The 60,948-nt window shown below is 39.1% G+C and overlaps 2 long non-coding RNA genes across 2 annotated transcripts; both read right to left on the bottom strand.

Annotated features, from left to right (window-relative positions):
• Nucleotides 1-5,277: 5,277 nt before the first annotated feature.
• LOC142166235 (uncharacterized) lies at nt 5,278-7,345 on the bottom strand. Its single transcript, XR_012696463.1, has 2 exons — nt 6,066-7,345; nt 5,278-5,741 (listed from the first exon to the last, which is right to left on the bottom strand). It is a non-coding gene; the product is annotated as an uncharacterized LOC142166235 (long non-coding RNA).
• A 16,793-nt stretch (nt 7,346-24,138) lies between these two features.
• Nucleotides 24,139-27,108, bottom strand: LOC142166234 (uncharacterized). Its single transcript, XR_012696462.1, has 2 exons — nt 26,542-27,108; nt 24,139-24,646 (listed from the first exon to the last, which is right to left on the bottom strand). It is a non-coding gene; the product is annotated as an uncharacterized LOC142166234 (long non-coding RNA).
• Between the last annotated feature and the right edge of the window lie 33,840 nt (nt 27,109-60,948).

Raw genomic sequence — 60,948 nt, 5'->3', positions numbered from 1 at the left:
TTATTTCTTCCGCAAGTTTCGTTTATGTTCTGCATTTGTTAGGCTTACCTAGTTGTAGAGACTAGGCGCCGTCACGACAGTTCACGGAGGGCGAACTGGGGTCGTGACACATGAACAAGAGGAAGCTACAACAGGAACGCAGGTACCTCTTCAATCCGGCAACCATCCAACACAACAACAACATTAGCCAACATCTGCACGCAATGTGCAGAAGTGTAATATCAGTACAACCCACCCCATGTACTAAGTAAGTAACAAACCTAACCTTAGATGAAAAGCAGTGACGAGGTGGAACATTGGTTGGATCCAACACCAATAACCAATAGAAGTTCATAACAACGTAAAACATATAAGAAAGCAACTTAGAGATATAAATGCTCCGCTTTTTCATAGTTTTTCCGAAAATAGTTCCGCTTTTTAAGAATATCAGTTAAAACTCAACTCCTATATCGAAATCGTCGTAAAAGACAAGTAAGGCTTGCTCAGTTGGTAAAAACACCTCCACCTACGACCGTTAGGTCCTGGGTTCGAGTCACCATGGAGGGGAAGTGTGGAAATACTATAGATCCTCCTAATTTGGGAGGGGTTTAAAAATAAATCGTCATAAAATATGAGATAGTTGAAACCTGAAATTTATCTAAAAATCCTTTTCATATTAAATAAGATGTATTATTTTCTTTCCAGATAGCAAGAGTGCAATGCCTCTCTATGACCATATATCAATGTGTGTAAAAAGTCATAAATGACGTGATATCATACAACATGAGGAAAATGTGTCTCTATGCATGTATGTCATATAAGCATGCCAATTCCTTGTATCCTAGAGATGAATCATATACTCACTCTCAGATTACTCAATCTCACTGTCTCACACTTTCCACTCATCATGCTCAACCACTCGGTACTGTATATGGCCCATACGACCCAGGGAAATCCATCTTGGATATATACAACACTGACTATAAGTCATCCAGTGCCAAGGAAAAAGGACAATCCAACCCTGTGGAGAAATTCATCTCCAGGTATCAAGTATTTCGGACAAATCCATATCCACGAAAATTCATCCCTCAATAATATCATCTACGCTCACTGGAGTGTGCAGACTCTGGAGGGGCTCCTTCAGCCCAAGCGATATAATCTGCATGGATAACTCACATGATATAGTATTAATAATAGAATCTGCACGGACAACTCACGTTCTATAGTATCAATAACCTCACAATTAGGTCCTCGACCTCACTCAGTCATCAATCTCTCCAATCTCACTCACAGGGTCACAATGCCATGAAACTACCCCAACAACAATGATATAATGTATAAATAACAAAAACTGAGACTTAGATTTGATATGAATGCATGAATATGACTGAGTACGAAATATCAATAAAATCAGTAAGATGATAGCAAGAAAAGACCACTATGGGTCCTAACAATATCAGCATAAAGACTAAACACGATATCTAGCATGCTTGATAGATCAGTTACTTAATAACATGGTGACAACATAGATATCAATAAAATATGGTAACTAAAAAGTGCCAAGGAAACAACGGAGTCACAAATCATAGGGTGCACGCCCACATGCCCGTCACCTAGCATGTATGTCACCTCAACATCAATCACATAGCACGTAATTCAGGGTTTTATACCCTCGGCACTAAGGTTAGAAGAGTTACTTACTTCGAACGAGCCAATACCAATGCCGAGCAAGCCAAATAATGCTCCAAAGATGCCATCCCGCGCGTTCCGACCTCTGAACGGCTCGAAACTGACCAATAACAATTCAAATACATCAAACAACTCTAAAGAAACCAATCCCGCTCGTAAAAGATCAAATCTTGAATCAAAGCCTAAAATCGGCCCAAAAGCTCAACCCGAGACCGCGCCTCGGAACTAGACAGTACTCATAAAATCCTAAAACCCATTCAATTAGGAGTCCAACCATATTAGTTTCACTTAAATCCGAAACCAAATCACTTTTCAAAACTCAAAAATTCCTATTATAAAACTTTAGGCCAAAACCCCCAATTTCTCCTTAAAATTCATTAACCAGTTACCAAAATGAAGATAGATTCATGAAATGTAATACAAATGAGTAGAGAACACTTACCCTAACCCTTGTGAATATATTTGCTCCAAAAATTACCTCAATCCGAGTCCCATATCTCAAAATATAAATAAAGACCAAAACCCTCGAATTTTATAACTCTGCGCAGCTATACCGCATTTGCGGCCAGATTGTCGCATCTGTGACCACCGCTTTTACAGAAATTCCTCACTTCTGTGGAACAGCCTCACTTAACAAAACCTCGCACCTGCGGTCCTTAAGCTGCTCCTGCGATCGCCTTCTGCTCACTATAATCGCATCTGTAGTTGTGCAAGTGCGTCCAAGCAGCCGCACCTACGATCCTCACGCCCAGCTCCCTCTCTCTCTTCTGCGATGGCACTACCGCTTTTGCGGCTCTGCACCTGCGCTCAACACTCCGCGGGTGCGATCATACTAGAATCAGAAAATCTTCAGCAATGCAACATATAATGAAAATGATCTGAACCTCGTCCGAAACTAACCCGAGCCACTCGGGACCCCATCCAAATATACCAACGAATCCCATAACATAACATGGACCTACTCGAGGCCTCAAAACACATATAACAATATCGAAACAATGAATCACACCTCAATTCAAAATCATAGAACTTTGAAACTTCAACTTCCACAACCGATGTCGAAACCCATCAAATCACGTCTGATTGACCTCAAATTTTTCACACAAGTCACATTTGACATTATGGACCTGCTCCAACTTCCGGAATTGGAATCCGGCCCTAATATCAAAATGTCCACTCCCGGTCAAATTTTTCAAAATTCCAACTTTCGCCATTTCAAGCCAAATTCTACTACGGACTTCCAAACCATACTCCGAACGCGCTCCTATGTCCAAAATCACCCAAAGGAGCTAACGGAACCATGAGAAATCCGATCCGAGCTCAAATATTAAAAAGTCAAAACTTGGTTAAACCTTTCAAATTTAAAGCTTGTAGCTGAGAATCATTCTTCCAAATTAATTCCGAATAACCTGAAAACCTAAACCGACTGTAAGCACGTGATTTTTGCTTCACGGACAATCGCTCCAAAAGAAAATAAAAATAGTGGCAAAAGGCTTCGCTGTACAATTTTTCGATCTTTCCGTGACATGTGTTGTTAGTCGTTTGTGAGTCTGTCCATTTTGCATCTAGTCATTATCAAACAAAAATACAAAAAATATATGTGGCGTTAAAAGAAAATTCAAAAAAAAAAAAAAATATAAATATATGTGCATCGTCCGTTTTAGGTTGTGATTTAACTTACTTGGTATGATAATTATGTTGAAACGCCATATTGTTATTTGTTTTAATTTCATTTGTTTTATTAGTTATTTTTATTTTTTTTATTATTTTTATTATTTTTCTTTAAATTGGAAAACAAAAGAAAGTTGAAATCAATTTGGGCCCAAAAATAAAACAAAAAAAAGGCCCAAACCAACGATCTGACCCGGTCCAGACCAGGCCTGCCCAGGAACCTCCTGAAACGACGTCGTTTCAGGCAAATCAATCTGAGCCGTCCGTCCTAGCCGATCCAACGGCTCAGGACCTCTTTCAGCAACCCGTTTTTGAACCCGACCCAATAACCGGTCTGACCCAACCCCTCATTTAAACCAAACGACCCCGTTTAACTACTGAACGACCCCGTCTTGTTTCTCACCCTCAGATCCAAGCCGTTGAGATCGTATGATCCAACGGCTCAGATCCAATCAACCTCACCATATATAAACCTTCCCTTACACCCCACGCCCCCTATCCGAACCCCACCCCTCACTCGTCTCCTTCCCTGAACCCTGAAACCCCCAAACCCTAGCAGACGCCCTAGTCTCCTTCGCTATTAAAGCCGGCGGCACGAACGCCGGTGACCACCCCCTGAACACCCTAAGACCCCCTCACTCCCCTGAACACGAATCCACTAACCACGAACCTCGAATCACTTTCGTTCGTCTCGAATCTTCATTTGAAGATTTGAGTCGAACCCGGATCTATGCCAAACCATCCCATCTTCATACCAGACACTCCCCTGACCTTCCTCGTGACCAAACCAAACTTGGTTTGGTCCGAATCTACCCACAACTCCCAAAAATCCAGATCTGGAAATCCAGACTTTTGAAACACATGCACCTGGGGAACCCGGCCAGCTTTGACATGGGTTTGAGGTCTAATAGACCTTAATCAAGGTGCTCTCATGTGAGAACACCCTGATTAAAGTTTGTTCGGCCTCAAAAGTTCGAAGATGAATCAGATTTGGGTCTGTGTGATTTAAACATTTTCGGTACGTTTTCCTTTCTTCTGTTTAGTTTTTAATTAAGTGGTCAGCATGTTTCGTTGGTTTTGTTTGTTATTTTTGTTATTTTTCATCCAGATTTCTTTCATCTCTTTAGAGACCTTTTTCTTTGGTCGGTTAATTTTCTATGGGTGTATTCTGAATGTACTCTGTGATGAACATGTTCGATTAGATTGGTCGTCAAATGAATAAACTTATATAGGTTCCCAGTTTTGAACACAGAATTGTCCGATGCCCTTTAGGTCCCTAAACATATTGTTTATGTGAGCGATTGATTATTACCTGTTATAATTAGTATAGTCGACTCGATAAATATCGTCGATTAGCTTTCTATAACTAATAAATCGAATGAGCTAATAAGGTCGCATGATTAATTGAGCTTTGTCACTGACTGTATGCCCCAGCATTGTTTGAAATGGTTTGTTGGCACTATAAAACTGACTGAAAAGGTTCAGCCCAGGCAGTCTTGAGTTCGAACTTTCATCAGTTCAAAAAATGCCCCGATGTTGCAGTAGGCAGGGGCAGTAATAATCAAGGTTGACAGGGGTATTCTGGGGTGTTAAAAAAGAACAAAAGTAATTAGTTTAAGTGAACTGACAAATGGGGTACTAAATTAGGATTAAACTAATGCCAATGGGGGGACAAGACACAAGAGTATGGGTTTAAAAGGAATACTAAAATAAGCCCATAATCCTGGATTAAAGAATAAACCAGACGTGGGGAACAAAGGGGGCTGGCATCAAGAGATGCTCAAGCATGGGTTTAACAGGGTAAGGGCAGGCTGCAAGTTGCAGCATGGGGGCAGCTTAGCTGCACTTGGTCACTTTGGCTTATAAATAGGCCATTCGAGAACTGAAAAAGGGCTGGACTTTTAGTCTTCAGAAAAAAAAAGAGAGAAAAGGCTGGAATTTTTAGTTTGAAAGCTGAAACTTTTAGTCTAAAAAGTTTTACTGAGTTTTAAAAAAAAAAAGCTGAATAACATAAGTTAGTTTTCAAATAGATTGTAACCAAACACTGCCTGAAAGTTGTATAAGAGTTCATATTGGTCAAGCTGCCTTGGCCAAGTTCTGTTGTTCGCATTGATTGATCTGTTTGTGGTTGTTGAACTGTTGGTGTTGCTGCATTGAATACTCTGTTACTGCTGCTTGTTTCATCACTCTTTCCTGGGATTGCTCATTTGGTGCTCGACTATTTGCTGGTTTTCCTTATTCTGGGAAATATTGTTGGTTGTCGTGGGCTGTGGAAAACACTTGGATTGTTGATTTGTTGCTGTGTTGTTGCTGTGTATCTGCTGTTGCTGTGTTTACTACATACTGCCCAGCTGATCATTCCTTTCTTCTTTGTCCTCTATACCAGGTACACAACCAATGCACTGTCAAAAATGTAATTGGGAAATTTGAGCATGAATACAAATGAAAGTCCTGAAGAATGTCTTTTATACATAGATTGTTACATTAAATATTCATGTAATGTGTAGTAGTTTGCATTCTTGTTTAGATACTGAAGGTAGCCTGTGTGCCCAGTAGATGTCAATATGTGGTGATTGAATGCTAGTTTGTATATGAAAGTTGATAGATAAAAGGGTCTCCAATGCAGTAGGTTGTATCTTAGGTTTTATATGGTTAGCATGTCCTTAAATACATAGAACTATCCATGTTAGTTAATTTCATGTCCTTTTGATAAACTGTCTCCTTACAATTGGCAAACCATTGCCTTAAAATAAACGGCGCAAGTCTGCACTCCTCAACCTCACGAAGGTCGAGCCCGAATCAAACGAACCCAGCAGGCTTTCATCAGAAAGGCATTGGCCCAGGTCCAGCCGATACTGTGTGGGCTGGGTTCGGGCCCACGATGCTCGATTAGCTGCCCATGGGCATGGCCATGTTTTCTTATTCTGCAAAGGCACTCAGAATTCCGTTATAATAACCTGCAAGCATGTAATTGAATAGGGTCATTTTTATTCTCAACTAGTAGAGACAAATGCGACAAGAAACGTAGTTGCTATAGGATCTCCTTTTAAAATAAAGACGAGATGAGCTTCGACAAACAAAAACGCACAAGATGCGGGGCCCTCGTTAAACGTATATTATCGAAGCATTTAGTTTCTAGGACGGGTCGTTTAGCAAATCTCACAACCCTCCTAAATTAACAATACGTTAGACTCTTTTAGGACGCGCCTTAGTAAATCTTACCTTCTTAAACTCGGGTGCACATTTATGTGACCCAAATCCAATTCTCAATGGAGTCGAAATGTGTTTCTAATCACGGGTACATTGATTGTGACGTGGTTCGAGATGCGTGTCCATGGCGTTGCAAATTCATTTTAAAATAAGAATGAGATGAGCCTCACCAAATAAAAATACAAATTGCGGGGCCCTCAGTAAATATCTGCTTTAAAAATTGTTTAGACTTCAGGATGAACCGTTTAGTAAAATTCCACGGTCCTACCCAAAATAAATACGCTAGTCGCTTTAGGCACGCCTCTAATAATTTAATTTCCTTAAACTCGGGTGCACATTGATGTGACCCAAATCCAAATCTCAACGGAGTCAAAGTGTGTCGACGACCACGGGTACATTGATTGTAACGTGGTTCGAGATACATTTTATAACGTTGTAATTCTTGATAAAAATAATAGTAAATGATAAAAGCGGTTGAAGGATAAAATTTGCACATAAGTTCATACTTGTATAAAATCAGATAATCAAGCCGAATATAACAATCGAGCGACCGTGCTAGAACCACGGAACTCGGGAATGCCTAACACCTTCTCCCGGGTTAACAGAATTCCTTATCCGGATTTCTGGTACGCAGACCATAATATAGAGTCATTCTTTTCCTCGATTCGGGATTAAAATTGGTGACTTGGGACACCCTAAATCTCCCAAGTGGCGACTCTGAAATAATTAAACCAATCCCGTTTCGATTGTCCTTTAATTGGAAAAAACTCCTGCGCCCTCGCGGGTGCGTAAAAAGGAGGTGTGACAGCTCTGGCGACTCTGCTGGGGATTTAAAAACCCAGAACCACTGGTTCAGGGTTAAGAATTCGAGCTTAGAGTAATTATTATTATTTGGCTTTATTTATTATCTGATTATTACATGTTTTGAGCCTAATGTGCTAAATGCTGCCTTTACCGCTTTGATATTATTTGAACTGTATATAAACTGTGCCGAAACCTTTCTCTTCTTGCCTCCGGGGATGTGCTCACTGGTTGAGACTCCCTATTCTGTTAGTGTCATACCCTAAATAAAAGAGGCTCGGAAAGTTTCTAAGCCGGCTGGCCTTTTGGTTCCCGGAAAGGAGCTCCTTCCTCAACTCGAGTTGTCCGCTCGGGTACACTGTCTAGAACACCGACCCAGGTTTTGAACATAGAATAACGTGACTTCATGCCGGATCCCTAGTAGGAACGCTTATTTGCATCACGTTGCATTTGACTTAGGGGACTCAACACAGGGGTTGGGTCCGTCTAGGACTAGCAACCTGATATGAAAAGGCCATGCTGATGCATCCTATTGTTTTTCGTGCATTTATTTGTCTCATACCCGCACGCTGACCGGTGTTTGAATATTTGGAATATTGTGAAAAAAGGGAAATAACGGTTAGGAAAGTCGCTGTTCTGTCTTAGAAAAAAATAAATAATAATAATAATAAAAATATATCAATAGAAATATAGAGTTTGTCTTGTCATAAAAATCAAAAAAAAATCTTATTTTTAAAATTGTTTTTTTATAATAAAAAAAGAAAGTCTTGTGTTGTCTTTACTTTTATTATTTGTTACAAATATATGTATATATATATATATATATATATATATATATATATGAAAAATTCAAAAGTTTTGCTTTATTTCAAAATGTATATATCTTTATTTATGGCAAAAGTATTTATCTTGTTAAAGGTCTAGAAAAGTCCTTTCGGGCTCCCAGTCATTAAAAAAAAAAAAAAAAAAATCCAAAATATTTTCCGTTATTGACTTCTTTAGAAAGTTTTTATATATATATGAAAATTCAAAATTCACAAAAATCGCATATATTTTTTAGCAGGATAAGTGTCGTTTGTTAAAATCTTATTAATAAATGTGCAGAATGAGCACGATTCCGAATGAACCCTTTTCAATCATGAATAAAATTCCCCTCCAATTGCGGCTCTGGTGGAATGATTTGGGCAAAGAGGGGCATGACGAAATCAAGAAGTATATGAAAGGCCTCACGAGTTTGTTGGATATCAGGCCACGAGGAGATATCATAAGGGCACTAGTCCCCCACTGGGATCCTGCGCACAATGTCTTCCGCTTCTCAGATTTCGAACTTACCCCAACTTTAGAAGAAATAGCAGGGTATATCGGCAGCACTGAGACTCCTTTGAGGCACAAATATCTGATTGCTCCAAGAGCTGTAGCAGTACACCGGTTCCTGGACTCCTTAAAGATAGTCAGAACAGTTCATAACCCTGACTTGGCAAAAGGTTTTTGCAGCATGAGTTTCATATATCAAAGATATGGTCACATAGGAGGATTCGACAAGCCAGAAAACCAGTTGTGCAGCAAAGGTAATCGCCAGAAGTGGGAAGAACATAGACGAATTGCTTTCATGATAACTTTCTTAGGACTACTAGTATTCCCAAGAAAAGATGGGAATATTGACATAAAGATAGCAGGGGTCGTCAGTACGTTGCTCACACAGAGTGATAGTACGTTGGCGCCCATGATAGTATCTGATATATTCCGAGCACTCACTTCTTGCAAAGCCGGAGGAAGCTTTTTCGAGGGTTGCAATTTGTTGTTGCAAATGTGGATGATCGAACACCTATGTCACCGAGCCCAGTTTCTGAGCCATGGATCCGCTGGAAAGACCTGCATAGAGGAATTCTATACCAGAGTTGATGAAACCGACCTACCAGAAGGAGTTGTAGCATGGACCTCATATTTCCAAACCCTCAACGCCAGTCAAATACAGTGGGCGCTAGGATGGTTACCGATCGACGAAGTCATATACATGCCAGCAGCCAGGCCCCATTTTCTTTTAATGGGACTTAAGAGCATTCAACCATACGCGCCGCATCGGGTTTTAAGGCAACTTGGGAGGTATCAGATAGTGCCGAAAGACGAGGATCTGAGCATCCAGGTAATCGAGATCAGTCCCGACGGCCAGTTTCCTGAAGCAAGGGTTCGTCAAATTTGGAGCCAATGTCAATACTTAGAAGCAAATACTTGTGTATTGAATCGAGCAAAAGGGGAAGTTTCGCCCGGGTATCAGGCCTGGTACAAAGGGGAGACATCATCTGGAAGACCGACCAAAAGACCTCACCTGCAAGAATTTGCCAAATCTTCACAAGAACAGTGGGGCTGGTTGGCCAAAGAGCAGGAATATCTTGTCAAAGCAGGCAAACTGAAGCAACAAGTTCAGGATATGAAGTTTGAGTGCCAATTACAGTCTGCTGCCCACAAGGGAGAAAAGAACAAGTTAATCAGAGAAGGCGAGATCCTCAAAACTCAGATCCGGAGAATGAAAAAAGAGGCTAATAGCCAGCTAGGAAGCCGGGCAGATAAAAGATTGATAGCAGGGTTAAAAGATCAGGTTGCGGAATGCCAGGAAGATTTGGAAAAAGCCAGGGCCAGCACAGCAAAATTGCGAACCAAGTGGGCAAAGGGTGCGATGGCTCGGAGGCAGCACCTGCAACAAGTCATAAGGGAGTATGAACTGAGCATCGGGACATTAAGGGAAACGAATGCCTCTCTTCGAGAAAGGATCCTCAAGCAAACACGAAATGCCCAAGACGACAGAAGGCATTATTACGATGCAATGACCAGAATGGAAAGGCAAATGGAGATGTTCCAGGATCAGCTTGCCAACAATGCGCAAACACTGGGATTGAAGAACCAACAGATAAGGCATTTGTTCGCAGAAAGGGACAACATCCGGGGAAGGATTGATGAAATAGGGCATTACATCTACATGAAATGCTTGGCATATGAGCGAACACCTCGGAAGACCCTCCTTGTTTCCATCATGGGTTGCGTCCGCCGGATTATGAACGAATTGAAGAGCTTGCAAAGAGACCTTACACCTAGAGCCGCAAAAAGGCCGGATGATGCCTCACGGCCCCTTAAATTGGAGAATTAGTTTTGGTCAAGTCCTGTTTATTTGGCTTGGGTTGTTTTTCCATATGTTGTTTTCTTTTTCGTTAAACCGAGTTTGAAACCGTCGAGTTTGTACTATTGCTATTCCTTGCTTGATGTAATTTGTAATAGCAAAATTTTGAGAATGAATTCAATGATTTCACAAAAATTGTGTGTTTTTACTTTAAGGCAGAACTACGCCTGGTCTGATTCACGCGGGGACGTGATACGTAGGCAATCCCCATAAGATTCGACCGCTTTTAATAAATAAAGAAAAGAAAATGTAAATAAAATAAGACGCGGGGTTTCGCAGAATACTCTAAAAAGAGACGAATGAACAAACCGGGATGACGCATGTGGTTTGAAGCAAAGCATGTAGAAACGGTTAACTGCCTAGGTGCATTGCATCCTCTATGTGTTATGATCAAATCTGTTAAGCTCTAACACTAACAAAGTTTGTTGTTGTCTGATAACCAGACAGTTAGTTGTTAAAGAATTCTGGCAACACATTCATACCAAACCAGATCCAAAGGACCGGTAGCAACAAGCATGACTACTTCAGAGAATAGTAATGAGGAAGAAAGGCCGATGAGCCAGTTGCTAAAAGAGGCGATGGAAAAGATTGAAAGGATGGGACTAGAGATGCATGCAATGCAGCTAGCCCTGGCCAAAACACAAAAGAGCCCTGAGACACTGGGACACATGCCGGAATACCCTCACTCTGGCCCCTCCACAAGCCGCCCAAATCCCCTCTATCATCAAGAAAGAAGCCCTCATGATTCCCAAGCTCCACCACCCCATCAACCTCTCCCAACACCCAATATTCCCATTTTTGTGGGACCTGCATCGGCCCCTTTGCAACGAACGACCAGTGAGCCATTGTTTCAGGCTCACGATACACAATTCTATCCCCCTGAACCTACATTCCATGCACCCGAACCACAGGCTTACAATCCCCATTTGGAAGTCCCGGCAGAGGTTGAGAAGCCGGTTAAGGCCCCTGAACAGGATGAAGTGTTGAGAAAGTTCAAAAGCCTGGAGCAATCCTTCAGGAACTTCCACGGGCTGGGCAATCAAGTCAGCGTGGCATACAAAGATCTGTGCCCTTTCCCAAATGTCCAACTCCCGGCTGGGTTCAAGATGCCCAAGTTTGATTTATATGAAGGGCACGGTGATCCCATGACACATTTACGGGGATTCTGTAGCAAAATGAGAGGGGCAGGAGGCAAGGATGAGCTGTTGATAGCTTATTTCGGCCAAAGTCTGAGCGGATCTGCACTGGAATGGTATACCAGGCAGGATTTCAGCAGGTGGTACACGTGGGATGACCTGGCGCAGGCTTTTGCAGGTCATTTCCAATACAATCTGGAGATAGTCCCAGACCGTCTCACGTTATTGAGAACTGGGAAGAAACCCGGGGAAAGTTTTCGCGAGTTCGGATTCCGCTGGAGAGAACAAGCAGCTAGAGTCGATCCTCCCATGAGAGAGGGAGAAATGGTAGACTACTTTTTGCAGACATTGGATCCAACCTACTTTGGTCACTTGGTGACAACGGTTGGAAAATCTTTCAACGAGGTGGTCAAAATAGGGGTCATGATAGAAGAAGGTTTGAGGTCGGACAAGATCTTAAACTATTCGGCACTTAAGGCCACAACCCAGGCTATTCAAAGCGGCACGGGAGGTGCGCTAAGAAGAAAGAAAGAAGAGGTTGCCACGATCGAGGCAGGCAGTTGGCCCAGGGCTGGCAGGCCACACTACAACCAACCCAGGCCTCACAGGCCAAACTATCCATACAACCCACCACAAAATTTCTATCCACCTCGAGAACCGCATTGTTCCGTACACCAAGCCCAGATATACACTCAGCCCCCGGTTCGCCCACAATGGCGCGCACCGGCTCCCCAGAACATATATGCACCACCACAAAACACTTACCCTCCACCAAGGGCATATAGAAATCCTTCAGGGGCAGGTTTCCGGGGAAATCCAGATGCCAGAAATGACAGGTTGCGGAAGCAAAGAACCTTCACCGAACTGGGAGAAACCTACACCGCTGTGTTCCACAAGCTGCGACAATTGGGTTTGGTTAGTCCCGTCCATACTCGGGAACCAAATCCCCCACCTCAGAATTTGGACCGTTCAATCAGTTGTGAATACTGTTCAGGGATGCTCGGGCACGATACCGAGAAGTGTTGGAAGTTAAGGCATGCCATACAGGATCTTATTGACACCAATAAGATCGAGGTCCAGACACCGGAGGCTCCTAACATCAACCAAAACCCGCTGCCAGCGCACCACGAAGCTCACATGATTGAGTTGGTGTGTGAGGGAGGTGAATTAAGAAAACCCTCACAAACAGTGATGATGATCCAAGCTGCCCCAAAAGAAGTCTTAACCAGGGGAGGAACAAATGTACAGTCGCAGGGAGAAGGTGTCAAGCCGGTAGTAATATGGGGGAAGAACCCGTCCGTCATAACAAGCAAACCCGAGCCAAGCAAATTGGTAATACCAGGGATCCTGCCCACACCGGCAGTCATGTTGAAAGGGGTATGTAGAGAACGGGTGACCATAAAGCCGGTGGTCCAACTGCCTGTGCTTGACAGCAGGGCTGTGCCCTGGAAATATGAAAAAGCAGTGGTAACGTACCAAGGAAAACAGGTGGAAGAAGTCAGTTGTGAAGCGCAAGGTTTGACTCGATCAGGTCGATGTTTTGCTCCGGCGGAGTTAAGAAAAACCAACCCAGTGGCAACCAAGAAGCCAGTGTCAGAAGAAGAGGCTGAAGACTTCCTGAGGAAGATAAAAGTACAAGACTATTCTGTGGTTGAGCAGCTGAGAAAAACACCTGCCCAGATCTCACTATTGTCATTACTCCTCCATTCCGAGGAACATCGTCGGGCCCTGTTAAAGATATTGAACGAGGCTCATGTACCCAGTGAGATTTCTGTAAACCACCTGGAAACCATTGCTAGCAAGATTTTCGAGGTGAGCAGAGTGACATTCTCAGATGATGACCTGCCGGTGGAAGGTACGGAGCATAACAAAGCTCTATACCTAGCTGTCAAATGTGAAGACTCGGTGGTAACCCGAGTATTGGTGGATAACGGCTCAAGCGCCAATATTTGTCCATTGTCCACCCTGGACCAGTTAAAGATTGACCGTGGAAGAATCCGGGAGAATAGCATCTGTGTCCGAGGGTTTGACGGAAACGGAACAGCCACTGTGGGGGATGTTGTACTTGAACTAACCATTGGCCCGGTCCTGTTTACCATGGAATTCCAGGTATTGGACGCCACGGTATCTTACAACTTGCTGTTAGGACGACCCTGGATTCACGCAGCTAAAGCGGTGCCTTCCACCCTACATCAGACAGTGAAGTTCGAGTGGGAAAGACAAGAGGTCGTGTTGCACGGTGAGGATACAACATACACCATGGGCGGAATCATTGTGCCTTTCATAGAGACCAGTGATGACAAGGGTCCTTGGGTCTACCAGATTCTCGATACAGGGTCGGCCAACAAAATCTCTGAAGGAGAAATCATCCCGCACCCTAGGGTAGCTGCCGCAACAGTCATGATGGTATCGGAGATGCTGGGTAACGGATTTGTGCCGGGAAAAGGCCTGGGAGTTGAACTTCAAGGGATAGTCCAACCTGTTTCCCTTCCTAAGAATCTGGAAACCTTCGGGTTGGGGTTCAAACCAACCGCAGCAGACAGGAAGGAGGCGCGAAGAATGAAGAAGAAGGTCTGGTTTCTGCCTAAACCAGTGCCACGCCTCTCAAGGTCTTTTGTTAAAGCAAGTGCCAAGGGGTCGGCGATCCCAAAGATTCGAGGACCTTTGATCGGTGTAAATGAAGACCTGAATCAGAGTTTTGAGAGACTATTCGCAGATGTCAGTATGGTGGAAGCTGGAGAGGGTTCCAGCAGGGCAGAGATACAATTTGTGGGGCCTGAGGCCAAGACCAACAATTGGACGATTACTCCTCTCCCTGTCCGAGGGGAGTCTTGGTAGTAGGCTTTGATTAATGTTTTGTTTGTTTGTTTGTTTGATCGGATTATCCAAGGGTGTAATCCCAATTTTACTTTCGTTTTGTAAAAGTGTGAACCCTTTTTATCCTGCAAATTTAATAAAGTTCTTTTCTTTTGTCCCATTTTAATTTCTGGTTTTGTTTTCTTTCTGAACAGTTCTCTTTTTACTGGTCCTAATGACATGGCATGCACAACGGATCTTCGACCTAGTCTAATAAATCAATCTGAATCTGACTCAATGATGCAAGAGGTCGTTTGTGATAATGAATCCGAATGTGACGAAAGGGAAGCCTTCGAAGAAATAAATCGAGAACTATGCCAATTTGAAGAGAAACCCAAGCCTAACCTAAATGACACTGAGGCTGTGAACCTAGGAAACGCTGATAACATCCAAGAGACCAAAATTAGCATCCACATTGAGCCGAATGTCAAAGCAGAATTGATCGAAACTCTCAGGGAATTCAAAGATGTTTTTGCATGGTCATATGATGATATGCCTGGATTGAGCACCGATTTAGTGGTTCACAAATTGCCCACTGACCCGGCATACCCTCCGGTCAAGCAAAAACTAAGGAAATTTAAAACAGAAATGAGTGTAAAGATCAAAGAAGAGGTGATTAAGCAATTACAATCTAAGGTCATTCGGGTCACTCGGTATCCCGAGTGGCTGGCCAATGTGGTACCAGTCCCAAAGAAGGATGGAAAAATCAGGGTGTGCGTCGACTACCGCAATCTCAACAAAGCAAGTCCCAAGGACAATTTCCCGTTACCCAACATTCATATCCTGGTCGATAATTGCGCTGGGCGCGAGATCGGATCCTTTGTGGATTGCTATGCGGGTTATCATCAGATCCTAATGGACGAAGAGGATGCTGAGAAGACAGCGTTTATTACGCCATGGGGAACCTACTGCTATCGGGTAATGCCGTTCGGGTTAAAGAACGCCGGGGCAACGTACATGCGAGCAATGACCGCGGTGTTTCATGACATGATACACAAGGAAATTGAGGTGTACGTCGATGATGTGATCATCAAATCTTGGCGTCAGGAGGACCATGTAGCAGACCTAAGGAGATTTTTCCAAAGACTCCGGAGGTATGATATCAAGCTTAACCCGGCCAAATGCGCATTCGGGGTTCCATCAGGGAAGTTGCTAGGATTCATCGTCAGTCGACGGGGGATTGAGTTGGACCCATCCAAAATTGAATCCATCCGAGATTTGCCACCGCCAAGGAACAAAACAGAGGTAATGAGCTTGCTGGGTAGACTCAATTATATCAGCAGGTTCATCGCTCAACTCACAGCAACTTGTGAGCCCATATTTCGGCTACTGAGAAAGGATGCTGCAGTAGGTTGGACGGCAGAGTGCCAGGAGGCTTTCGACCAAATCAAAGGGTATCTGTCTAATCCACCCGTATTGGTCCCGCCTAAGCCCGGGAAACCCCTAATCCTTTACCTGACGGTCTTGGAAAATTCATTTGGTTGTGTACTGGGGCAACATGATGACACAGGGAGGAAGGAGCAGGCCATCTACTATCTTAGCAAGAAATTCACAGTGCATGAGGTCAAGTACACTCAACTCGAGAAAACATGCTGCGCCCTGACTTGGGTAGCTCAGAAGTTGAAGCACTACCTGTCTTCATATACTACTTATCTCATATCCCGCTTGGACCCATTGAAGTATATCTTTCAGAAACCTATGCCCACGGGGAGGTTGGCAAAATGGCAAATTCTGCTCACAGAATTTGATATCATCTACGTGACAAGGACGGCCATGAAAGCCCAGGCACTGGCAGACCATTTGGCAGAAAATCCCGTTGATGAAAAATACGAGCCCTTAAGAACGTATTTTCCTGACGAAGAGGTGATGCATACGAATGAGTTGGAATTACCCGAGGAATCAGGTTGGAAGCTTTTCTTCGATGGAGCTGCAAACGCAAAAGGGGTTGGAATAGGGGCAGTACTCATTTCTGAAACAGGACGGCATTATCCTGTTACGGCCCAACTGCGCTTCTACTGCACTAACAATATGGCCGAATATGAGGCTTGCATTCTGGGTCTGCGCTTGGCTGCTGACATGGATGTCCAAGACGTCTTGGTCTTGGGAGACTCGGACCTCTTGGTACATCAAATTCAGGGGGAATGGGAAACACGAGATCTAAAGCTCATACCATACCGACAATGCTTGCATGATCTGAGCAAGCAATTTCGATCGGTGAAGTTCAAACACATCCCGAGAGTTCACAATGAGGTTGCAGATGCCTTAGCCACCTTAGCATCAATGCTGCACCACCCTGACAAAATGTATGTTGATCCTCTGCATATCCAAGTCCGTGATCAGCACGCCTACTGCAATACCATAGAAGAAGAAGCAGATGGCGAACCCTGGTTTCATGATATCAAGGAATACCTCAGAATGGGGATATATCCAGAACATGCCTCGAGAGACCAAAAAAGAGCCCTTCGGCGTTTATCGAATGGTTTCTTCCTCAGTGGAGGAGTATTGTACAAAAGAACCCCGGATTTGGGATTGTTGAGATGCGTAGATGCCAGTCAAGCAATGACGGTCATGGAAGAGGTACATGCGGGAGTTTGCGGACCACACATGAGCGGATATGTATTGGCGAGAAAGATCCTTCGAACAGGGTGTTATTGGCTCACCATGGAACGCGACTGTATCACTTTTGTGAGGAAATGCCATCAGTGCCAGATACATGGAGATTTGATTCATTCTCCGCCAACAGAGTTACATACGATGTCAGCACCTTGGCCGTTTGTGGCCTGGGGCATGGATGTCATCGGGCCCATCGAGCCAGCAGCATCCAACGGTCACAGGTTCATTCTAGTGACCATTGATTACTTCACCAAATGGGTTGAGGCTAAAACCTTCAAGTCGGTAACCAAGAAGGCAGTGGTGGACTTTATTCACTCCCATATCATCTGCAGATTTGGGATCCCAAAAGTGATCATCACGGATAACGGTGCGAATCTTAATAGCAGCTTGATGAGAGAGGTATGCCAACAATTCAAGATTACACACCGCAATTCCACCCCATATCGTCCTAAGGCAAATGGAGCAGTCGAAGCAGCCAATAAGAATATCAAGAAGATACTGCGAAAAATGGTGGAAGGGTCCAGACAGTGGCACGAGAAATTGCCCTTTGCTTTGTTGGGCTACCGCACTACCGTCCGGACTTCCATAGGCACAACTCCTTATTTGTTGGTGTATGGGACTGAGGCCGTGATACCAGCGGAGGTCGAAATTCCGTCCCTCCGAATTGTCGCTGAAGCCGGGATTGATGATGATGAATGGGTCAAAGCTCGATTGGAACAGTTGAGCCTGATAGATGAGAAAAGATTGGCAGCAGTGTGCCATGGTCAGCTGTACCAGAAGAGAATGGCAAGAACGTATAATAAAAAGGTGCGCCCCAGGAAGTTTGAAGTAGGGCAGCAGGTATTGAAGAAGATCCTCCCACATCAGGTCGAGGCGAAAGGCAAATTCGCCCCAAATTGGCAAGGGCCTTATATTGTGACCAGAGTCTTGGCCAATGGTGCCTTGTGTTTGACAGATGTCGAAGGTGGATGTGTCGACATGGCTATCAATTCAGATGCAGTCAAGAGATATTATGCGTAATTTCTTTAAATTATGGCAATTTTGGTTTATTTGTTTGTATTTGGCATTTGTTGAATAATGAGATGACGGAGGCAATTCTTTCTCCTATCCAAACACTTTTAACCTTCGCTTTCCCCTTTGAGCCTTGAGCAAATTCTTTCAATACCCCTCTTTTGGAATCACTAATGGGAAAGATATATAAAAAAAAAAAAAAAAGAAAAGAAAGGAAAAGAAAAGAAAAAGAAAAAGAAAAGGAAAAGAAAATGAAAAGAAAGAAAAGAAAAATCAAGGAATATAAAACCGTGGGAACTACGTTTGACCTGATTCCTCAAAGAGGATACGTAGGCGCCTCACGGCTCGGTCATAGTATGCATCATAGCAAATATAGGATGCATAATGTGCATAGTGTGCACAATATAGCACAATGTGCGTAACGCACGTAACTCAACATAAGCATAAAAAAATAAAATTCTCCAAGCAAGAAAACTGGGGCAGAGGTTATGTTTTAAGTTCCAACAAAGGTTAGATTCCAAAAGTTGTAGCACATCACCCTTCAAATTGTTTTCATTTTTGTAGCCTTTCTTCAATCCCACACCAAAACCAACGTCAACATCCAAAAGACCTCCCGATCAATGTTCGAGAGATGCCAAATCCGGAAAATAAGGCCGAGAATAATACACCAAGCCCCAGCAAAGAAGAGGATCGTAAGATTGGGAACGAATTGATTAGTCAAGGGAATCTCCAGAAAAGAGGGTCGTATCTACAACACCCCGATTCCTCGAAAGAAATAAAATGAGAGAGTCTCATCGGTGAAAACCTTCGCAGGCACCGAGAGGCGATGTAAGATGAGGGATATAAAATGAGAGAGTCTTATTGGTGAAAACCTTCACAGGCACCATAAGGCGCCGGGAGATGAGAGAAAAGAGAGAGTCTCATTAGTGAAAACCCCTCGAAGGGCACTATGAGGCGACGAGACAGATCAGCGAAGCTACCACATTTGCAACAAGATGAACATCCATTTATCATCCCCAGCAAGTCAGACCGTCGGACAAATTGATTGATACAAATAGACTGGGTCGGGAATCTATGGTGCACGTCATGATCACGGGGACCAATTGTGTCCTCCAGATAAGTTCTTTGGATTGTCTCCTCCCACAAAAATATTGGTTCAGAAAGTTTTTCTTTTTTCCATATCTTTATTTCTTTTCCTAAAATGTGTCTTGAAAGGATTTTTCAAAGCTTACTACCAGAAACCAAAGGAGAATTCATCCAAATGCCGGATGATACAAACAGTCGTAAAGGCCGGTCCCAGGCAATGCAGGGATTGTGCCCGGAAATTTTGGAAGAAGTAAGCTCCAAAAGGGAGTGGTTTCGGGAGTTAGAAGCAGACCCCCACATCATGTGTTTAAAGAGAAAGAAGAAAAGGGGATAAATTGAAAACCGATCCCCAGCAGGCGAGAGACCCCCAACAGGCAACTTTGCCCGCCAACCAATTATGGGGACAAAGAGCAAGAAAAGGGGAAGAAAGGAAGACCATCCGCCAGAAAGGCACCCTCTACCACCACGATAAAAACTAATTAAATCCTTCTGTCTGCTGCAGGAAAGCAAAGGATTGACGAGAACAGCAACGCCAAGGGAGTCACCAAGACCGGGGCAGAAAATTTTCTGCCGGTTGTCGAAAATTTTCTCGGAAGAACGAGGAAGCAATTTTAATACTTTTAAGTTCTAGGTCGCCCACCAGTATAATGCGGGAATACTTTTAAGTTCTAGGTCGCCCACCAGTATAATGCGGGAATACTTTTAAGTTCTAGGTCGCCCACCAGTATAATGCGGGAATACTTTTAAGTTCTAGGTCGCCCACCAGTATAATGCGGGAATACTTTTAAGTTCTAGGTCGCCCACCAGTATAATGCGGGAATACTTTTAAGTTCTAGGTCGCCCACCAGTATAATGCGGGAATACTTTTAAGTTCTAGGTCGCCCACCAGTATAATGCGGGAATACATTTAAGTTCTAGGTCGCCCACCAGTATAATGCGGGAATACTTTTAAGTTCTAGGTCGCCCACCAGTATAATGCGGGAATACATTTAAGTTCTAGGTCGCCCACCAGTATAATGCGGGAATACTTTTAAGTTCTAGGTCGCCCACCAGTATAATGCGGGAATACTTTTAAGTTCTAGGTCGCCCACCAGTATAATGCGGGAATACTTTTAAGTTCTAGGTCGCCCACCAGTATAATGCGGGAATACTTTTAAGTTCTAGGTCGCCCACCAGTATAATGCGGGAATACATTTAAGTTCTAGGTCGCCCACCAGTATAATGCGGGAATACTTTTAAGTTCTAGGTCGCCCACCAGTATAATGCGGGAATACATTTAAGTTCTAGGTCGCCCACCAGTATAATGCGGGAATACTTTTAAGTTCTAGGTCGCCCACCAGTATAATGCGGGAATACTTTTAAGTTCTAGGTCGCCCACCAGTATAATGCGGGAATACTTTTAAGTTCTAGGTCGCCCACCAGTATAATGCGGGAATACTCTTAAGTTCTAGGTCGCCCACCAGTATAATGCGGGAATACATTCAGCTCTAGATTTTGGAATCAGTCACCCCACCTGAAGACGGAAGGGTACAACAGAGATCCCCAAACGGGAAACAATGAAATCCCCAGCACCAAGAAGCAGACAACTGCAGAGGCAAGCGCGCAATTCAAAAGGAAAAAGGAACGCGTCTCAAAAGAAGTAGTTTGGGAACGTTGTAGCATGCCCAGTATAACAATTCCGATGAAAAGCCATGCCACTGAAGAAACCATTGGAAGATTTAAAGAAGAAAGTCGTATCCCCAGCAGATCAAGCAAAGTGATGAGAACTGACATTCAGAAAAGGTGAAGGACCGGCATCATCTCCAAGTTCACAAAATAAAGGCGTCAGAGGAAAGCGTTAGCCGACAAGAAAGCAAGGCAGCAAGAACAAGTTGAAGATGGATGAGATTTCAGGATCCTCAGTTTAGCTTAGCTTCTTGTTTTCCTTTTAGAGCAATGTAATAGGGAGATCGGTTGAGCAGTAGCATCCTACAGCAGCATACAGCAGCGCACAACAACAGCAAACACTACAGTCACACGGTAGTCCCAGCTACCAAAAATTTCCCGAACTACATTGACCTGATTCCTGTTTCAGCCCAGGATATGTAGGAAACCTCTGAAGCAAAGGTTCGGTCAAATCTTTTTCAAAAAATGCTTCACATGGAGTATTCGGACGGGCAAAAATCGCTCGCTTTATCTTTGCACGAAAACCCTTCGTGTCTTCGTGCAAAGAGGGGCAGCTGTAAGCACGTGATTTTTGCTTCACGGACAATCGCTCCAAAAGAAAATAAAAATAGTGGCAAAAGGCTTCGCTGTACAATTTTTCGATCTTTCCGTGACATGTGTTGTTAGTCGTTTGTGAGTCTGTCCATTTTGCATCTAGTCATTATCAAACAAAAATACAAAAAATATATGTGGCGTTAAAAGAAAATTCAAAAAAAAAAAAAAATATAAATATATGTGCATCGTCCGTTTTAGGTTGTGATTTAACTTACTTGGTATGATAATTATGTTGAAACGCCATATTGTTATTTGTTTTAATTTCATTTGTTTTATTAGTTATTTTTATTTTTTTTATTATTTTTATTATTTTTCTTTAAATTGGAAAACAAAAGAAAGTTGAAATCAATTTGGGCCCAAAAATAAAACAAAAAAAAGGCCCAAACCAACGATCTGACCCGGTCCAGACCAGGCCTGCCCAGGAACCTCCTGAAACGACGTCGTTTCAGGCAAATCAATCTGAGCCGTCCGTCCTAGCCGATCCAACGGCTCAGGACCTCTTTCAGCAACCCGTTTTTGAACCCGACCCAATAACCGGTCTGACCCAACCCCTCATTTAAACCAAACGACCCCGTTTAACTACTGAACGACCCCGTCTTGTTTCTCACCCTCAGATCCAAGCCGTTGAGATCGTATGATCCAACGGCTCAGATCCAATCAACCTCACCATATATAAACCTTCCCTTACACCCCACGCCCCCTATCCGAACCCCACCCCTCACTCGTCTCCTTCCCTGAACCCTGAAACCCCCAAACCCTAGCAGCCGCCCTAGTCTCCTTCGCCATTAAAGCCGGCGGCACGAACGCCGGTGACCACCCCCTGAACACCCTAAGACCCCCTCACTCCCCTGAACACGAATCCACTAACCACGAACCTCGAATCACTTTCGTTCGTCTCGAATCTTCATTTGAAGATTTGAGTCGAACCCGGATCTATGCCAAACCATCCCATCTTCATACCAGACACTCCCCTGACCTTCCTCGTGACCAAACCAAACTTGGTTTGGTCCGAATCTACCCACAACTCCCAAAAATCCAGATCTGGAAATCCAGACTTTTGAAACACATGCACCTGGGGAACCCGGCCAGCTTTGACATGGGTTTGAGGTCTAATAGACCTTAATCAAGGTGCTCTCATGTGAGAACACCCTGATTAAAGTTTGTTCGGCCTCAAAAGTTCGAAGATGAATCAGATTTGGGTCTGTGTGATTTAAACATTTTCGGTACGTTTTCCTTTCTTCTGTTTAGTTTTTAATTAAGTGGTCAGCATGTTTCGTTGGTTTTGTTTGTTATTTTTGTTATTTTTCATCCAGATTTCTTTCATCTCTTTAGAGACCTTTTTCTTTGGTCGGTTAATTTTCTATGGGTGTATTCTGAATGTACTCTGTGATGAACATGTTCGATTAGATTGGTCGTCAAATGAATAAACTTATATAGGTTCCCAGTTTTGAACACAGAATTGTCCGATGCCCTTTAGGTCCCTAAACATATTGTTTATGTGAGCGATTGATTATTACCTGTTATAATTAGTATAGTCGACTCGATAAATATCGTCGATTAGCTTTCTATAACTAATAAATCGAATGAGCTAATAAGGTCGCATGATTAATTGAGCTTTGTCACTGACTGTATGCCCCAGCATTGTTTGAAATGGTTTGTTGGCACTATAAAACTGACTGAAAAGGTTCAGCCCAGGCAGTCTTGAGTTCGAACTTTCATCAGTTCAAAAAATGCCCCGATGTTGCAGTAGGCAGGGGCAGTAATAATCAAGGTTGACAGGGGTATTCTGGGGTGTTAAAAAAGAACAAAAGTAATTAGTTTAAGTGAACTGACAAATGGGGTACTAAATTAGGATTAAACTAATGCCAATGGGGGGACAAGACACAAGAGTATGGGTTTAAAAGGAATACTAAAATAAGCCCATAATCCTGGATTAAAGAATAAACCAGACGTGGGGAACAAAGGGGGCTGGCATCAAGAGATGCTCAAGCATGGGTTTAACAGGGTAAGGGCAGGCTGCAAGTTGCAGCATGGGGGCAGCTTAGCTGCACTTGGTCACTTTGGCTTATAAATAGGCCATTCGAGAACTGAAAAAGGGCTGGACTTTTAGTCTTCAGAAAAAAAAAGAGAGAAAAGGCTGGAATTTTTAGTTTGAAAGCTGAAACTTTTAGTCTAAAAAGTTTTACTGAGTTTTAAAAAAAAAAAAGCTGAATAACATAAGTTAGTTTTCAAATAGATTGTAACCAAACACTGCCTGAAAGTTGTATAAGAGTTCATATTGGTCAAGCTGCCTTGGCCAAGTTCTGTTGTTCGCATTGATTGATCTGTTTGTGGTTGTTGAACTGTTGGTGTTGCTGCATTGAATACTCTGTTACTGCTGCTTGTTTCATCACTCTTTCCTGGGATTGCTCATTTGGTGCTCGACTATTTGCTGGTTTTCCTTATTCTGGGAAATATTGTTGGTTGTCGTGGGCTGTGGAAAACACTTGGATTGTTGATTTGTTGCTGTGTTGTTGCTGTGTATCTGCTGTTGCTGTGTTTACTACATACTGCCCAGCTGATCATTCCTTTCTTCTTTGTCCTCTATACCAGGTACACAACCAATGCACTGTCAAAAATGTAATTGGGAAATTTGAGCATGAATACAAATGAAAGTCCTGAAGAATGTCTTTTATACATAGATTGTTACATTAAATATTCATGTAATGTGTAGTAGTTTGCATTCTTGTTTAGATACTGAAGGTAGCCTGTGTGCCCAGTAGATGTCAATATGTGGTGATTGAATGCTAGTTTGTATATGAAAGTTGATAGATAAAAGGGTCTCCAATGCAGTAGGTTGTATCTTAGGTTTTATATGGTTAGCATGTCCTTAAATACATAGAACTATCCATGTTAGTTAATTTCATGTCCTTTTGATAAACTGTCTCCTTACAATTGGCAAACCATTGCCTTAAAATAAACGGCGCAAGTCTGCACTCCTCAACCTCACGAAGGTCGAGCCCGAATCAAACGAACCCAGCAGGCTTTCATCAGAAAGGCATTGGCCCAGGTCCAGCCGATACTGTGTGGGCTGGGTTCGGGCCCACGATGCTCGATTAGCTGCCCATGGGCATGGCCATGTTTTCTTATTCTGCAAAGGCACTCAGAATTCCGTTATAATAACCTGCAAGCATGTAATTGAATAGGGTCATTTTTATTCTCAACTAGTAGAGACAAATGCGACAAGAAACGTAGTTGCTATAGGATCTCCTTTTAAAATAAAGACGAGATGAGCTTCGACAAACAAAAACGCACAAGATGCGGGGCCCTCGTTAAACGTATATTATCGAAGCATTTAGTTTCTAGGACGGGTCGTTTAGCAAATCTCACAACCCTCCTAAATTAACAATACGTTAGACTCTTTTAGGACGCGCCTTAGTAAATCTTACCTTCTTAAACTCGGGTGCACATTTATGTGACCCAAATCCAATTCTCAATGGAGTCGAAATGTGTTTCTAATCACGGGTACATTGATTGTGACGTGGTTCGAGATGCGTGTCCATGGCGTTGCAAATTCATTTTAAAATAAGAATGAGATGAGCCTCACCAAATAAAAATACAAATTGCGGGGCCCTCAGTAAATATCTGCTTTAAAAATTGTTTAGACTTCAGGATGAACCGTTTAGTAAAATTCCACGGTCCTACCCAAAATAAATACGCTAGTCGCTTTAGGCACGCCTCTAATAATTTAATTTCCTTAAACTCGGGTGCACATTGATGTGACCCAAATCCAAATCTCAACGGAGTCAAAGTGTGTCGACGACCACGGGTACATTGATTGTAACGTGGTTCGAGATACATTTTATAACGTTGTAATTCTTGATAAAAATAATAGTAAATGATAAAAGCGGTTGAAGGATAAAATTTGCACATAAGTTCATACTTGTATAAAATCAGATAATCAAGCCGAATATAACAATCGAGCGACCGTGCTAGAACCACGGAACTCGGGAATGCCTAACACCTTCTCCCGGGTTAACAGAATTCCTTATCCGGATTTCTGGTACGCAGACCATAATATAGAGTCATTCTTTTCCTCGATTCGGGATTAAAATTGGTGACTTGGGACACCCTAAATCTCCCAAGTGGCGACTCTGAAATAATTAAACCAATCCCGTTTCGATTGTCCTTTAATTGGAAAAAACTCCTGCGCCCTCGCGGGTGCGTAAAAAGGAGGTGTGACACCGACCATTCAAATAAGTCATAATACATCATACGGAACTACTCATGCCCTCAAACAACTGGGTAAATTGCATATTCTAAAAACGACCGGTCGGGTCGTTACAACCCCTTACTACCCTTCCCCTTTATCTTCAATTCATTCATTCAGCAGAAATGGACTACAAACCAAACTTGGATTGGCCAAATATGGTATTAAAAGGGTAGAACTTTACCAACAAACCAAACTCAAATAATTAAGCTAATCCAAACAAAAGAATACCACATATATATTAAGAACACTTTAACTTGATGTTAAATTCAACCACAAAACATGTGCGTCTCAAACAAAACTATCCTAATTGAGTAAACAATCAACTACAACAAAAATCTAATAACCAAGGAATCTAACGAGTGACTGATTATATCAACAGACCCTATTAAACATTAATTAACCATAATGAACAATAATCACATGAGAAACAAACTTTAAACCTTCAATTTAACTAAACTGACCAGCGATTTTGTTGAAAAATGCTGAAACTTCAGTTAATTAGCACGACGAATTAAACGTTAAATAATAGAAACTACAATTGAAGCTAAAATTTACAAACTTGAATCTAAAACTAACTTCAAACACCACTATCAAGACTTATGAAGTAGGAATTCGAACAACACAATAATTTGAAATCAACGAGCGACGACTAATCATTACTAACTCTAAACTAACTAACAACTCACTAAAGATAAATAAAACACATGAACGAACAAAGAAGAAAAATAAAAAATTTAGACCTAAGCAAACTACAATGAAACAGAAAGAAAAAGAAAAAGAAAGGGACATAAGAGATTAGGGTGCACCAGAAACCCGGGTGTTCGAGACAGTGGTGGTGCGGCAGTGGTGGCGATTCGAGCAGTGATGGATACAATTTTGACATCGTATGTCCTCTTCTTGTTGTTGGACCATCACTATCAACTCCAATCAAACTGAAGTCCATTAATGAGCTCATCAACAAGAAAGGCTCGTTCGACCCAAAGTAGAAGTGACCGGCAACCTGCCAAAATTTAGCCACTGGAGTTTCAACTTCAAACCAAAGAACGGTATATTAGGGGAAGAAATACACACTCATGTAGGTATTAAGTAGTGGTGAGCTCTCAAACTCGACGAATTGAGGAGAAATAGGCAGCTAGAGTTTTAGATTTTTGAAGATTCATGGAGATTGAGATGGAGTTTGAGGATTTGGGGTTCAGATACGAGTAAAGGATGAAGAGACGGGGAAAGGGTGAAATTTTGGTGGTGTTTGGAGCACCAACCAGTGGCGGTGCACAGGGGTGGCAGTGGAGGCGGCGACGACTTAAGAAAGGGGTTGGAGAGAGAGGAGAGATGGAAAGTGAGAGGAGGAAAATAGATAATAGGGCAAAATAAGGGAAAACTTTGGCTTCTTTAGGTGTTAAATACTAAGAATGAAGATCAAATTCGGACTATTGGATCAAGGGGCTATGGATGGATGAGATTTAATCTCTGTCACTTAACCAAAACAACGTAGTTTTGATCCAAAACTATACCGATTGGACCCGCCCCTGGTACCCATGTGGACCGGGTTTATGAGCTATTTGGGCTTCTAATTTTGGGCCAATTTGGCTCAATTTTAATTTAAATATACTAGCCCAATCCCTTAACCCCTAATTATCTTATTTAGTCCTAAAGAAAACATATCAGTAGAAAGAAAGTCTTTTGGTATATATAATTTAAAGGTGCAAACTAAAATATAATATTTTTGGTATGTTTAATAAAGGAATGCAAATAAAAGTGCACAAATAACTAAAAATCATCCAACTATTAGTATTTGTAGGAGAATTAGAAGCGAGTAAAAATTAGGTATTCACAAAGGATGCTATGCTTGAGGTATAATACAACTGTTTAGAAAAATAAGACCATCAACATTGAAAGAAGTGGTACATGATTCTTTCTCCCTCATCTCCTTTCCTTCTTATTTTTGAGGTAGTCGAATTTGCGTCCATATGCATGCGAGGACTGTTAAACGTGAAAGAACTTTAGGTTAACCAACAACGTCAAAGTTCTTTTAAGTTTAAGTTATAAAGTCATTAAGATCTGATTTTTAAATTTCAAATGAGCTTATTGCTATATCTATATGTCTTTGCTATTTTTAGATTTACTTGAGAGGTTTGATAAGTTTAAAAGGATGGTAATAGTTCTCCATTTTCAGTAGTCCCTGAGTTTCGCTAAAGTTAAGACAGTTGTAGTTAATCACTGGAAAAGTTAAGATCTGCTTATAATAATTCTCGGTTTTTAGCTTATCACTAAAGTTTCACTTTGTTTTGAAGTTCTTTAAAATTTGAGTTTATTCTTTTGCAGTTAAAAATTGAAAAAGTACCATGGACTAAAAAACTCTACTATTGTTTAGAAGTGTTGTATAAAAGCTAGAATACGTAGATTAATTTTGATCTTGAACTAGAAGATATAAGACTCATATGTTATTGGAAAAAAAATTAAAACCTATTCATCCTTACATATTATACCAAATCAACATCCTTTATTCTTTCATGTATTGCATGAATTGAAAGTTGCAGACTATGGATGCCTTTTTTTATTTTTAATTATTTTTTATTGGTCTAACAAAGTCGCATATTGTGGTTCATGTATGAGATGTAGATTTTTGAAAGTGAGTGATGGGTATATAGTATCTTAGCTTCATGTTTTGATGATCTAACAAACTTACTATCAACGTACCAGATAAGGAACCTGATACACTTGGTACACAACTCAATCAACAGACTCAAGCTTATGTGAGTTACTATTACTTCAGAAGATAAAAAATCAACACAGGGACCTGATCCCCTTGGGTTCCCCTGACAATAGTACGAAGTCAACTCTCTTCAGCTGGAAAGTGACTGCCTGCACTGAACACACAAATAGTGCAACACAATGCAGCAATCATTTCTCACTGGGAAGGACCAACCAACCAAGTGACTACATCATTCAAGTGATGTCATAGAAGTTGTATTAACAATAAACATTACAACAAAACATCACTTGAACACTTGAGAATTCATTCAAGCATTCTAAGAATCTAACAATCGAGCATTCAAGTCTCAAGTGCATCAAGAACAAAGTACTACTCCACTACAGACCACTTCCTACAACAAGTCTCATGTATGTCCTTAGTTGAGTTAGAACTTTGTAATTGTTCTTCATTGTAATTCCTACTTTGCTTATCTAGAAGCTTTAATTAGGAACCCTTTGTAATCCATAAACCTTTAGTGTTTGTGTCGTGATTAGAGTTAGTCATGAGTTGAAGTCTTTGTAATAGGTGTATTACAAAGTGGCTTGTAATAGGTGTATTACAAGTTAGTGAGGGATTAAGAGTTTAATTCCTAGGTTGCATAGATTTTAATTTCAATAGTATGGGTGCTACCGTGGCACGAGGCACGACCTGCCTGACTGTGAGACCGACTGGTCGAATAGAGACGAAAGTCGGCCACTATGATCTAAAGATTATTCATAGTGAAGTTGAAATCCTACCAATATAGGTTGTGGTTTTTTTATCCCCTTGAGCAGGGATTTTTCTGCGTAAAAATTCCCTATTCTATTTCATTAGCCTTACCTGTGGAAACCTATATAGGACCTGGTCTCTATATAGTTTGGTGGACTCATATATTCTATCAATTGGTATCAGAGAGGGTTCTTTATATCAGATTAACACCTAGAGAGGATCCTTATGGCTGCTCCACCAAACTTCGAAGAAGGTTAGTCTACCTACAGACCACCCAGGTTCAATGGCCAATATTATGGGTGGTGGAAGACAAGGATGCATGACTTTATCATGGCTGAAGATTCCATGCTATGGGATGTTATATATGATGGTCCTTATGTCCCCACAAAAAAGGTCAGAGATCCTATTGTGACAGTGCCTAATACAAGGAAAGAATACAATGATGTTGATAGGAAGGGTGTGGAGAAAATTTTCATGCCAAGAAAGTTTTGGTGTATGGTATAGGTCCTGATGAATACAGCGGGAATTCAGCTTGCCAATCTGCCAAAGATATGGTAAGCTTTACAAACAACACACGAAGGAACTACTCAAGTAAAGCAATCTAAGATTGACATGTTCACCACTGAGTATGAGCTCTTCGGAATGAAGGACGATGAATCCATTCAAGACATGCACACTCGATTCACTTCCATTATAAATGAGCTACACTTGCTTGGTGAAATCATTCATAGGAACAAGCTCATGAGGAAAATTCTTAGTGTTTTGCCCAGTTCCTGGGAGAGTAAAGTGAATATCATACTGAAGCAAAGGATTTGCAGGTGCTAACTATAGATGAGCTGATTGGGAATCTGAAAACTTATGAAATGAAGAAGAAGGACAGTGAAAGAAGAGAACTAAAGAATAAAAAGAACCTGGTACTCAAGGCAGAAAGTAATGACTCAAGTGGAGAGGATAGTGACATGGCCTACTTAACCAGAAGGTTTCAGAAAATGGTTCGAAGGAATGAGGGTATACCAAAGAGGGGTAGTCCCAACAAGCCAAAGAATTATAACCTCTGTCATAATTACGGAAATCTAGGGCATTTCATCAAAACATTTGCTCTCCTAAAGAAAGAACACTTCAAACACAAATCTCAAAAAGCAGCCAAGAGGAACCCGGTTCCTGATTAACGCTTCAAAAGAAAGAACGCCGCTGACAATATTATGAAGAAAGCTCTTGCAACATGAGGAGATTCTTCCAGCAAGCCTAAATAAGAAAATGATGCAGGTGACAGTTCAATGATGGAAGTTGAAAATGAAGCAAATGAGTATGACTATTGGCTTTGATGGCTCAATCAGATGATGATGAAGACGATGACAATGATGAGGTAAATTTTTGGGATATTCAGGGAAATCTGAAGTCCTACTCTCCTAAAAAATCATGTCATTAGCTAATATGTTAATTGATGCTTACCATAGTCTTGTAAATGATAAGGATACCTTAACTATGGAGTTAGGAGATGCTGAGCAAACTAGAGATGACTTGATAGTTTGTGTTGTTGATTTGAACGAAGCTATAGATAATCTAGAAAATGAAAAGGAGGTTCTAATTGAGAAAATCACTAGTGTAGAACACGAAAGAGATAATCTGATGGTAGTAGTAGTTGACCTAAAAGAAACCATTGAGAATTTTTGTAAAGAAAAAGATGCCTTAGTGGAGAAAGTGGTTGTTATTGAGCGGAAAAGAGATGACCTCTTAATGGTGATTGTAGATTTAAAGGAAACAATAGAGGAACTCAAAGCTAAATGTAGGCCTGGGAATTCTGAAAAAGGAAAAAAAATGGCTAGTGAGGCACATATTAAACTTGAAAACGAGTTAAACGCTGTAATAACTAGTTTGTGTGCTGAACTTGAGAAAAATAGACAACTTCAAGAAGGATTAGAAAGAGTAAAAAGTGATCTTTAGAAGTCTCTTAAGTGGACCTGGTCCTTGGATGCTATTACTGCCATGTACGTTAGCAATGGTGGAAACAGGCATGGAATTGGATTTCAAAGGGAGAGAATTTCTTATAACCCTCATAGCAAGTATGTCATTGTACCTGATAATTGGTTGTGTATCCACTGTGGGAACAATAGGCATTTCAAAGAAAATTTCCAAGCCAGGGTTCAATCTCTTCAGAAAAATAAAGTTTTTGCTAAAAGAGGACCGGGTGCCACCCATAAAAAATGCATGTTACCTGCATGGACTAGAAGAGCACTTATTCATCCCTTTCCTTATTACAAGGGACCCAAAATTTTTTGGGTTCCTAAATCTAACCCTTGATTTCCTTGTGTAGGGAACAGTGAAAAGACGTAGTCAACAATGGTTCATGGACAGTGGATGCTCAAAGAATATGAATGGAAATGCCATGGACTTTCTTTCACTAAAAGCCCTTTAAGGAGGGAGTGTATCCTTTAGAAATGGCAAAAAAAGGGTACATTCTTGGTGTTGGAAAAATTGAAAAATCACTCACTCACTCAATTAAGAATATGTACTATGTCAATGGTCTTAAGTACAGTCTCTTAAGTATTTCTCAAATATGTGATAAAGGAAACCAGGTGGAGTTCTTACCAAAGATATGCACAGTTACAAATCTAGTAATTGGTGAAGTGGTACTTGTGGCCAAAATATACAAGAATGTCTACGTTGCTGATTTCGAGTCCATACATAGTGGTGATCTTAGCTGCTTGAAAGCAATTGATGATGATGAACTATGACACAAAAGGCTGGGGCATGGAAGCTTCTCTCTACTGAATAAACTGGTTCAGAAAGACTTGGTTCTTGGTTTGCCCAAGTCAAAGTTAAAAGAGCACAAAGTTTGTGATGCATGCGCTAGAGAAAAGCATGTGAAATCCTCATTCAAGCAAAAGAAGGATGTCAGCACCTCAAAATCCTCATATGTGGTCCTATGAGAGTGCCAAGCAGGGGAAGAAAAAGATACATTTTTATGATAGTGGATGACTATTCCAGATTCACTTGGAGTCTGTTCCTTAGAACAAAAAATGAGACCTTTGAAGTTTTTGTAGCCTTTGTAAAGAAAATTCAAGTGAAGATGGAATCTAAATTACCATGCATTAGATCAGATCATAGAACAGAGTTTGACAATGCTAAGTTTGATAAATTATGCAATGAGAATGGCATCACCCACAACTTCTCAGCCCCAAGAACTCCACAGCAAAATGGAATTGTGTAAAGGAAGAATAGAACCCTTGAAGAAATGGCAAGAACAATGCTGATCGATAGTGGGATTGCTAAGAACTTTTGGGTTGAAGCTATCAACACTGCCTGTTACTTGGTGAACAGGTGCATGATCAGGTCTCTCTTGAACAAACTCCCTATGAGTTGCTGAATGGAAGGAAGCCCAAGCTGACTCACTTAAGAACATTTGGGTGAAAATGTTATATTCTCCATAATGGAAAGGATCAACTTGGAAAATTTGATGCCAAGAGTGATGAAGGAATTTTTCTGGGGTACTCTTCTCAAAGTAAAGCCTACAAGGTATACAACAAGTGGACTCGATGTGTTGAGGAGAGTATACATGTAATCTTTGACAAGTCCTATCCCTCCTGTGAGAAGAGCAAGAAGGATGATCAAGATGGAGAGCCTCTACTAGTTCCAAGGGGAGGTCATTTATATGACAAATGAAAAGGAAGATATGATTAGTCAAGTGAAGGAGACAGGTGAAGACAATGAAATCTCTTCCTCATCATCCGGAGAGGAACCAGTACTACAATTACAGCCACTGAAGTTGAAGAACGAGTGGTTGATAATGTTCAAAGTACTCTACAGGTAGCAAAAAGAATGATACAAGGGAACCAATCAGGCTTACCCGGCTCCTTACAAATGAAACTCAAGTGCCCAACTGGAAACACTAAAGCTCTCATCCTCTCGACAACATAATTACTTCTTTGGATTCATCAGTCCAAACCAGATCAAAATCCATAAATTCACTTGCCTTCTCAGCATTTCCCTCCTAAATAGAGCCCAAAAATATTAAGGAAGCCTTAAAAGATGCAGATTGGATCACAGCCATGCAAGATGAGTTGCATCAATTTGAAAGGAACAAAGTATGGCACCTGGTACCTAGACCCTCAGATCAGACCATCACAGGGACCAGGTGGGTGTTCAGTAATAAGCTTGATGAACATGGAAACACTAAAAGGAATAAGGCAAGGCTAGTGGTCCAAGGCTAGAATCTGGAGAAAGGAATTAATTATGATGAGAGTTTTGCTCTGGTTGCTCCTGTGGAAGCTATCAGAATCCTCATTGCCTTTGCATCACATATGGAATTCACTCTGTTCCAAATAGATGTCAAAAGTGCATTTCTAAATGGTTTCCTCAAGGAAGAAGTCTATTTAAGGCAACCTCCTGGTTTTCAATGTCATAAATACCCTGAATATGTGTTCAAATTGGACAAGGCACTATATGGGTTGAAGTAGACTCCTCGAGCTTGGTATGACAAGTTGTCAAAGTTTCTCTTAGAAAATGGTTTTGCAGGTGGAAAAATTGACAATACTTTATTTTTGAAGAAACGAGGGAGGAACATGCTCATTATTCAGGTATATGTTGATGGTATTATTTTTGCGGCAACAGCCGATTCACTATGTGAGGAATTTGCAAAACTCATGGGAAGTGAGTTTAAGATGAGCATGATAGGTGAGTTGAATTTCTTCTTGGGTCTTCAAATGAAGCAGTCCACAAAGGGAACACTCATTAGTAAGCAAAAGTATATCAAAGAGCTTGTGAAGAGGTTTGACATGGAAATATCAAAAGTGATTGACACTCCCATTGCCACTGCTACTCGACTAGACATGGCGAATCTGGCTCTTTTGTTAATTAAACAATGTATAGAGGCATCATTGGATCTTTCCTCTATCTTACTGCAAGCAGGCCAAATATTGTTTTCAGTGTGAGACTATGTGCATGGTTTCAGTCAAACCCCAAGAAATCTCATCTGAAGGTTGCTAAAAGAATCCTGAGATATCTTAATGGAACATAGGACCTGGTTCTGTACTATCCTTCAAGTGATAATTTTAATCTTATTGGGTATGTTGATGTTGATTATGCAGGTTATGTTATGGATAGGAAAAGAACATATGGAATGACTCAATTCTTGTGATCATGTCTTATCTCATGGGGCACAAGAAAGAAATATTCAGTAGCACTTTCAACAATTGAAGTAGAATATATTGCTGCAACCTCCTGTTGTGCTCAGCTTCTATAAATCAAACAACAGTTGGAAGATTTTGGAAAGTACACTGACTATGTACCTCTTCTGTGTGATAATACAAGTGCACTCAACATGGCCAAAAATCCAGTCCAGGATAAAAGAACCAAGCACATTGATGTGAGACATTATTTTCTTAGAGATAATATGCAAAAAGGGATTATCTGTATGAAGTTTTGCAGCACAGAAGACCAAATTGTAGATATCTTAACCAAAGCCCTGAGCAAAGAACACTTTAAGAGAAAAGGGCTGGCACTTGGGCTAATAAAGCCTAATTAAGAACCTGGTTCCTACCATATGGCTGTGAAAATCACATATAGGTAAAATTAGCTAAAGTGTTTTCCGGCCAAGTCTAACTCACTTCTATAAGGAGTTCATAGCTAAAGTGTTTTCTGGCCAAGTCTAAAACCTTCATAAGGAGTTCAAATCAAAACAAAAGTGCGGAAAAGAAAAGCTCGACATCAGGGTGTCACTAGTCATGAGCATCTACTATAATATATCTGACAATATCAAGACCAACATAGTTTGGAAAGTAACTAAATACATCTATAGGAAGATAAGAGGTAGGAATGTAGGGCTGCTATCGCTAGTCAACTACCTTGCTAACTCCGATGGATCTGCAACTGATCAATCAACACTCACTACAAAGTCTAGAAACGCCTAGATCTACACACAAGGTGCAGGGAGTAACGTGAGTATGCCAACTCATTAAGTAACCAAAGTAATAAAGGCTGAGCAGTAATGATGAGCAATAAAGCATGTAAAGTTCATATCATAAAATCTCAGTAAAAATACAACAGGCTTTAAAAGAAGAGTTTGAATCAAATCATTTTGTTTAAACTCAGTTCTAGTAAAATCATTTGAAGATATTTTTCAACAGTTCTCAAACTGAGGCTCGATGCAATAGTGAGCAAAATGATGGAATCATAAACAGCCCCTCGGGCAAAATATCTCTCATATACAGCCCCTCAAGGAAAACATCACTCATATACATCCCCTCGGGAAAACCTCACAGTCACTTGTATACAGCCCCTGGGCATACCTCACCATCACTCATATACAGCCCCTCGAACAAAACATCACTCAGTAGGTACCTGCGGTCACTGGAGGTGTGCAGACTCCGGCGGAGTACCTTCGGCCCAAGCGCTATAACAAGCCACCTCGTGGCATAAATCAATCAAGCCCTCGGCCTCACTCAATCATGAATCAGTAACAATATGTTGTGGCGTGCAGCCCGATCCCATAAATATCCTCACAAATTAGGCCTTCGGCCTCACTTAGTCATAAACCTCTCGAGCCACTCGGGCTCTCAGTAAAAACAGGGTGCTCAGCCCAAAACAACATTCATATGCATCAAAACAGAGTGATAAAGACTGAGTTATGAAATCAATAAGTATAACGTGACTGGGTATAAATTTTCAATCAAAAACAATGAGAGGATAGTAAGAAAAAGGCCCTTAATGGTCCAAAACAGCTCTGGCACAAGGCCCAAACATGACATTCAGCCGAATTTACAGAAATCCTTTCCAAAACACATAAGTATCATAAAGTTTCAACCAAATAAGCAACTTATAGTTGCTACGGACAGATCAAGTCACAATCCTTAACGGTGCATGCCCACACGGTAGTCACCTAGCATGTGCATCAACTCAAAATAGTAAAATGATACGAAATCCGGGGTTTCATACCCTTAGGACTAGATTTACAATCGTTACTTACCTCAAACAAGCATTTCGATACCGAGCAAGCCAAGCGATGCTCCAAAAATGCCATCTCACGCGTTCTGACCTTCAAACTGCTCGAAACTAATCAAAAACAACTCAAATACATCAAACAATGCTAAATCAATCAATCCCAATCGAAAAATTTTGAATCTTTAATCAAAAGCCCAAAATCGGCCAAAAAGCCCAACCTGGGCCCGTATCTCGAAACCCGGCAAGACTTACAAAATCCGATAACTCATTCAATTATTACTCCAACCATACTAGTTTTATCCAATTCTGACTCCAAATCGATGTTCAAAACTTAAAACTTGACTTTATGAAACTTTAGGCAAAAATCCCCCAAATTTCACTTTGAAATCATCAATCAAATGCCAAAAACGAAGATGGATTCATAAAATATGACCAAAATCAAGTACAGAACACTTAAACCAATACATATGGTGAAATTCTCCTCCACAATCTCCCAAATGCGAGCTCCCCAACTCAAAATATGACCAAATAAACAAACCCTTATTTTATATAATTTTTTGCCAGCTATTCTACCTCATTTCTCGTGCCAAACGATCCTGAAACTTGCTTTTGATGCCTTTAATGGATTCCTTGTGAAATTTTAGTCAAGTTAATCTCTTGAATCACTCCATTTGAGCTTATATTGAAGGAGATATGTTGGTTTCAATATTTGCAAATAGTGCAGATTTTTAATACGAATTAAGTAGCAATTTCGTAATTAATCTAAAAAATCTAGCAAACCAATTCGTAGTAAAATGACCATAAAATTTTCATACGTTGTCCACATTCGATGATTATTTTTGTTATGGATCTGTAATTAAGATACTAATCTAATACTTCAATAAAAACAGAATTCGGAGCTCATTTGCTTAATGTAGTACCATTTATGCTTGTAAAACGACGTTGAAACATAAAAAACGAGCGCAACACAACCCAAACCTATCAGAAACTCACCCGAGCCCTTCGGGACCTGTTCGAACATACCAACAAGTCCCATATCATAACACGGACCTACTTGAGGCCTCAAAATACACATAACAACATCAAAACAATGAATCACACCTCAATCCGAAATCAATGAATTTGAAACTTCAAACTTCCACAACCGATGCTGAAACATCAAATCACGTCTGATTGACCTCAAATTTTGCACACAAGTCACATTTGACATTATGGACCTGCTCCAACTTGCAGAATCGGAATCTAACCTCGATATCAAAAAGTCCATTGCCGATCTAACTTTCCAAAATTCCAACTTTCGCTATTTCAAGCCAAATTCTACTATGGACCTCCAAATCACAATTAGGACGTGCTCCTAAGTCCAAAGTCACCCAAAGAAGCTAACGGAACTATCAAAAATACAATCCAAGGTCAAATTCTAAAAAGTCAGAACTTGGTCAAACCATTCAAATTTAAAGCTTCTAGCTGAGAATCATTCTTCCAAATCAATTCTGAATAACCTGAAAACCAAAACCGACGATTCAGATAAGTCATAATACTTAATACGGAGCTACTCATGCCTTCAAACAACTGAGCGAAGTGCAAATGCTCATAACGACTGGTCGGGTTGTTACATCCTCCCCTACTTATACATATGTTTGTCCTCGAACGTACCAGGAGTTGTTACAAAAGCCATCAAATTGTCGTATAGCCTCACTATGCACATATTCGGGGGTGATCCCATGCCACCCTATCCCATATAGGTCTGATAACACAACATGACTGAAATTTTTTAATCCAACCTACATAAGTCTTAGGGCCCAATTTTCAACATCCGAAATTTTCTATAAGATCAGAACCTCGCATCTACACACTATATAAGTCCGAACAAGCTATATCAAACCATATCCGTAACCTAATATGTAATCACATGATATACCACATAACTCAAACACTCAAGGCGATAACTCCTAATCGCAGTAGCTGCTCAAAATAGCCCAATATCGGTAATACACCTCTTAACAAACAAAGCCTCATTCTAACACTTTCATATACTACCAATGATGAAAGAAACACACAGAAACTCATAACCATTCGTCAAATCAACAAGTCATGGAGCTCCCTCTTCTCCGACAGGAACTATAACAGATTTCAAAGTCGACTTCCAGTATTATCCTTCCAACCATACTGTAACCAATTCTAATAGTATTCATTCTAGGTCCAATGACCTCATCTCATCCAACACGACTACTCAGATGACATGATACATCAATACAATCGAAAGCCATACCTGTGCAATTCGTGCACCCAATAGCAACATCCTAAATGTGCTCAAATCATGAAAAAAATGACTTTAACGAGAGGACTGTGCCGCAAGCTTAACAATTACTGGCACAACGAAATACTAAAAATACATCACACCCCGTAGGACCACACACGAATCTAACACAAAGGTTTATACCTAAACATAATTTCGTTGCAATGCGTGCCCCATCCAAACACTAATCCATGGCATATACCTCAAGCCACCTTGCTTAAAATCAACAACCACGCGCAATTCGACATCAAGTACTCAAAGTGCATTACCATAACCACGGAGAAGCAAATGACATAACGCCATACAAAACCCGAAAGAGCATAACCAATAAGCCATCCACCAAACAATGCCCAATACTCTTCCCGCTCAAATTCTGCTATAAGACCCCAATTGAACCACACCATATGTGCATATAACCAACAAATCATAACCCCTCGTAAAATAGAAGAGTAGCTCATAGATCACTCCTGAACACGAATAAGATCAACAACAATTGAATGGCACATCCCTCAACAATAGTAGTTCGGAATCAACAAATCCGACCCGGTGCAGAACACGCCTCCATGTTAGGCCTACCAATGAACCCCAAATCAACTCTGGCCACTCACAACAGATAATAACCCTCTGAAAGTCCACTATAACTGAATCACAACACACACTACCCTCTGACTAACCTTAGCTACATTTTCACAGTCCAAAACCATGAAACAATCTACTCATGAGAACTCTCAGTCTCAAAATCCATAGAACACACGAATCACAATATCTGATCCCAAATACACCGACCGAATATTTGACGCATCTTTCATACACGATCATCCCACGAGGAATGTTTCTCTGATTCTTTCGTGTCATATTACAAAATCTGAGTATCAGCAGTCGATCAATTAGACGAGTACTACAATACTGATGGAGTATCCATAAATCAAAACACTTTGCCCCTTCTGAATTGCATACTCTCATCAATCCACACCAAATAGTAATATCATTTACCTACTCATCTGAAACTGCCCATGCTGCCTAAGGATACCCTATGACCCTGCTCATGCAAATCTCAATCTCACACAACACACTGTATGTACCATGCCATTGTATGAAAAGTATGAAAATCTCATAATCCACTCCAAGTCACATTAAACTACATACTCAATCATTTAAAAACCTTCCATTTGATCTCATCCAAGAGAAAATCCCTATTCGCAACATGTGCGACACACTGATAAGAAATATCCACCTCGAACCTTGGTAGAACCATTGAGAACTCTTTAAATCCCATTTACACAAAACCCAACCATCAGGACTGAATCCTTCTAACCCAACCTAGCTACGCATGTCACCAAAACTCAAGAGCATTGCCACGAAACACCTATAGAAACTCATTACCTCATAAACACCTAAAGAACTAATCATACCCATTACCATGCCAATCCAACCTACTACCAAGATGTCCTATCTATCCGAGTTCCTTCTGAATTGCATTCACAATAATACTTCTCCTTGCAATAATACCTCAATCCTCAACCTAGACTCACCACACGAGACCCTAACATAAACCACAATGCCCTAAGGCTCATAAGCCGTTGGATGCTCTCTTAAGCACCCCAAAAGTACCACAACCGAGATACCCACTCCAAAGAGACCTTTTATGAATTTCAAGTTGTTAATCTTACTTTCTTGATACTGAAATGTAGAATCCACAATGATGTATAAATACTGCGAGCCTGGACACCATCCAATGTAACTCTCAGCTTGTAGCCACATACAAACCCGCAAAAATTCTCAATTGACACATATAAATCTTGAATTCATTAGAACCGTTCTCGAGAATTATCCACTCTTCTCAAATCTCAATTAGACTGATCAAATGGGCCGATCAACCTATGCCCCATTAGCACTCCAACACCCAAGGATGTAACCCCACCTTAATGCAACCAGATAAATTTATGCGCCACGCACATTACATCCTTCACCAATAACAACTCAAATCATTCTGTGATTCTCATATACTCATAAAACCTAATACAACTCATATCCAGAAGTTCATTTTACTCGAGTCACCTTGATCTCAACCTCTGCAAGTCATAACTAATTCACTAGTATACCTCAAACTGAAACTAATACGACACTTAGCCGTGCAATCAACTTATCAATAATAGACTCCCCCACTTGGCTCAAAGCCATAGATCAAAACATACAAAAAATCACAATGCCCATACTCTATTACTGCCATAATACCATAGTGAGATTCAACTAAATCCTTTATAAGCTCATGCAACACAAACCATCTAGTATTTCAAATCATCTACAAATCACACATTCACCCTCGTAATAGTCAAGCCCACTCTCATAAGCGGTCGAAACTCAAATTTAAACACGTATATTTCTCTGGTAAAAGAGGACTTCCAACAAACAACATAGGGATCACACAAACCTCAGAACACCCGCCAGGAGATAAGCCACCTGCTTCGCCTCAAACTAACATCTCTTTTTACCCTTCCACCGTCATAAACATCACGCAATCACTTAATCTTCATGGGTCTGAACTCATAGCACAACATAAAAATCTACCTCACTCCACAGCTATACTACATGGGAGGTCCTTCAATACACCTATAGCTCGAGGCCATACGCCAACTCAAGACAAAATTCAAACACCCAATAGTCCTTGCTACGTCTCCAGGAAACTCTTCTTGTCACATTCGAATAATCTAAACAACTCGAAATCAAATCATACTCACCCCATAGTCATCCAGTCAAAAATCCCACTAATAAGGACACAAACGGGCATATAAGTCCCAAATGCACGTGCTCACACAATCGAAATCTTAGTGCTTAAGTTATAGTGAAAACCTGGCCTCGAGCCCTCCAAACTGGTCCAACATCAACATATAGAAATCACATCTCGCACCTCATCCAGGGAATCACAATCCATCGATCCACAGCTGATACCGAGCGCTCATATGTGCACACAAATGCATGGAAGGAATTTAAGGAGTTACACTTCAAACTGAATCAATACCGCATGATAAGGATTCAAGAATGTGGAATTTTCCTAAAGGTTCTGCAGCCTCTCGAAGATAAGTACAGACATCTCTGTACCGATCCACAAGACTTTACTAAACCCGTTCATGAATCGTAAGACCTATGTAACCTAGGCTCCTATACTAACTTGTCACAACCCAAAACTAACCCTATCGTAATGGCGCCTATCGTGGTACTAGGCAAGCCAACACACTACTAGAACAAAATGCTATTTTCAATTTTTAAGAAAATTCCAAGTTACTTAACATAAAACCTTCATAAGGAGTTCAAATCAAAACAAAAGTGCGGAAAAGAAAAGCTCGACATCGGGGTGTCACTAGTCATGAGCATCTACTATAATGTATCCCACAATATCAAGACCAACATAGTCTGGAAAGTAACTAAATACATCTAAAGGAAGATAAGAGGGAGGAAGGCAGGGCTGCAATCGCCAGGCCTTGCTAACTTCGATGGATCTGCAACTGATCAATCAACACTTGCTACAGAGTCTAGAAATGCCTAGATCTACACACAAGGTGTAGGGAGTAACGTGAGTACGCCAACTCAGTAAGTAACCTAAGTAAATAAAGACAAAGAAATAGTGACGAGCAATAAAGCATGTAAAGTTCATATCATGAAATCTCAATAAAAATACAACAGGATTTAAAAGCCGAGTTTGAATCAAATCATTTTATTTAAACTCAGTTCCAGTAAAATCATTTGAAGATATTTTTCAACATTTCTCAAACAGAGGCTCAATGCAATAGCGAGCTAAATGATGGAATCATAAACATCCCCTCGGGAAAAACATCACTCATATACAACTCCTCGGGCAAAACATCACTCATATATAGCCCCTCTGGAAAACCTCACAGTCATTCATATACAGCCCCTCGGGCATACCTCACCATCCCTCATATACAGCCCCTCAGGCAAAACATCACTCAGTAAGTACCTGTGCTCACTAGGGGTATGCAGACTCCGAAGGGGCTCCTTCAGCCCAGGCGCTATCACAAGCCACCTCGTGGCATAAATCAATCAGGGCCTCGACCTCACTCAATCATGAATCAGTAACAACATGTTGTGGCGTACAACCCGATCCTATAAATATCCTCACAAATCAGGCCCTCGGCCTCACTAAGTCATAAACCTCTCAAGCCACTCGGGCTCTCAGTAAAAACAGGGTGCTCAGCCCAAAATAACTTTTATATGCATCAAAATAGAGTAATAAAGATTGAGTGATGAAATCAATAAGTATAACGTGACTGGGTATAGATTTTCAATCAAAAACAGTGAGAGGATAGTAAAAAAAGGCCCCTAAGGGTCCAAACAGCTCTGACACAAGGCCCAAACATGGCATTCAGCCTAATTTATAGAAACTCTTTCTAAAACACATAAGTATCATATAGTTTCAACCAAATACGCAACTTATAGTTGCTACGGGACGGATCAAGTCACAATTCCCAATGGTGCACGCTCACACGCCCGTCACCTAGCATGTGTGTCACCTCAAAATAGTAAAATGATACGATATTTGGGGTTTCATACCCTCAAAACTAGATTTACAATCGTTACTTACCTCAAACAAGCCAATTCTAATACCGAGCAAGCCAAGTGATGCTCCAAAAATGTCATCTCATGCGTTCCGACCTTCGAACTGCTCCAAACTAACCTAAAATAATACATCAAATAATGCTAAAGCAACCAATCCCAATCAAAAAAGGTTGAATCTTTAATCAAAAGCCCAAAATCAGCCAAAAAGCCCAACCTGGGTCCGTATCTCGGAACCCGACAAAACTCATAAAATTCGATAATCCATTCAATTACGAGTCCAACCATACTAGTTTCATCCAATTCCAACTCCGAGTCGATGTTCAAAACTTAAAAATTTACTTTATGAAATTTTAGGCAAAACTCCCCCAAATTTCACTTTGAAATCATCAATCAAATGCCAAAAATGAAGATGGAATCATGAAATATAACCAAAATCGAGTACAGAACACTTACCCCAATACATATGGTGAAACTCACCTCCAAAATCGCCCAAATCCGATCTCCCCAACTCAAAATATAACCAAATAAACAAACCCTTATTTTATATATTTTTTTGCCAGATATTCTGCCTCGCTCCTCGTGCCAAACGATCCCTAAACATGTTTCTGATGCCTTTGATGGATTCCTTATAAAATTTTAGTCAACTTAGGATCTTGAATCACTCCATTTGTCCTTATATTGAAGGAGATATATCGGTTTCAAAATTTGAAAATAGTGCAGATATTTAATACGAATTCAGTGACAATTTCGTAATTAATCTAAAAAAATCTGGCAATCCAATTCTTAGTAAAATAGCCATAAAATCCTCATACGATGTCCAAATTTGATAATTTATTTTTGCTAAGGCTCTGTAATTACGATATGGACTTAATGCTTCAATAAAAATAGAAATCAGAGCTTATTTGCTTAATGTAGTACCATTTATGCTTAAAAAATGACGTTGATACATCAGAAATAAGCGCAACACAACCCAAACCTATCAGAAACTCACCCGAGCCTCTCGGGACCCTGTTCTAACATACCAACAAGTCTGATATCATAAAACAGACCTACTTGAGGGCTCAAAACACAGATAACAGTATCGAAACGACGAATCACACCACAATTTGAAATCTATAAACTTGAAACTTCAAACTTCCACAACTGATGCTGAAATCTATCAAATCACGTTCGATTGACCTCAAATTTTGCACACAAGTCACATTTGACATTATGAACCTTCTCTAACTTCTGAAATTGGAATCTAACCCCGATATTAAAAAGTCCACTCCCGGTTAAACTTTTTAAAATTCCAACTTTCGCTATTTCAAGCCAAATTCTACTACGGACTTCTAAATCACAATCCGGATGTGCTCATAAGTCCAAAATCACCCAACGGAGCTAATGGAACCATCAGAAATCCAATACGAGGTCAAATTCTAAAAGGTCAAAACTTGGTTAAACCTTTAAAATTTAAAGCTTCTAGTTGAGAATCATTCTTCCAAATCAATTCTGAATAACCTGAAAACCAAAAACAATGATTCACATAAGTCATAATACTTAATACGGAGCTACTCATGCCTTCAAACAACCACGCAAAGTACAAATGCTCAAAACGACCGGTCGGTTCATTACAAGAAGGCAAGACGTGGAAGTACATCTAGTAAAGAAAGGTTGAGGTGTCAGAAAGTGTTGTGGGTCGTACTTTTGACCCTGAAATATCTGAGATGGATAGAATACACCAATTTCTTGAGATGGTTGAGTTTCAACATTGGGGACACCTCTTCAAGGTGGATGTGCCCAAAGTATATGAGGAAGAGGTTTAAAGTTTATATGAAGACCTCTTTACCGTTGTATCTGATCACATCTGCGCATTGGTGAATGGCGTAGACATTATAATGGACTCTGTTGTGTTAGGAGACATACTTAAAGTTCCTGCTGAAGTTTTATTTTCTGTTAAAAGTGTCTGTGGCTCAAACTTTAGGCATGCTATAGTTAAGGAGAGCGTAGTGGAGTGAGGGGAACGAGTGCATAAGAAAGCTTTGCTTTTTGTTTATCAGTTGCTTTTTGAGTTGGTGAACAAGGTCCTGCTTTCTTGCGTTGAGAGGAGGTCCATCCGTCCAAGGCTGATATGTATCTGATGGAAGCACTGGATGAATTCCAAACTGTTAATCTGCTAGCCATAATTATTGAGCATATGCAAAAGGTGGCAACATTCAAAGATGGAAATCATGGCCTCCCCTATGGATTTCTCATCACGTGTTTCTTCAAATTCTTTAACGTGCCTTTGGGACAGCCTAAGATGGGGACCAAGAAACAGACTATCTCTAAACCTACTCTAAAGGAATGTGAATGTATCGACAAAATTGGAGGGGTAGGAAGAACTTCAACGATCTCCCAGCTTATAAATGCTCAAAATAGTACTACTAAAGAGATAAAAAAGTTGAAAGCAGGGAATGCCATATTAGAGACTCAGCTCAGTCAGGGCCAAGAGGCACCAAGGTCCTCCAGTTCTTCAAATCCAGAGGTTGCTCGTCTGACTAAGGAAAATGTTGATCTCAGGCAACAAGTTGAGAACCTGAAGGAGAAACTGCTCACTGAGCAAATGTCCACCAATGCTCGGATAGATCTCATTCTTAATACACTTGCTGCCTCTTCCAAGCCCTTTTCCTCTAGTGTCCCCTAGGCATATCTCTCAGTGATCAGTGTCCAGTTTATCTCTCTTGACAGTGTTTTGATGATGTTGTGGTGGTTGTTTTTTTTTTTTGGTTTGTGGATGGAAATCACTAGTACTGCTCCCATGTAAACAACCCAAAACTGCTTTTGCTGTAAAGGCAAATGCTTATGTTTTTCGTTGTTTAATGAAAACCCTCCTTTATTTGCTATAAATGCTTATGTGTTTCTGCTTCTCTTTTCTATCATATTTGTGTGCACACTAGTGGCACGAGTTAACTAGGCTAGACTTCTTTATGTTATTTGCTTGTTTGTGTGTATTTAATGATGCCAAAAGGGGGGGAAATAGATAAAAATGAAGGAGTTAAGAAGAAGCAGGGACTGATTAAGGGGGAAGCACAAAGTCAGGGGGAACTTGTGAAGTTCATATTACATTATCTAGTTTTTATTGCTCTAAATATGATTGTCAATTTATTAGTTTTGTCATCAACAAAAAGGGGGAAATTGATAGGTTTATAGTACCTTAGCTTTATATTTTGATGATCTAACAAACTTACTGTCAAAGAACCAGATAAGGAACCTGATACACTTGGTACACAACTCAGTCAAAGGACTCAAGCTTATGTGAGTTGCTATGACATCAGAAGATGAAAAACCAACATAGGAACCTGATCCCCTTGGGTTCCCCTGACAACAATACGAAGTCAACTCTCTATAGCTGGAAAGTAGCTGCATGCACTAAACACGCAAACAGTGCAGCACAGAGCAATAATCACTTCTCGTTGGAAAGGACCAACCAACCAAGTGACTACATCATTCAAGTGATGTCATCCAAGTTGTATTAACAGTAAACAATACAACAAAATATCACTTGAACACTTGAGAATTCATTCAAGCATTCTAAGCATCTAACAATCAAGCATTTAATTCTCAAGTGCATCAAGAACAAAGTACAACTCCACTACGGACCAGTTCCTATAACAAGTCTCTTGTATGTCCTTAATTGAGTTGTAATTTTGTAATTATTCTTCATTGTAATTACTACTTTGCTTATCTAAAAGTTTCAGTTAGAAACCCTTTGTAAACCATAAACCTTTAGTGCTTGTGTCATGACTAGAGTTAGTCATGAGTTGAAGTCTTTGTAATAGGTGTATGGCAAAGTGACTTGTAATAGGTGTATTACAAGTTAGTGCGGGATTAAGAATTTAATTTCTAGGTTGCAAAGGTTGTAATCTAAAAATAGCTCATAGTGAAGTTGAAATCCTACCAGCGTAGGTCATGAGTTTTTTTATCCTCTTGACCAGGGATTCATCCTTCGGATTATACCAAATCAACATCCTTTATTCTTTCATGGATTGCATGAATTGAAAATTGCAGACTATGGATGCCTTTTTTATTTTTAATTATTTTTTTATTGGTCTAACAAAGTGGTATATTGTGGTTCATGTATGAGATGTAGATTTTTGAAAGCGAGGCTATGGACGACGACACATTTTGCATAAGAAAACTTATGCTTTCATTTTAGTTTCTCTTCTACTTTAGTTCTTATATATTAGTAGCTTTATTTACTATATTATTTCTGCCATTTAACTTATGCTTAATAACACACTTACTATGAGAATTGACGCATCATCTTTATAACAATTTAATCCATTCTAATAAGGCACCATATTGCATTTGCTTTTTTACTTTTATTATTGTAGCTTCTATTAAACACATTGATTATGTCCTTTTTGTTAGACTTCTGGTGCTGCAGTGCTCCTGGAAACAACCTCTCTACCCTTCGGGGTAGAGGTAAGGTCTGCGTACATATTACCCTCCCCAGACCCCAATTGTGGGATTATACTGGGTCGTTGTTGTTGTTGTTGTTGTTGTTCTGGTGCTGCAGTCGTCCCTTCATGTCCAATGGAGATAGAAAATATTGTTGAAAAAAAGTACATGTTTAAAGTTGAGGTTAAGAGTTCCAACAATCCGAATCAAGATGAAGCCTTTAAAGTTTTTACGCTTAGTGACAACAAGGAAATCCTAAAGAAATACATCCCTTCTCCACGTGAAGAGATATTCAAAGTATGTTTCTATACTCAATTTTTCTCAACTTTCCTATTTGTAATTGAATTAAATTTTAATTATGATACATTTTTTATAGGATCCAGATTTCAATAATAATGAAGTCAATCATGAAAATAACAAAATCATTCTGATTTTACAACTTATTATTAATATTTTACATAATTCATTCCTTTAATTTAACGATTTGTAGATTATAAAATAATAAAGCAACAAGAACTATAGATTAACTATTGATTTTCATAAGTTTTTGTATTTTAAGTATGTAGGATTTCACTGAAGATAATGAGTTAATCGATGTTGCAAATACACTTTTCAAGATAGGTATTTATAAATTAATCCTACTGCAGTAGTTGAAGAAGATTTGAATCCACAGTTATCAGGAAAAAAGATCAAGAGAGAATTTAAATATAAGAAGACAACATAAGTTGTTTTCATGTGTAACAATTGGAGAAACTAAGAATTGTCTGATTAGTTAGTTTATTATTTTTATTAGTTATGAACAAAATGTTTGAATCATTTCATGGTTTTTTTTTTTGGTATTGAACTTTTCCTGTTTAGTCTATTTGGTATTTTCATTTGTTATGAACAAAATGTTTGAATCAGTTCATGGTTAGTTTACAAGGGAGAAATAGTAGATAATTTCTCTAATAGTTCTCTTGTCCAATAAGAGTTCTGACAGTATGATACATCATCTAATTCTGCATTAGCGTCCGAGAACAAATCCTCAAAAACTCTCTCATGTTGCTCTCTGCTGCCAAAAATGGGCAACCTCGGCATATTTCTTCCTGGACCTTCACTATCAGGTTCAGAGTAACTACAAACAAGTAACGAAACATTCGGTGTACCGTTCTTGCTATAAAGCAAATAACCACAATATTTATATGAAGGCACATATGTACCCTTCAAAGTCCTTGAATATACATAGAGCCTTCCACCAAATAGTCTGTTGCGAAATCTGCTTTGTCTTCTAAGGGAAAAAAAAAAAATTTAGGATAAGTGAGAGCACATTTCGCCCTGGGTTTGGTGAGCGCGTTGGAGTCTTGCAATCAGTATTGATATCAAGGCTACTAGATCTAATTTGTACTCAGCAGTTTAAATTATTTTGCCATAACATGATAGGACCATATTTTGTAACATCAACTTAGATTTGAGATACTCTAAGCCTCAAATCTAAGTTGGTCATGACACCAAGTACAATTGTGCTGAGAATATGAGATTTTGTATCAAGACATGGAATAGGTTATGACATTTATGGGAACATTTAGGAAAAGTAGCTGAAACATTGAAGCAAAAGGCAGTAGTTGCTGGCCCGAGAGATGCACTAGTATGACACCATGTGCGGGAAACATTATTTAATGCAAAAGTTAATGGGAATGTTGGGTTTTTTCAGCAGGAGCAAAAGTGATGACTCATTATGCTTTGGACGATGGGAAGGGTATTGAATAAGTTGACGCAAAATCTTTTATTGTCCTTATTTTATGAAGGAAATAAACTTCAACTCCTTCAAAGAAATATGTAAGACTGCTCTTTTCTTGATTACATATATTGATTTTATTTTAAATTTGATACATATTTTATTTTTGATATTTGCGTGAATGCATAAATATTGGTGGTCCCTAGCATAGATACAATCCTATGAAGTCCCTAGCATAGATACAATCTTATGAAATTCATATATTTGTTTTCGATTTAATTCTTTTGAATGTGATCTCTAAATTTAGTCTACAATATCGACATATTTCTACTATATTATTTTTTATCCTTTGAAACAATCTGTGCATCGTGCAAGTACGTATACTAGCTCGTATTGATAGGACAAAAATGGCGTTGGAGTACATGAAAGTTGTATTTTTTTTGCAATGAGATAAAAGTTGCATAGAATCCAATTGAAAAAGAAGTTTGAAGGAAAAGGACAATATTTCTATTTTGAGTTTAAGTTTTATTTATCATCAGTCATAGAAAATTTTATACACCAGGTCATCTTTGTTTGTTGTAATTAGTGGTGGCGAAATGGTTAAAAGAAAACAGTTAATCACCTATATTATCCATTAAATAATGGGTTGGATAATGATTTTTTTTAAAACGGGTCAAATATGGATAAGAACCATATTATCCATTTAGAAAATGGATAACTAATGAGTTTAACTTTTACATTTATAAAGTCTCAAATTGGGGTTCCTCAAGTTTGGGAGACTAGGAATTCTCCCGAAAGTGATCATATTCAAGAAGTCATGGATAATATGGTTACTGCCCATTAACCCGTTTTTATCCGTATTAACTATGGGTCGGGTTGGATAAATCTGTTTTTTATTGCCCACAATTGACCTTTCCTGTATTCAACCCGATCCGCTCATTTGCCACCCCTAGTTGTAACAGGTAACATATCTTATTTTCAAGGTTAAGAATCCCATATTTTTAAGGAGCTTCAACTCTAGATATTTTTCCTTTTCAAACATTGATACTGGTTATGTATTCTAGTTGGATCTGAATTTTGCAACACACTTGTTTACTCTGTGTGTGGCAATTATTGCATATTTTTTTATAAGTATAGTCATGCATTAGTACGTCGTTAATTACAGTTCAATGTATTGACAAGATATTGCATAAGATCGTCTTAAATTTTGCAGAATTAACTTAAATAACCGCCCACTCAATCGCTTAAACTAAAAATAATAAATTAACATATATATATATATATATATATATATATGTATAGCTAAATCCGTGTATAACTTATCTATACTAATTTTTTATACTAATAGCGTATATATTTTAAAACCCTAGATGCTAGGAAAGCAGCCACTTAATTGATGCAAAAATTAAAACCTATTATGATAAATATCATATTATGGCGGATGTCTACTCTTCCTCCATGATCTTCATGTCAAATGCTTAATGACATATTCAATGACATATTTCATGACATATTTTCTTTACTTTTCATGCCTATATAAAGGTCTTATAATAGATAGGAAAATACACACAATTGAACAGAAAATCTCTTCCTTCTCTCTATCTTTATTTCTTGTTCATGTTTTACTAAATTGCTTTTATTTCTTATTCATATTTTACTAAATTGCTTTTATTTCATAACACGTTATCAGCACGAGTCTCTAACCAATTCTATATATATCTACAAAATTGTCCTACATCCGGAAAGATTGCAATCAGAAGCCATACATATCATTTCCTGGTTGAAAGTAAAGAGAAACTACATATGGTAAGTAATGAAACATAAGAAGGTATAATTACCTTATAATTGTCATTCCTCTAATGTTTCGTATGCACACAACGTCATACCATACATGTATTGCATAAGCACATATTAATATTACATCTTTCATATCACATGAATGGAATAAAATTTTCGAAGTTCTATATGTGAAAATTATAGTAGCAATTAATTGTTGATATAAGGCATGTCATGGTAACCAAGGATATGTTATATAAGTTATCTTATTCATACTTGTGTGTTAACTATCTTAACTCTGTCCTACCGCTTTTAACATTTTCTTTTACTTGGATGAATATTTTTTCCTTTTGGATTTTTGCACTTGCACATAGTACCCAAAAAAAATGGAGAATAAAAAAAATATCATACTGATTAGAAGCATAAATCATCTTGAAGAAAATAAGAAGTACTTCACATCTTTATCTAGGTTGATTAATTACTTCTTTGAAATTTGGAAAACAAATCAGCTACTGAGAAAGTATACTTCATAATTTATGGTCGTATCATTTGAAAACAAACAGTGATTAGTATGACTATTAGAAAAGGTATTTTCGAGTATCCATGATCTACTTGATGCTTGCTACTGACTTACCATTTTCAAGTATTTTATATGAATGATGCATAAGCTACAACTGGTAAGTTGTTACCTATAATGTCACTTTTCAGGTAATATAAATGCTGAATTTATGTATTAGTACTATATATGTGTTGTTACCTATATGTTGTACTTTTGATAAATTTATTCAGTAATTGCTTGGTTGAATTGAGTGAAGAAAAGTCATGGCGTTAAATCAAATCCAATAGGTAGGGTATACCCCGAAAACAATAATATTTTGGAAAGAGGCTCAATAAATATTATGACAATGATTTTATGATCCATTTAAACTCTAATAAAATTTAGAAGAAATATTCTGACTACAAACGGTTATATTTCATATAGATGCTACAAATAATTGATAAAGCTTTACGCTGATTTGAGATTTGTACACTTATTTAAGAAAACAAATTTGATTTGTTAAGTTGAAAATTAGTTGTGTATAACTTTATTGGCATGTGATTGAAATTAAGCCTTGAGAATGAATCTCAATATTGTTTAGCCTATTATACCATTGATCGCGGGTAAGACATTGGGATCAAGTCCTGATGCTCCATAATGATAAGAGTTGGGTTTGAGTCTCAATTTATTATAGCCTAATATGCCTTTATATTGGTAAGATATTGGGTTTGAATCTCAATGTACTATATTGATGATATAATAAAGAATAAAGAAAAATAATATATTTTTCATGAAAAGGCATAGAGATTGTCCCACTTGATTAGCTTCATTCTTGAAGTGAATGTGGTAGCAATGCATAATAAGTCTAAATGAAGACAAGTGGTTGAATAATGAACGTGAACGTTCCAAATAATAATAATCATCACAATGATTATAAATGGAGAACAACAAGGGTTCTCAAAATAGTCCTTCAAAAATGTGAAGGCAATGTTTACCATCAAATTGGTATGAAGCACATCACTGATTATAATTCATTCCTTGAAGAGAATGTGAATTGTGATAAGCATTGAGAATGCAGACCCATTCCTAAAGGTGAATGTGGTAATATGTGATAAAAGTAATGAATAAAGACTTGCAAAGCATGATTGGATGAATAGCACACAACTCAACCCTTGAGGGAGGTTTGAGTGAAATAAAGGGAATAAATATTATTGTGTGGTTACATGAATATGTCATTGGTCTCGTATATGTGATACACCAAAATATTTTGGCATGCCTTATAAAAATTATTAAAGGCAAAATTAAAGCAAGAAATGATTTTGCTTATGATAATTTTGACCATGACAATTTATTATGATATAATTTTCTCAGTGAAGGAGACATTTACCATATGAATAATATGATAAAAGATCTTGTAGTACAAAAGTTGTTAAGAGCTCCGGAAAAACTAATTTGTTACTATCCAGACGAATAAAATTATTCATGACATTGATATTGTAAAGTCTCAAAAGAAACTTCTTATAAGTCAAAGTGATTGGCATATTGAGACTATAAATGAAAGAAAGATTGAATATCTTCATATTTCTATAATCATACCGGGTAAATATGAAAGATTACCCGATTTTATTTCTATTTGTACTACACAAATATAAGCATGATGTTGGAATCATATGCCACAAGTAAACTAGAGGTTTACTAAAATAAATATTAGTTGGCATGACCGGTTGACCATCCCGGTTCAATTATGATGTGAAACATTAATTAAGAATTACATTGAAATATATTGAAGAATAGAAGATTCTTCAAGAATTCTCTTGTGCTGCTTATTCTCATGATATACCAGTTAAGGTTGGGATTGAATCCCTTGATTTCTGGAACGAATAAAAGGTGATAAATATATGGGCCCAGTCACTTGCCATGTGGAGCGTTTACTATTATATGATTTTAATAGATGCATCTATTCTATGGTCACATGTGCATTTGTTATCAACTTGCAGTTTGGCTTTTGCAAGATTGCTTGCTCAAATTATTAGAGCATAGTTCCAGAATATAAATTATGATAATTTATCTTGATAATACTGGTTTAAATCCAAGTTGGTTTAGCAGAAATTGTATGCCTCCAATTATAGCTAAATCATTGGTTATGAGAACAAAAATCCCAAAAATAAAATTTGATATGAGATGTATTATTTAATATACAGCAGCACTTGCACGCATCTAGCCAAGTTATAAAAATTTCTCCCTATGACAATCGGTTCAGGGTCAGGAACAAAATAATTTCTATATAGAAATATGGATGTGCTATATGATTTAATTATGCCATCAAAATGCACAGAGATGAGTTCCCAAAGAAGCTTGGGAAATGTGTTGGTGATCCCAACATTAGGGGGAGAAAATGGGCGGCTGAGAAAGTAGCACGTGAAATGAATTATTATGAATACATATAGATCCTCGTACAAGAAAATATGAACTTGAAGTTCAAGTGATAATTCATTTATAAATTTTTGCCAGACGCATTTGCTAACCCAAAGTTAAATGTCATATTTCAGCTGCTAATGCTCCAAATAGAATAAAGTCCATGAGGGACAGAGTCTGTGGCACGCATGAAGCGTAACAGACCAATCGGTTCCAAAGATAAAACTCCTTGAAGAAGGAGAGGGGAAAATATTCAAAATGGTCATAATAAGGAGGCAAGTGCCCTAGAAGAGCACCATGACATAACACTTCATAAGACCTCTTAGGAGAGGCTCAGGTACCTGAAAATAATGAGATAAAGAGATCTTAATAAGTTATGTCTTTATTAGGTAATAATGGAAATGACGTAAAGTGATCATCGACGATATTGTTAATATAATGTAGCGCTCAATATTATTAATATTGACGAGGTTCTTGAGCTCAAATCTGTCATGAAATTTGGACAGATAAATGATTGGCCAAAATAAAATTAAAAAAATACGCAATCAAGATTGATTTCACCTGAAAAATGTGAAGTTGGACGGATAGTCCAAACACCTGAAAGTATAAAGCCAGTGAAGGTATAAATGTATTCTTGTGCGAATAAAGACAAGTTGATAGACATAAAGACGGCTTGTGTCACAAGAAGATTTGTAAATATCATGGCATTTCAGGTTTTAATCTGGCAATATATGAAAAACTTGATATGCGTATAATGAAAATTATGAAAGGATTTAAATTGTTCTGAAGCATATTATGGTTTCCAAGAAATTTATTAAATAAAGCTTCAATAATCCTTATATGGATTGAAACAATCAGGGCGCATGTGGTATAATCGCCCAAGAGAGTACTTGTTGAAAGAAGGGTACACGAATAATTTAATTTGTCCTTGTGTCTTTATAAAAAGATCTAGATTTGAATTTGTTATAATCGCTGTGTATGTTGATGATTCAAATATCATTAGAACTCTCGGGGAGCTTTCTGAAGCAGTAGACTATTTAAAGAAAGAATTTGAAATGAAAGATCTTGTAAAGACAAAAACAAAATTTTGTCTTGGTCTACAAATTGAGTATATGAAAGATGAAACTTTTGTCCATCAATCAGCATACACTGAAAAGATTTTAAAGTGATTCCATATGGATAAAGCACATCTATTGAGTACCCTGATGGTTGTGAGATCACTCGATATAAATAAAGATCCATTCAGACCTCATGAAAATACTGAAGAACTTCTTGGTCCTGAAGTACCACATCTTAGTGCAATTGATGTACTAATGTATCTTGCTAACACTACAAGGCATGACATAAATTTTTCAGTTAATGTCTTAGTAAGATATAGCTCTGCTCCTACAAGGAGACATTGGAATGAAATCAAACATATATTGCGTTATCTAAAAGGGACTACCGATGTGGCCTTATTTTATGGCAATGATTGCAATCCCGATCTTGTTGGTTATGCCGATATAGAGTATTTATCTGACACACACAAGGCTTGATCTCAAACATGCTATGTGTTTACATGTGGAAGCACTATCATATCTTGGCGATCGACTAAGCAATCAATCGTGGCTACTTCTTCTAATCATGCTGAGATAATTGCTACTCATGAAGCAAGTCGAGAATGTATTTGGTTGAGGTTTATAATATATCTTATCCGAGACAAATGTGGTTTGAAGTGTGACAAACTACTCATAATTTTGTATGAAGACAATGCAGCATGCATAGCCCAATTGAAGGGATGATTCATAAAAGGAGATAAGACAAAGCACATTTCACCAAAATTATTTTTCACACATGATCTTCAAAAGAATGGTGATATCAATGTGCAACAGATTCGTTCAAGTGATAATATGGTTAATTTGTTCACCAAATATCTACTGACGTCAACCTTCAAGAAACTGATGTATAAGATTGGGATGCGAAGGCTGAAGGATGTGAACTGAGGCTCTCATCAGAGAGAGTTAATACGTGGTGTACTCTTTTTCTCTTACAAGGTTTTGTCCCACCGGGTTTTCCTTGCAATGTTTTTAACGAGGAAACCAAAAGGCGTATTTCTAAATATGTGCACTCTTTTTCCTTCATTAGGATTTTTTTTCCCATAGGGTTTTTTCCTAATAAGGTTTTAACGAGGCACATTATTTATGGACATCCAAGGGGGAGTGTTATGATAAATATCATATTATGGTGGATGTCTACTCTTCCTCCATGATCTTCATGTCAAATGCTTAATGACATATTCAATGACATATTTTCTATGTTCAATGACATATTCCATGACATATTTTCTTCAATTTTCATGCTTATATAAAGGTCTTGTAATAGATAGGAAAATACACACAATTGAAGAAGAAAATCTCTTCCTTCTCTCTATCTCTATTTCTTGTTCATGTTTTACTAAATTGTTTTTATTTCTTGTTCATATTTTACTAAAATACTTTTATTTCATAACAAAACCACAATTATAGTGCACCTATAATATTGGTGGATATACTTAATGCTAGTAATTTTGGACGCCAAGTTACGTGACAGCTAACCACTTTTTGGACGTCCAATTGAAAATGATGTATCATTAATATTTGTTTTAAGATCGGTGACTTGCTTACTTTTCATTCACATGGTTTATTAACAATTGTTGTACAAAAAGAGTCCCAACTCCTTGCAATAAATCATATTGGACTCTCTTATTTTTCCTTTTCAAATAGTCATACTGGCTATGTATTATAGTTGGATCTGAATTTTGTAACACACTTGTTTACTCTGTGTGTGGCAATTATTATATATTTTTTATAAGTATATTCATGCATTAATACGTCGTTAATTACAGTTCTATGCCTAATTTGTGGAATGACACAAAATAAGTGGTGCATGTATATTGGGAAAAATTAAGTTCATATATGGAATTTATTGTAAAGATGACATATCATGGCACGTGGACCAGTCAAAGGATGATAGTTGACGAAGAATAATCAAAGAGGCACGAGCTTCAACATGTACGGGTCGAACCTCTTTATGATTGAAGAGAATGAATCTGATAGTAAATAAGGTATAGATACGTATTACGAGGCATTAAATACGGAAAACGTTAGGAAATCCGTATTGTATCAAATATGATTACCAATTATAACGTTACATTAAATGCCATTAATTGTCAATAATGGCTCTATTATGGTAGAAACAAAACGTATGTTACATTCCATATTTTCGTACGTTAAAATTTCGTCGTAAGTTAATCGACGTAATTCCAAGGAAAAGATTATTTGGAGATTAGAAGAATTATGCTATTTCAAACAAGTAATAAGTAAATTCGTAAAGGTAAAAGGGAAAGCAAGTCAAACAAAACGAATTTTCGTCCAAGTTTGGCATGTTGGGATAAAATACGGCTCGAGTTAAAATACTCGGTATTTATGGACTAGTACCATACAAGGTACCACATGACCATAATAGTAAGGTGTATAAGGTAAGTGAAAAGTGAGTAATATTTTAAGTAAGTGGGAATAATTCTCAATTTTACGGGTAATTGGTTAACTATCGGATAACGGGACATTACCTAATTAATTAGAGATATATTTGGATAAGATTAACAAATAATTGTGATTGAGATAAGGCCAAAAGGGCCCAAAACGTGGCTGCCAAGGGACTAAGCAAGAAGTGACTATAAGTCACAATTCAAGGTGTCAAATTAGTATGTTTAGTTGGCTTACAAGGTGGGGCCCACAAGTCATAGTGTTAAAAGTCATAACTAATGTTATTATTTACATCCAATTTTACGTTACCATCAGACCAACAACCACACTAGATTCAAAAGTTGGTCTTAAACATTACACAACAACCTGAACCTCAAAACCAAGTGTATTCTGAATAACATTGTCATTTTTATAAAGCTCTTAGGCCATGAAAACCACCAACATGAGAAGGAAGAAAGACGATACTATAGTACTTCATGTTATTTGGGTCATTTCATATACATCTGTGTGTATCCACGCAACTCATGGCTTCAATAATTCAAGTCAAAGTGAAGTTTTGCAATTATAACGGAGTGCGGTGCAATCTTTCTCAAGAATATCATATGGATTTTTCTCTACTCCGATCTTGCCGTTACATGTTATCACAATTAACGTGTGTTAAAAGGATTGCCAAGAGAATCGACTCAAGTATGTTAAGGCTATCCCTTCTTTCTTTTGGCATGATCCATACGATACGAACGAAACGTGCAAAAGCACAAATTCCATATATGACTCTATTCATAGAAGTATTAGAGATATCTATGTTCCTGAATTTCCATCTGTCATAATATTTTATCATCTGTTCATGGGTCTCAGAAAAATACGAAAGTTGAAAAGAGTTACTTTATGATATTGCTCAAGACACAATGGTCTTATGAAATTCCGAAAGATTTAATTAACGTACTTTTCATGCATTGCATTCATGAGCATTGACCCATGACCAGATGGCGTTATATACGTGTATATATGTAAATATATGTATATGGGATATGGGAAAATGTTACGGCGTTATATACGCACTACCACCTGATCAACTGGTATATGATGACGATGTTACCCACAATGGTTGAAATTTGATTCAAACGGCGTTATATATGTGTATATATGTATATATACATATGTATATGGGATATGGGAAAGGTTTTGATGTTATATACGCACCACCACCTGATTAGCTGATATATGATGATGATTTTGCCCACAGTGGCCGATATGATATGATGGGATGCCCTCAGAGGCTGATGATGTTATGAAACATGTACCTATGCACGACATGACATTCATACGCATATGCATGACGCTAAAAGTAATTTATGATTTACAAAGTTATTCAGACTTATAGGTTGAGTCATGTACTCTATATGTCTTCCATGTCTCTTATGTATTTATTTATGTGCCTTACATACTCGGTACATTATTTGTACTGACGTCCCTTTTGCCTGGGAACGCTGCGCTTCATGCCCGCAGGTCCTGATAGACAAGTCGAGAGCCCTCCAAGTAGGCTATCAGCTCAGCGGAAGATATTGGTGCGCTCCATTCGCTTCGGAGTTGCTCTTTTGGTTAGTATGATTTAGACGTGTATTGTTTGGTATGGCGGGACTCTGTCCCGACCTTTATGACACTTATGTATTCTTAGAGGCTTGTAGATATATGTCGTGTACATAAAAGATTGTACGGCCTTGCCGGCGTAAGTTTTGAGTCTATAAAGGATCATGTTGGCCTATTAGGCCCGTATGACATGTGTATATGATGATGTAATAAGAAAGATACGTTACATTGGTACTCGGTTGAGTAAGGTACTGGGTGCCCGTCCCTGCCCATCGGTTTGGGTCGTGACAAAAGTGGTATCAGAGCAGTTCTATCCTAGGGAGTCTACAAGCCGTATCTAGTAGAGTCTTATTTATGGGTGTGTCGTGCACCACACTTATAAGCATGAGGCTACAGGGCATTTAGGATTGTCACTCTTTCTTCTTACTCTAGATCATGTGGTAGAGCTCACTTATATGAATTCAAATTCCAAGATTCTTTTTTTTATTCGTAATAAACGATGCCTACATCTGGAAAGAAGGTTGGAAAGAGAGATAGTTGTGGAAGAGCTGAGTGGGAGGAATTGGATTTTTGTATGATGTTTACAATAAGTAAATGTGAGGTCTTTAGCAGATCATGAGTGTATTAAAAGGTGTAAGCTTCCTAATAAGAAGCCTTAGGGCAATAATGTCTATCCATCTTTATGGTGAAAGACAATGAGATATTAAGAAGAAAAATACAAGTTTCAACAAGCAAAAGAAGCAAGAGGAAGAAGAGTACGAGGCACCCAATTAATGAAGGCTAACGGCATTTATAATTGAGGCAGAGGAACATAAGCTTTTTGAGTTATATTCAATAGTAACAAAGGTATATACAATTGGTTTCACCCATTCCAGATATGCCCTATGGGGATTAACAGAAGTAGTATAAGAAGATATGAGGGATGAATTGTTTGCGTCAGTTGACATTTCCGAAGGGTATTGCAAATATGCTAATAGATATCTTTATGAGACACCAGATGGTGCACTCTGAAATAGTGTAGCCAGTATGAGTACTGCGAAGACATGCACTATAAGCCTTGAAGAGATATATATTACCTTAGTGTGGCTCGCGTCCCTAGTAAAGCGAGAACCTTAAGCAACTTGAAGAGCCATTGGATAGAGTAAAGGGAAGCTAAGAGCAAAAGAATGTCTTGTTCAAGTTTTCAGAATAAAGTGATAGGCATAAATGTTAACGAGAAATAAGAAAAGAATTAATAAAGCATTATGAGTAAGATGTGATACATGGATGATGTAACACCCCATAATTTGAATCGGTTGTGGATACACTAAACGAGTATTAGCGTGATGGTAATTGAGTGGTTATGATAATAAGTGTACGAGGCATATTATAGATGATTTGGGATCTAAGGAGAGGCTTAAGTCCAAGCCAAGTTGAAAAATTTCATTATAGCTGAAAATTTGCAAATGAGTATGCACAAGACCTCACTTTGGGCGAGCATATCTACCATGATACAATGAATTGTGTGATGCACAACCTATCAAATTAAATCCCTTTGAGTCTAGTTTCCAACGCAACAAACCGTTCGTCATTTGGATGTGTATACAGAAAGTTATGACCATTTTACTGGGCAGGTGTCACTAGCGCGAACAAGAGCGCGAAGTCGCGCGTTTTGCTGAGTATTCTGCCTCCAGCGCGCAAACAAGCGCGCGAGCTAGCGCATTTGGAAGGTTTTAAATATCTTAAAGACCGGAAATAAGAGAAATTGAGTCATTTCTCAAGCTTAGGGCTTCCTCTACACCCCCAACTCGACCAAGACATCCAATTGCACACCTAAGGTGAGTTTTTAAGTGTGTTATCATGGTGATTTCACTTCTCAATCACTAGTTACAACATGATTTTGATTGGGTTTCATAGGATTTCTTCAAAATCTCAAGAACACCCCAAAAGTTGTCTTTCAAGATTTGGTCTACAAGAGGTAATCCTACACCCTTAGACTTACATATATG

This window comes from Nicotiana tabacum, chromosome 11 (genome assembly GCF_000715075.1).
Source record: "Nicotiana tabacum cultivar K326 chromosome 11, ASM71507v2, whole genome shotgun sequence".
NCBI lineage: Eukaryota > Viridiplantae > Streptophyta > Magnoliopsida > Solanales > Solanaceae > Nicotiana > Nicotiana tabacum.
Note: the sequence above shows the minus strand (reverse complement) of the source record. Positions and strands in the feature narration are given on the sequence as shown.